Source organism: Mya arenaria, chromosome 16 (assembly GCF_026914265.1).
Source record: "Mya arenaria isolate MELC-2E11 chromosome 16, ASM2691426v1".
Classification (NCBI taxonomy): domain Eukaryota; kingdom Metazoa; phylum Mollusca; class Bivalvia; order Myida; family Myidae; genus Mya; species Mya arenaria.
Genome location: NC_069137.1, coordinates 42,964,536 through 43,036,624, shown reverse-complemented (window position 1 = coordinate 43,036,624; position 72,089 = coordinate 42,964,536). Strand labels below are relative to the sequence as shown.

Sequence of the window (72,089 nt, the reverse complement as noted above, 5' to 3'; positions counted from 1 at the left end):
AAGTTTAAACATAAATGGCGCAAATATTTCGATTTAACGAAGCAGTATTAGTTTAAGCGAAAGTGCTGTTTTTCCACAAGATATCAACTCATTCATGAAATGGCCAATACATTTGTTTAATCGTTTAAAGTACGTCAACGGCGTTTTCTTAGCTTAAAGACAGTTAAGAGGTTAATTTGTTATGCCTACCATGAAGTTACCATATTAAATAAACCCAAATTCTTATCCATTATCGTTGAATGATTCTTCGATTATTTCACTGTAGTGATGTTTTGATAACCGTGTTTACAAAATAAAAAAAAGACCACACAAACAGAAACAATACCGAACACTTCTTCCCTAAGAGATTTGTATTTCATTTCTGTTTGTTCCAGATACCAACCGAACCGAAAACATTGCAAAAATCAAACAACGTAAGTATAAATAATACATGAATCTTTATTCTACAAACTTAGTAATGTAGCTGAATTATTATTTTTTATTTGATGCAGGGAAATTGAGACTGTTCGCTGCACACACAAAAAATATTCATTTTTGTGTTGTTGTTTTTTAGAAATGAATGAGATGCGGGAAAACGAATTGAATGAGGATAAAAAAGGTAATTTATTCCTTGATCATCTTATTATTGATCAAATTATGTTTTTAATATCACCTGTTTAAGAACGATCAAGTATTTCAAAAATGTATTTTGTTGTTTTGTAATTCAGTTTTCAAGATAATATTTATTGAGTGAGTCTCATGTGTTAGCTTCCAGACACAATCTGATGGTGGCATTTATGACTCGTCAACTGGTTATTACGCTATGGCTGTATGCTGTCCTCAATAACTTTGATAGCTTAGCCTTTGCTAAAACATATCTCACTCATAACATAGACTCATAGAGTTGCTGTTTCCTGCCTTACAACTATATTTAGAAGACTCAGATCTACTGACCCTCATAGAGTTGTCATGGTCTTCATTAAATCTGATTTTTTTTTTATCAGAGCGGCGTGATACTGAAGCTAAAGAAGTAGGATGTCTTTGGCTCGAATTACACATATAAACCAAACGTCTTCTGTTGGTTACCTTTTACATTCCTCCTAATTCTACTATATATGTACTTGAATCCATTACTAACTCAATGTCACTGGCGGTTGATACTGGTTAAAAAGTTTGTATCTTTACAGGTGGTTTAAATCTTTATTTAAATAAATCATTATCGAGACAAAATATTGGGTATGTATGTCAATGGAATATGTCACAAGTCTTCCGTAACGCTTCTCATTTTACCGAAACCTTGGTATCTCTAGAATTATTCCTAGTTTCATTATCAGGTATTGTGTTAAATTGTGGTGTTGGGAAACAATTTTTGGATCAGTATTTTTTTTTCGCTGCCCTATTTTTTCATATTGAAATACATCAAAACGGTTGGGTAAACATTGAAACAAAACGTATGGCATCTTTGACTATGCGATTATGTCAGACTCCGATCGCTTTTGTATTCGTTTGACTTGAGTTCATGTTTTTCACACAAATATCGATATTTAAGCAAACTATTTACTTATTAATGTATCATGTTTTGTGAAATATGATCACCGTCAAAGTCTATATTGAATCGCAAGCAGGTCCCTCGTGGTTTAATGAAATTCGTAAATTACTTCGAAAGAGAAAAGAAACATACAAACGAACTAGACGCTCAAACTACGAACATCACTGGCAATCTTACAGGACAATACGCAATCATGTCAACCTTATCATAAAAACTGCTTAGCAAGCGTATTTGAAAGACCTGGTTCAAATATTCGGAAAAAACACATTTTCCTTATCAGATTTTTGGCAATCAATTAAAAGTGTTATTAATCCTACATCGGTGTCCAATAGCATTCCCTCCTTGTGCCAGGACGGCAGAGTCTACGAATCTAGCAATGCCAAGGCAAATCTTTTTTTTTCAAATCACAGAGCCTTCTTACTGATCAGGCCTCTTCCTATTGTCTCTGATATATTATTTTTCTGGAATTTGATATTTCCCATTAATATTGACTCAATAAAAATTCTGAAATCTGGCATGGAAACAGGACCGGACTCTGTCAAAAGCTTTGTTTTAAGGGGGATTGCAATTGAAATTTCACAGCCCGTTCGAGATCATGCAATTACTCTCTTCTAGTAAATAACGTAACCAGTGAAAACTATCTCATGTCTGCGCGATGTTTTAGAAATCAGATCCCAAAGCTGTCGGTATTTACCGTCCAATATCTATGATGAGTGTTATTAGTAAGGAACTTGAAAGAATGTTGCATAAAGACATGTTCAACTTCGTCCGTCTGTGCCAGTTATATTAAAAGCCTTAATTGTGGGCCGATCAAGTCCCAAATAACTCATGCTTCAACTAATCTTGAGCGGGTATTGTCTCGTTTGTGATCGCTGTTAAAGTAAAAGAGTTTAATGGTTCGAAAATCATGTGTTTCTGAACTATAAAAAGCACTATTATTGTGTCAGGGAGGTTTAAATGATCAAATTTCAACGTTACACTTCCTGGTGTATCTTTTTAGTATTTAAAGCCAAGTACGTAAATTCATCCACGATATCGTCGAGTTTTTGGACTTTATATAGTCTGTGCATGTGCATGCATCTACTTAATTTGAATGAGGTTTTCCACCAGATCATGAAGAATATCAAATATGTGCCATCTCCAAAATTGTTCAGTTATCTATGTCATTCAAACTAATATCGAGGGTTCAAAGGTAAAAGGTGCCAACATCAATATTGGTCAATTATGACATTTTGTGGTTTTTCAAACATACAAGGTATGTGGATAAATTTTCAAGTTCATTTCTTATATGGGCAAAATTGATAGAATTATATTGAGCTAACTACTTTCAGGGAACATATGTTCAGGTAAAAGGTTCCAAGTACAGTTGGTACTTTCATCCCAACAAAATGTAAACTTTTTACAGCGGAAAAAGGTGCTAACTTTACTTGTAACCTTTTACCAATACAATTAGGCTGTATTTATTCAACAACAGAGGTGCTAAAATCAGATATCTCCTTTTTCCAGGAACTGTTCTGGCTAATTGTTTATCTTACCGGTCAAGCTGGGGTTAACTACTAGAAAATGAATGATAATTATCATTAAAACTGTCTTCATGTATATGAATGTTTGGATGCTTGATTTGACTACTAAGGTGAAAAAATATGTTTGTGTTTTGGTATTAACTAAGTTAATATTCAAACGTCTATTCTATTTAACTTTTCTATATTACTAGAACGAATGTTGTAGTGGGCTGATATTTTATAATCCTACTTATTAATACCGCAAAAGCATTTAACATTTATTATATTTAAGGTATCGTTTAAATATAATACAAATGCAAAAAAGGCTACTAATAACATTAAAATAAAATAAAAAATGAAGTTGTACTACAGGGTTAAAATTGTTTTTTACTTGCATTGACCGTTGATTATTTCAAATGTTTTGTTATCATTTTTCTCTAATATTCTAAGGCAATAATAATTGATTTAAAGTTATACCAGTACTTTTAAATATGTGTATTGGCATACTCTTGATCTTTGATATTTGATAAGAATTGTTTAAATCACTTTTATCATTCTTCGTTGATTACTTATTATATACTGATTAATCTCAAAATAATAGATTGTGTGTTGGCTTAAAACTATGTTCTTAACAGTACAATTTTCAAAACAAATCAAATATCTTTAACTTGTGTAGATGGTAGAGAACGAGTGGTCTGACTGGTCAGTCACTACTGAAGAATAAGTTGACATGTATGTCATAACTCATCGTAACAGCAATGCTCTTAAATTAATATGTTTTATGCAATAATCGTTAAGTATTTTATGCTATAAACATATCGTAATATGAACGGCGTGAAAGAAAAACGTCATTTTTTTTTTACTTTATTACATTAAGAAATTGATCGATTATGAGGTGTTCTATGTAAATTTGATTGAAGGTGTTACAAAATCAATGTACAAGACGAAACGCCGACAGGGTTTTAAGCTTCAAATTAACACAGATATGGACTAGGTTACAGGTCATAGTTTCGATGGCCTTAATGATAAGCCATTAGTATAATGGATCCATAAAATTGTGAGGGCAATGTATTTTTATTTTATTGAGGAACATAATAGTTCTGAAACAAGAGAGCTGTTACGTTGGTTAATGGAATGTAGGTGTGCAAATGTATGTAAGTTTTGTGTCGCATAAATTATTTCTGCAGAATTTCTTGTTGATCAAAGTACAAAAACCAGGGTACAAGGGATGAGAACGACGAGGAAAACAAATTAAGAGATTTTGAGCAGTCGATATAAAACGGACAAAAAAAGAGATGTGAACATTGCGAAATGCTGGAGAAAAAGCACATTCTATTCAATGGAAATTATTTATTGGGGAAACAGCATATCTGTTTATTGTGTACATCATTATTACTGTATGGTATACACTATTTCATTGTCTAACAAAATATAAGAGACATAGGTAATGTTTTTATTACCAATGCATAATTATCCAGTTTTGCTTACTTTCTGATATTAAGTCATCAATTTTTCAATGTTTAAGTTTATCTGTGTACAATGTAGAACTTCAAGTTTAACAGACACTACAAAGAGAAAAGTAAAAAGACTTTTATCCTGTCACTTGCATACATATCGATCCAATAACAAGGTGCCGTGTAAATTTTAGTTTATAAGGATAGTAGACCACGTGATGTTTATCTACAGTCAGGTGGTCATGTGACCGCGAAAACGAACTTCTTTTTTATATCCTGCAATGTCAGAGGAACAGCTCAAATACTTGAATCTTGTGTGAAGGAGAAAGTTTATCTGGCTCGGCTACGGATTTTATCGGGTTCGCCTTCGGCTCACCCGATAAATTCCTCCGCCTTGCCAGATAAACTTCCTCCATCAACGGCACTAACCTAGTATTCTCTATAACTGTTAAAGTTTACCTCATTTCTGATTGTGTTACAAAATGCATTCATCGTCTAAATAAAGGGACCGCATGAATAAAGTTGTTGTTATTTTATCTTAGGATACATGTATAATAATATTTTTATGAGCATTACATTAATTTACCTGGTTTTCCTGAATTGTTTAAAGGGTTTAACTGCATTTGGCCCCTTTCGCTTCTAGAAATACTCAAACTAGATGAAAAATTATAGCGGCAAAAGGTGCTACCTGCACTTGGCACTTTTTACATCTTGCAGAAATGAATTTCTACAGTGCCAACTACATTTAGCACCTTTTACCCCTACACATTTATATCTAATGGCATTTGTCTCTTTACAAAAATGCAAATTTAATGTGTTTTACTGTATAACTTGTCTTCTAAAGTTTACAACATGACAAGTAATGGTCATTCTAGTTAGACTAAGCAAAATAAGACCATAGACTTAACGGAAAACTGAGGGATTTCAATATTTTCGTTTTGTTTCTGTTTTTCTCCAAATGTTGAAATTGGAAGTTGGCACCTTTTACCTTTGAACCCTCGATATAATATGATTCCCAACTGGTGTCACAAAACCATATCCGAACTATAAAAAGCACTATAATTGTGTCAGGGAGGGTTTAAAGATCAAATTTCAACGTTACACTTCCTGGTGTGTTTTTTAGTATTCAAAGCCAAGTAGGTAAATTCATCCACGATATCGTCGAGTTTTTTTAAGTTTGTATAGTCTGTGCATTTGCATGCATCTACTTAATGTGAATGAGGTTTTCCAACCGACAATGAAGAATATCAAATATGTGCCATCTCCAAAATTGTTCAGTTATCTATGTCATTTAAACTAATATATGATTCCCAAACGGTGTGGCAAAACCATTTTGTTTCTGTTTTGGTTCACTCAAGATCATCCGTTCGTAATGACTGTAAATTAATTAATCCGGCAATATTTGCTAGTGATATTTTTCTTGTTTATAAGTGAAACAAATCGTCTATGGTATCCTTTTGTCCACTAGATGTTTCATAAATTGCTCCTCATTATTGCTAGCTGGTTTATCAAACTCGTGTATCTTAAATAATTAGCTTTGGCTTTTGCATCTTAAGTAGATTATTTAGCGACTCGCTGAGAAAAATGTTGGTTTAAAATTATACTTAATTTTGTTTGTAACTCATTGTGTCAATTAATTATGTTCTCATTCGCTCTAGAAGTCCCATAACGTATTTTATTCCAGTAGCTATTTATTGTTTTTAGAAACTCCTTTTCAGAAGCTTTGTCTGATTTTTCGGCATTCTTTTATGCTTTAAATAACCCATCTATGAGATTGTTTACATATCCTGTGCTTCTTAAAGTCTTGATTCGTTAGACTGAATATTTGTTTTGAGTTGTGTAATATCATCATGTTCATAAAACAGTAAAGTCATATACCAAATGCCATTTTTTACGCCGGTTAAAGCAATTATTCCTAATTTGCGTTATGGAAGAACATACAACTAACCTATTTGCATTACATTTACGATTTTCTCCATTTGAAACTTAACTGAGACAGGAGGCTTCAACAACAAGTTTGATCATGATTGAATGATAACTATTTATTGATGGTCTGTTTAGGCGATTCATTAATCATGTTTTAAACTTGCAGTACATACTTACTGGTTTTGTTTAGTTATTAAGCTATTGTGCTCTAGCATCGGAGAGGCTTGAACCACGGTCAGCCGCATGTGCAAATCCTGTTGCGAATGACAAACGTATTCCAAAATTGATAACCAATTAAAAGAACACTTCAAAGTCATACAATGGTCAATTATCAATTGCAGAAATAGAACGAGCAATCGAGCTTTTGCAGACGGGAATGTCTCCTTTGATGGTAAGTTTAAGCACATTGCAATTGATACGTGTCATAAAATATAAGACGATATTGTTTGCTTTAGCACATATATATATATATATGTAAATAAATATCGTTTTACAAATCATAATTCATTATCCTTTGCAGGTAGCGCGAAAGATGGGGGTACAGGTGGGAAGCATCAAGAATCTTCTAGCAAAGTACAAACAAACCCGAAGTGTGAACTATTTTCCAATGCGGCCAGGTGCATGGATGACGACACGAGCTCAAAATCAGTACCGTTTACAATCACAGTGTCGCAGAAGGAAACGTAAGTAGTATCCTTACGCAGTTTGATTAGTACGCATGATTGCTGAAGTATTTTTGTCCGTGTGTAATGTTAATATTGAAGAGGCAATATGGAGTAAATTGGCGGTATAACCTACGATTTAACTTCGCTTTGACATTTTGATCCTTAACATTGTCACAAACGGCCATCACAACGATATTTTAAATGTGTTTGATGCGTTATATTTTTTCTTGCAAGGTTTTGCTCGAGTTCTCAAAGACCAAGCCTTCACGGTAATCGACGCCAAAGGTAATATCTGTAATGTACTTCATTAAATCCAATATTAGGTTTAACCGTTACTCATTAAACTGTTTTTGCAAATACTTGATCATTTAAATTACCTTATATGTCATGAACACTAATTTGTGGCATTATGATGAAGGAATAAAGAAACCCGCTATATATATATATATATATATATATATATATATATATATATATATATATATATATATATATATATATATATATATATATATATATATATATATATATATATATATATATATATATATATATTAGGCTAATACAAGTTTTCAAAATGAGCAGCGATGAAACCAAAATTGGATTAAAATAATTGGATCTTTATTTCGTTATACATTTGGGTTGTTGGCAACATGATTATGTACAGCGAATGTCTTTTTATTTATCCATAGTATTATTTATATATTACCTTCACAAACTAAAACTAATAATTTGTGTTTTGAAACTTATTCTATGAGATTCTGGTGGCATACTGCTAACATTTGTCTCTGACTTGTGATGCATTATTTCGCCTGGTATCGTACATATGACATTAACTTAGAAAATGCATATTAGTTTTGCCGTAGTGATCTTTACACTATTAAATCAGTTTGCAAGACTTCAATCAGATGTAACCGACCCGAATGTACAAAATCAACTCCGTCCAGTTACTGTACTATTTATTTAGGTATATCATACATCATACCACAATGTCAATATGTATATATGTTTATATATATGAGTCCGACTGAATGTGTACGAAAACCCTGAAGTATAACAAATGAACAAAAACGTATTAAGTACAAATTAACGTTTTAAAAATATCAAGAATCACATATACCTTTGACATATAAATTATTAAATGTACTGATATCAATGAGATAACTCATTTTTCTGCAATTGAAAGTCTGGCAGTTCAGTCTTAAACTAACACAAATACTTTGGTAAAAATAACTAAATGATTAAAATACACAGGCATTCATTTAAATTTATATACATAATATTCCTCTGTACTCACATAAATTGTTGCTATCTATGGTACTTGTCTAATCCGTATCGACCCTCTGGGCTCGCTCCTCTCTCACACAAGTATCCAGTGCTGGACTATACTATGAAATAAAGTGCATCTTACAACATGTGAACATGCAAATAGAATATTTCACTGATAGCCATGATATAATTTAGAAAGAAGAATGTTACCGAGAAAACCTCATGACAAAAGAAAAACAAATGCAGATTCATCGACAATGCCAATTTAACCCAATGGAAGAATTCAACTTCTATTTCTTATAATGATTAAACATCTATATTTACATTTGCTACCATCATGAATATCACATTCTAACTAGTATAGTATAATGAAAACTTAAGTTTTCACTTTACCCAGTCAACTCTCTCGTCGACCTTCTCCAAGAACAAAATGACTCAGCAAGATACAGAGACTCTACCGCACATACTACTGATTCGTTGATGATACAACTTATCACTAATAAGAGGGTCACATATTCACCCTGCCATAAAATGACGTCCCGACATTTGAGATTTCAAATACCTGAAAGTTACTCTAATGTTAACTACTCTATTTATTTACAAGCATATTATGACTCTGACATATTATTGCAAACCTGACCCACGTGATTAAACAACCAAGAACATTTAATTTTGATGAACAAAACAATTCATCAAACAATATTACGGTTTAAAGCTGAAATATACAAAATAGTACGTATAATCAATGCCAGGTCATTAATTTGTTGTTATTTTTTCATGCCAACCACCACCAGTAAAGTGCTATAACTCATTTAGACTTGACAATAACTTTCTCAATACTTTTCTCTCTTTCTTCTACAATTAACATTATATCTACAATGTTCACATATTCAAATTTCAATAAACTCACGACTGAACTGCACTGCCAGATTATACAATGTCAATCACACAAGAGATGCTCCCTGGTGTTGAATGCGTTCTTGAAGATTTTGAAGACGTTTGAAGTTTTCGGCTGGTGCTGTACACGCCACACTAAAGGCTGCACTAACCGGTTGCCATAGATGATTAGGACCTGAATCCTCTGATGTTGGGCGCCATGTTATGGAGAGGATTGAAAACTGAGTTAAAAGCAATTTGTGGGTAAAGTTTGATCAAATACAAGATTTTGATAGATTGAGGGTTGAATTGAGAAAGATGGAAATAGAACATGCATTTACTAGTTTAGGTAAGGTAACAAAAACTCAAAAGAGAGGACAACAAGAAGATGAGTTACAAAAAGAAGTGGAAGAAATAAAAGGGGCAGTTGGGGGAATATCGGCCAATATAACGAACATGCAAGAGAAAATAACTAAGGTAGCGGCGCAGCAAATTGCAGCCAACAGTTATGTTCCAAAATATCATTTAGATAGAATAGACATTGGACCGATTCCAGCCCAGGTAAGTAATATAATCAGAACAAACATGGGTTCAGAGGGAGTAGGGGTTATAGAAGTAGATGTAGTAGGGAAAATATAAGACATAGGCGAGGTCGTGGCTATGGTCTAAGGAACCAAGAGACTAGGTATAGTAATTTTGAAAATGGTCAACAACAAGGGAGGGAAGGCCAAGAATACAATAGAACAGGGTATATATCAGGTAATGGAGGTAACAGTAGAAAATTCATGAAAGGGATATTTTGTTACAACCAGGAAGGTCATTTTCAAAGGCAATGTAGAGTCAGGGGTGGGGGGTCATTTATACCCTTTCGGGTCCTCATAAATAGCGTGCGATGGACCAGTTAGGAAATAAAAACCGTCTAAAAGAAAAAAAGTATTGGGGCTAGTGATGCATCACCAATTTGAGTTAATGGGGTTTCAACACTTGGGCTTAATGACACAGGTAATTGTGTATTTACAATGAGTCATAATTTTACAACAAATATTTGCCATCATATACTGAGATACAGCCATTGGATTTTTTTCTTAAGGTAGAATGTGCAGATGGGATAGAATTACCCTATTTTGGTTTTGTACAATGTTAATATGAAAGGAGTTCAAGATTTTAAAGATAAAAGTTAATTATTTATGAAAGTCAATGATAGTGATTACACTGAAAGTGTACAAATCTTAATTTGCACAAACAAACGAGACAGTGCAAAGAAAAATATGGTGAGTGATATTTACAACTTTTAAAATTACACGATGCTTGGTATTATGCGTTAAGAGATATTTCAATCAAAAATAGAGCATTGAAGAAAAATGATAACAGGACTGGACTTGTTAAGTCAGCTGAAACTTGAACTTTCATTATGAAGTCAAACAGTAGTATAACTGTGAAAGGATACATTGATAGTCAAATTGAATATTTTCCATCATGACTTATTACTGAAAGTTTAGATTTTTTTAATATGCCAAAAGAAATCGATCTTGCACCTGTATGTACTAGTTATCAACTTGGAACAGGAAATTTTATTGATATTCATTTGTCAAATGTGACTTATAGAACAGTTACAGTTCAGCAAAAAGCAGCTATTTGTGAAATTCAGCCGGTTACCATTGATTATCATGTTGAAGGTTCAGTGAAAGCAGAAGGTAATATTTTTGATCAAATTAAATTTGATAATAAGGAATTAACAAAAGGTCAAATATATGAATTGAAATCATTGGTAGAGAAATATAATGATTTCTTTTTAAAATATGACAATGATATTTGACTGGTGTGAAACATGAATTTCATCTGAGCGATGATAGACCATTTAAGCAAAGGTATAGGAGGATTGCGCCAGCCATGATAACAGAAGTTAGGCAGCATCTAGAGCAGTTGCTAGCGGCTTGGATCATTCGTCGCAGTTATTCACCTTACGGATCAAATGTCGTACTTTGTAGAAATAAATCAGGAGCATAAAGAATATGTGTTGGTAATAGGTTATTGAATTCAATGACTGTCCGAGATCAATATGCTTTACCTAGGGTTGAAGATATATAAGATGCAACAAAGATTCAAAATATATTTCAGTTTTAGATATGAAAAGTGGATATCACCAGATTGAAATTAGTGAAAATCGTAAGGCTAGGACAGATTTTACAGTAGGCTCTGTAGGATTTGATTTGATAAGATTATCATTTGAACTTAGAAACAGCCCCTCTACTTACCAGAGAACTATGGAACAATGCTTAGGAGACCTTAATATGAAGATTTGTGTTATTTTTCTTGATGATCTCATATTTTTTCGTAAACTTTTGAACAACAATTGGATAGGCTTAACGTTATGTTTAACAGATTAAGGGAATAAAATTTGAAATTATGTAGGATATATTGTCTCAGAAGATAGGATCGCGTCTGACCCAGACAATATAAAAAAGTTCAATAATGGCCGACGCCAACAAACACAGAAGATGTCAGAAAAAAATGTAGGTTGTGCAGTTTTTTTTAGAAAATATATAAAAAAAATATTTAGTCAAATTGTTAGACCATTGTATGAAGTAATGCCAGAACAGAACAATAAAAGCATTAAGAAGACTAAATCGAGTAAATTTTTTGAATGGGGCTCAAATCACGAGAAATCTTTCAATGAATTGAAATTGAAGCTCACTACAGCAACAATATAAGGATATTGATTATGAAATGTCATTTGAAGTTTATACAGATGCTAGATTTTCAGGATTAGGAGCTATTCTTTTTCAAATGCAAAATAAAAAAAAACAAAGACTCTACCGCACAGTATTATGATAACAAACTGTTGATTGGTTGATGATAAAACTTAATCACTAACGAGAGGGTCACACAGACTTCGTACACATTCTGTTCGATTCATATGACGTTTACTCAAAATCATTCGCACTTCGAAATTGTTTTGTAATAATATTTTGTTTAGTAATAAAATATTTAATAATATAGAATAACTCGATACTTCCAAATAGTTTCTGTCACTTGAAAGTTGTTTAAACGTTTTTTCGCTAAGTTATTAAAAGACAGGAACAGGCAATGGAAGTTAACTTACTGTTGCCAAAAGCATCACACTTACTGATTCCATGTTTAACCATTTAAATGATCATGATGATACTATAGATAAAGAATGTATTCCTTACTGATATTTTAAACTTTCGATTAGTGTCCGATAGTAAATCGAAATGCTTGGTCCGATTCGATTCGATTATCGATAGCAAATAGAGACATATTTTCACTACCGATTGAGGCTTCAAATGTGTACTTCATTATATTTTACTCATTCAACTGTTCTTGCATATACACGATGATTTCAATTACCTTAAATATCATGAACACTCATTTGTGACATTATGTTGCAGGAGAAAAGAAACCAGTCACTAGGATATTTCAGGGTGAGACAAGTTTTCAAAAGGAACTGCATTGAATTAAAATTGTGTTTTTACATAATTCGATCTTTATTTCGTTTGAGCTTTGGGTTGCTGTGCATCTTGATTATGTACAGCGAATGTCGTTATTTTAGTAATATATGGTTTTATTTAAATATTACCTTCACAAACTAAAATCATAATTAGTGTTTTTAAACTTATTCTATGAGATTCAGGTGGCAAGTTCTTTTTGCATAGTGCGTGCAATTGTTCCCTACTTGTGATGCATTTTTTCCGCTTCTTTTCGTTCATTTGACATTAACTTAAGAACTGCGTACTCTTTGGAGGGTTACACTATTAAATCAGTTTGCTAAATTTCAATCAGATTTCGTACCCATTCTTGTCAATTCATATTACTTTTATTCAAATCATTCCCACTTCGAAATTGTTTTATATTGATATTTTTCTGAACTAAAATGTTTGTAAGTCAAGCTTAATCAATTAAATTGTTTTTTTTTTTCATTCTGTGAAACTATTATATTGATATGTTTTATTTATTCATATCTATTCAAGCTATAAAATATTTGGTGACATAGAATTATTCGATGCTTCAGAATAGGTTCTGTTTCTTGAAAATTGTTTAAACGTCAATTACCATTGCACAATTTGCAACACTTGTTAATGTGATGTGATCGTCTAAATAATATAAACATACAACTGTTCTTAATAAGGTTTTGCTAAACTTGTCGAAGACAAAGCCTACGCCGCAACCAACTCCAAAGGCAATACCTCTACATCGCCTTTTGAGAACTCAAAATATACTTCATTAAATCCAATATTATTTTGCATCTTTACTCATTCAAATTTTCTTGCATATACACGATGGTTTCATTTACCTTATATATCATGAACACTTATTTGTGACATTATGTTGCAGGAGGAAAGAAACCAGTCACAGACATATTTCAGGGTAAGACAAGTTTTCAAAATGAACAGCATTGAATCAAAATTGTGTAATATAATTCGATCTTTATATTGTTTGAGCTTTGGGTTGCTATGCATATTGATTATTTTTCAACGAATGTCTCTATTTGAGTAATATATGGTTTTATTTATATATTACCTTCACAAACTAAAACTTAGAATTTGTGTTTTTAGAATTATATATGAGATTCAGTTGGCATGTTCATTTTGCCTCGTGCGTTCAATGGTTCCTTACTTGTAATGCATTTTTTCGCTTGTTTTTGTACATATGACATTAACTTAGGAAATGCGTATTCGTTGAGCCGTTATGAGGGTTACACTATTTAATTAGTTTGCTACATTTTAATCAGATTTCGAACACATTCTGTTCAATTCATGTGACGTTTATTCAAATCATTCGCGCTTCGAAATTGTTTTATATTGATATCTTTTCTGAACTAAAACGTATGTAAGTCAAGATTCATGAATTACATTGTTATTTTTTTCATTCTGTAAAACTATTGACTGATATGTTTCTTTCACATCTATTCAAGATATAAAATATTTGGAAATATTTTTCTTGCATATGCACGATGGTTTCATTTACCTTATATATCATGAACACTCATTTGTGACATTATGTTGCAGGAGAAAAGAAACCAGTCACAGAGATATTTCAGGGTAAGACAAGTTTTCAAAATGAACAGCATTGAATCAAAATTGTGTTTACATAAGTTGATCTTTACGTCGTTTGAGCTTTGGTTGCTGTGCATCTTGATTATGTCGCTATCTTAATAATAATTGGTTTTATTTATATATTTCTTTCACAAACTAAAGCTCATAATTAGTGTTTTTAAACTTATCTATGAAATTCAGGTTGCTAGTTCTTTTTGCATACTGCGTACAATGGTTCCTTACTTGTGATGCATTTTTCCGCTTGTTTTCGTACATATGACACTACCTTAGAAAATGCGTATTCGTTGAGACGGAATGAGGGTTACACTATTAAATCAGTTTGATGCATTTCAATCAGATTTCGTACCCATTCTTGTCAATTCATATGACTTTTATTCAAATCATTCGCATTTCGACTTAGACAAAGCGTACCCCGGATCCGACTCCAAAGGAAATACCTCTATATCGCCTTTTGAGGCATCAAAAATGTACTTCATTAAATCCAATATGATTTTGTATCTTTACTCATTCAACTTTTCCTGCATATACACGATGGTTTCATTTACCTTATATATCATGAACACTTATTTGTGACATTATGTTGCAGGAGAAAAGAAACCAGCCACAGAGATATTTCAGGGTAAGACAAGTTTTCAAAATGAACAGCATTGAATCAAAATTGTGTTTACATAATTTGATCTTTATTTCGTTTGAGCTTTGGGCTGGGTGCATCTTGGTTATGTACCGCGAATGTCGTTTTTTTGTTATATAAGGATTTATTTATATATTACCTTCACAAACTAAAACTCATAATTAGTGTTTTTAATCTTATCTATGATATTGAAGTGCCATGTTCTTTCTGCATACTGCGTACAATGGTTTCTTAATTATGATGCATTTTTCCACTTGTTTTCGTGAAATTGTTTTATGTTGATATTTTTTTTCTGAACTAAAATGTATGAATGAATGAAATTGTTCATGAATGAAATTGTTTTTTTATTCTGTAAAACTATTATATTGATATGTTTTATTCATATCTATTCAAGCTATAGAATATTTGGTAATATAGAATTATTCGATGCTTCAGAATAGGTTCTGTTTCTTGAAAATTGTTTAAACGTCAATTATCATTGCACAATTTGAAACAATTGTTAATGTGATCGTCTAAAATATATATACATACAACTGCTTTTAATAAGGTTTTGCTGAACTTGTCGAAGACAAAGCGTACCCCGCAACCAACTCCAAAGGTCATACCTCTATATCGCCTTTTGAGGCATTTAAAATGAACTTCATGAAATCCAATATTATTTTGTATCTTTACTCATTCAACATTTCATGCGTATACACGATGGTTTCAATTTACCTTTTAAAGCATGAACACTCATTTGTGGCATTATGTTGCAGGAGAAAAGAAACCAGCTTTCAGACTTCGTACACATTCTGTTCACTTCATATGACGTTTACTCAAATCATTCGAACTTCGAAGTTTTGTTATATTGATATTTTTAAACTAAAATGTATGTGAGTTAAGCTACATGAATAACAAGAATTCGTTATTCTGTTCAACGATTTACTGATGAATTTGTTCACGTCTACTTAAGCCAATACTCATTATCATGGATAATAGAATAAGTCGATGCTTCAAAATAGTTTCTGTTACTTTAAATTGTTAAAACGTCAATCGATACTGCACAACCTGCATTAAACAAGTTATTACCGACATGAGATACTAGCTACTGGCTCTAATATATAAAATTAACTTAAATAACGTTGTCTCTTAGTGCGTGTGCATTGTTTATAGATTCCAGTAGAGTTTGGTATATTTGTGATAGTAGTTTTTCAATAAATGGCAATTGTTTGGAATGTTAATTACCATAACTATCCCCAGTATTTACCGACTGGTTAATATCATCATTTATAATTTTTAAAATGATCATCAATTACAACACGCCGCCCTCGGTAATCCTGCCTCAAGAAAAATGTTTGAATAATGCAGCTTAATATATGGGTGTAAGAAATTAAGAACGCTTTCATGGCATATATTAGCCAAGCTCTAACGGCAAGACATTCCATCAGAAGCGCTGTCAAGGTCTTTCAGTTTTTTGGTTCATGTAGGTGTATGAGTATGTTCAATGTTTCCAGAGATCTTGTCAATTGTCGCTTTGAACTTGAATGTGTAGACTTAAATCGTGTTTGTTTGCATTTCTTAATGCATAGTTTGAATATAGTTATTGAAATAGTACCAAGGAAAGGACAGCTTTGTTCTTATTTTTGTTTTTAGTTCTTATGTTCTTAATTTAGTCGATCTAAGTACGTTCAGTGCTAGAATATTTTCTGTGATTAATATTGTTATAGAATAGTTACCTTTACTGTCAAATAGAGTACATTCAAATTTGCAAATTGTTTTAACGCAATATCTATTGAAATCAAAAAGTCGGTTAACTGGTAAATTTTCCAAAATATGAAGGAACAATTTGAATTGTTAAATAATAAGGCCGATTCACGTCTTGCATTTTAATAATCATTGTTTAAACTAATCATTGAAATTGAAGACTTTGAATATCGTGGCTGATGGGAATAATAACGATACCTTAAACATTGTTTATTGTAGTCATACCCTGACCTAAAGTTCTTTACACGCAAAAGTGCCCTTGTTTCATCTAGCTTTTCCTAAGCCTGATAAAACAATCTTTACGTATATGTTTACAGCGTTAGTTAGTTATTCATTTCCGTCGCGGTTATGTTTAACAGGTTGCTTAAAGGAAACCTGACGAGGTGAAGTGAATAAAGTTCGCTGCTTTTATTAATGTTTTTACCATTTTTTAATGTTAATTTAAGGAAAGCTATTAATTACTTCTGCTAAACGACTTCACACCTACTTTTTGTGCCATTGATGAAAAAAGCGAACGAGCGATAAGCTCAATCTTTATTGAGACAAAGTTCTCATAAAACATATAACCAAAAAGATCGAAAACAAATAGATAAGAACAAATAATAACCTGTTGTCTACACAAGCAATATTTCAATTACATTTAGGTTTAAAAGGCGTTTCTGATGTGTTTTATTCTGTATTCAACATTGGCCGAAATATTTGGCCAACAAAAACTGCTATCATGTTTCAAAGTGAATGCATTAAAATACAAAAGTACATTTCAGCACAATAAACACGTCTTGACCGAGACCTTATGTTTATATAAAATGACACTTTCATCCATGATAATAAGATTAAATATACTCGTACTGTTTATTTGTTCGCGGTAGGTTCTGCTGAAACCACCAACAATTCTATGTTTCATTATTCGCTTTACACCAGATTGTTTTATTCGAATCGTTTCAAACGTTTTACAAAGGTCTCCAATACTATTACGATTATATTATGGCATGAAAAAAACCTTTAAATGAAAGATTGTTCCAAATACACACTTTTCTTTAACTGACGCTAGAAATGAAACTATTTTTATTATCATGGATGAAGTAAGAATGATGTTAAATACGCATACATTATATCATATGACTGCTTATTAATAAATGTCTTTTTATCAAATAGTTCCTTACGTAGGAAGAGATGCAAAAACGTTTAAGGTGTACAACTACGTACAAAGACGAATTAACGAAACAATCGAGCTGTGCAAAGATGGGAAAAGCAGTCCAGCATTTTGTTCAGAAACCATTATCATCACATTTCCTGATAACCTATCAACAACAAGCAACACGTTCCACGAAGCATTTAGCGATGTACGATATGAACCAATTGAAACCATTCTCGACAAAGATCCATCTGTCATTGTGTCTATTGGAGCAAATGAAGAACGTTTTGCAACTCTTAGGCAAAAAGCTGAGGACAAACTGATGCCCCCAGTTATTTGCAAAGTAACAAGCGCAAATCCATCCGATAGAGAAGGTGTGTATAACAAGAAATTATTCAGTCATTATGGCTGTACTTTTTTCGGATTGCACTTTTTTCTCATTATGTGTGTCGTCTCCCGCCGTTAGTTCTGTCTTTTTGTAATGCGTTAATTAATGCGTGTGTATCCTTTAAAGGTATACAACATACCTTTACGAAAAGGCGATAACTCCATTTTGCCTTTCACGATGATAACGGCATCATACCGCATCGCTGCTCCAACACAATTCGTGTTTTTGTCAGTCAATATCACCATTATTAGAATCGGGCGAATGTTTGTCGAGCTAAGACACGTTATTTTTGGTAAGGGTTTTAAAACGCCATATGAACTTGACTTAATAACGATGTTCACGAAATAAACGTTCGAATAGTTTAACTGTTTCGCAACGCTATTGGGCGATAACTTTCTCGTTTTCTTTCGAATGTGCTACGTAAACCATTCAACTATTTTAGGACCTTTTTGATAAAAATGTTTTGGTACTTTCGAATTTCGGTTTTAGAATATAATGTTTTTTTATGATACAAACAAATACATTTAATTTATAACTGGTGAGTTTCTTAACACTAACATTGCTTTAATTAAATAACAAAACTCGATTTCGAATCAGATACTCACCGTAATTTTTATTATTAATTATGTTTATCAAATAATAACTCCATATCCTTTTTGCAATCTTTTGTACATTGTATCATTTTTACTACTATATGCTTTACCTTATTTTTCTATTTCAATTGCAATATCATTCTGGTTGCTACTTTCTGTATACCCCCGTATAAAAATTGCTTTATCAGTATGGTCACTAAAGGTAAAATCATATAGCTTAGGGATATTTGCATCACTTTTTGTGCAACAGGTGAAACGATTCAACGAACATCTTGGGGATTTGAATGTTATGCAAAGGATTTATCGAAGGACAACGTGATGGCATATGTCGATGATGTTTTGGAGTACTACGCCTTTGCAATGTTGGACAGAGCTACCGAACACCTCCCCGAATCAGGTACTAGTGTTTTGAATACCTTGCAATACTGTCTTATATAACCTTATGCATATGAATACCCTAAATGTATTGCTTTTGGGAATGCATTTTGAAGTAACAATGTGAATAATATAAATTGAAGTTGTATTTGTGGTACACAAGTGCAACAGTGTCAACCAACCAAAAGCAAATTTCAAAATTTAAATTCAACGCCTTAATTTTCATTATGAGAAATTGACAGTGATTTTGGCGGGTAAAACAAAACGAAATATAGACATTATGTAAATATTGCTGCATTATATTCCCATGTTTTGGCAAAGACATGACCTGTACGACGTTAACAGCGCAGCTTATTAAAGCAGATATATGAAATTTGTGACGTTTAGTTATTCGTTGGTTTGAAAAAAGGTTAACCTTAAGTTGAGTGTAGGTTCAAAAACTGGAAGGCAACATAAAAATGTTCGGCAATATTTGTATAACAAAACTGAACACTCTTAAAACTCATTGTGTTTATAACGGCAATATACTAATAACAGCATCACAGAATAGCCATTTTTATTTCAATACACAATATGCACATTACAGCTGAATGAACCATGGCTTATATCAACCAATTTTAAACCATTACAAGTACCAAAAGACAACAAATGCAATTTAATGTTAACATTTTTGTGTTATCATATCTCTATCTAAACCAGCAAAACATGTCTAAATTGTGCACACAATGAAACTGACGATAGAATGTCTAATTACCGTTCAATCATTGGTGTATATATTCAGTTAGAAAGAATAAACAGGAAAAACAAGCACAGTATCCAATTAAATGTTGTGTTCCTTAGTTACAATAATGCACAATAATGCACCTGGTTACGCGCACTGCAAAACACATTCATCAAAACAATAGTGTAATATGCGGAAGATCTAGTCTTCACAATCATACTATTTGTATGTTTTCACACTACCATCAATAGCTATCTTTGTGCTTTTTACCGTGTTGTTTTTATATTAATGTATATCTTATATAATCAGGCCAGACTTATTCGGTACATATCTTATATACTTATATACGACTGACAAAAACAAAAGTTTTCCATATGACCATGTTTTTATGCGTTCATGCATTGATCTATACCCTGAAAATTGTCTTAAGAAACTCTTATTGGTAACATTTCTTTTACATACTTTATTTTCTAAAATCGATGGCATCGATCAGGCATCGTCAGATATACCTTTTGGCATGTAATGTTAAAAGAATCAATGCGCCGGGGCTAAACAATGGGTCGTATAGTTTTATGCGGTTTGAAATAGTGCAAATTAGTGGACCATTTCATTTAAATAGCTTTATATGATAGCAACGTTTTTTGTGACTTGAAAGCCAACCGAAAATTTGTAAATCATCTTGGCGAGAAACTGAGGGGAAAATGTTATTATAGATAATAATGCAGAAAATAGATATGTGTAGACTAAATGACACTGCCAACCTATTACAAAACATGAGCTGGTGAATATTGTCACTGCTACATCATACTTGTGCATTATATTATTGTTTTAGAAGTTATAACATTTTTTATTTCTTCTTGCAACCCAAATTTGTTCTAACATTACAACTTTTGATGTTTTATTAATAATCGTTGCAAGCAAGATTTTCTTGAAAACAGCCACTTCATATAAATTTTAATTATTTGTTAAAGGTGAGACAACTTCAAGTGTATTGGCTCAAGTAAAAAGCTTTTATGATCCAGAAATGCCAAAACCCGAATTGTTGAAGAGGGAAACACCAGAACAGAAAGCTACAAAAATGGTAAATAGTTTCAATTTTGGCGTGTTTTACCAAACTGGACTTGTTTTTTTGCATGGGTCTTTAGGTTGCAAAAAGACACGACTCAAAATCTTGCTTAATATCGTGCCAGCAAGTTGGATGAATATCATATCGTAATAACTTGTTGTAAGATCGTTTAAGTGAGTTTACAGTTAAAACTCATCCCAGTGATAGTTCCTGCTATTTTGTGGAATTTATTCGCTTTTTTTTGCTCATAAAATTATATAACATTTTCTCTATAATTTTAGTTTCTGCAATCAAATTACAAAACACGTATAAAAAACTATCATAAAGTTTGTTTATTTATATGTAGGAGCAAACTTCGAAGAGGATCTTGGCATTGCCGAAAGTTTTTGCATGTGATATTTCAAGGAAACCATTTAGAGTAATGATACTTGAAAAAGACGAAAAAGCATTGGAAGAAATTACAAACAAATTGAAAATGATGGAACTCGCAGATGAAGAATATTTTGTCCAGATTGTAAAGGTAGAGCCACTATCAAATAACCCTTACACTGTTCTTGGACCAGGAAGAAGTGGAACACTCGGAGGTTTCGCAAAGTTTAAATATAACAACACGGATACGACTCACGACGTTGCAATCACTGCTAGACATGTTGTTTACCCGTCGCAGCTATGCGTCGATGGGCAAATAATTGGGAGGATAATGGAAGAGGAAAGCCCATATGACATAACAATAGCAGAAGTTGATGCGAAATCAAAATATGACACACGATTCCGAAAGGAAAATGGGGAAATGTGTTTTGCGACCTTGTACGATTCAAACCTCGATGAACTTATATTGAAAGCAGTCCATTTTTGGGGTGCTACCACTGGTCTTGCCAAAGCAAATATATCAGAGATACGCATTGGAGAGTCGTTTGCAGGTGGAAGTATCATAATTAAAATGCGTAACCAAGGAAACAACACATTTGCAAGGCCTGGAGATAGTGGAGCGATGATACTTATGGAACTTTATCCGCGGGGCTCTGAAAGTATGTATGCTATAGGAACCTTGGTCGGGAAAGTTATTCCTCGGAAAGAGGACAATGCAGGAAAATCAGCAAATGCAAGCCAGGGAAATCTTCCTGTCACGAAACCAAACAAAACAGTTGTTCAAGTGACAGCAACACCGACAGATCAGGGAGGTCCAATGCTACCTGATGATCATATGCAATCAGAAGAGGCAATGCCCTCAGAACAAATACCCCCAGAAAATCCATTGCTCCAAGAAGATCCCACACAGTCGAACGACTTTACACACTCGACGGGTACAATTTCTTCCGAAAACCTGCAGCCCTCGGAAGACAATGCACAGTCGACAGATCCTGTACAAGCAGAAAGTCCAATCTCATTCGAAGGAAACATACAATCTAAAGATCCAAGTACCACGGAAGGCGCACAACCCATGGAAGGCTCTTTACCGATATATGACGATTTACTTTCTCCTAACCCTACAGCCTCATCCGACACCAGCATAGAGTATGCAATTGTTCCCCTGAAAAAAGCATTCGAATATCTTTCGAAAAAACATGGTGGCAGTCTTACACTTTTTGACAAAGTTTGAATAAAATGATTAGTGAACTTACATTGTGTTTCGATGCAATTCTACTAAATGTTGTGTTAAAAACATATTTGAAATTACTTGCAGTTACTGTATGTCTGAATTTTAATATATTGTTAACCATTTAGCCATATGTATGATCAAATAACCATATACTTCTATAACCTCAAGTGAACCCTGTAGACCCCATCGTACAACTAAAACATTATTAACTTTTATAAGAACTGTTAAAGAAAGAAACATATTCATAATAGACAACACACAGAAATGTGAGAGAATGCTAGATTATCAAATGCTTAATTTATTGGGAAATGTATAAAGGTTCTGTTTTAAGAAATGACAAATTAAATTTATCAAATAAAGATATTTTTAAATAATACGATCCCATAAATAACCAAGACTCTATTTGTATCCAACCTGATGATGATGTATTGTATTTTCTTATAAATAATTACTTGAGAAGTTGAATATTTTATTTGTGGAATTAAATGACTCATTATCCTATAATGATATCAGTAAAGCTTGTAAGTATTTAAATATTGGCCTGCGTATTTGTTTAATGAGCTTTTCAAGTATGGTATGGATAGTGAAAGGTCTTTAAATGAAAGGTTTTTAAATGTTAGTGTACTCTGTTTAATAAACTTTTTCACATTGGATATTTACTGGGTTAGGCCTGAAGGCTTAAATTGTCCTTGATATAAAAGAGGTGACAAAGACAATAAAATAAATAAATAGGTATTACATTGCTGAGTAACTTTGATAATTTGTACATACCAGTAAATAATAATAGATGAAATCAATTGTTTAGCTGAAAAATATTATATATATATATCAAGCAGGTTTAAAGCAAAACTTATGTTACGCCTTTTTTATAAACATATCGGAACTCATTATTGAATCAAAACATGCTTAATTTGAACCGTCTTACTCTAAAGACCTAGTTTAATGAATGTTTCGCATGATAATTTCCAGCTGTACACCATTTGTCTATTGCACTGGTGTAACAGCAGGGTACACATTTAGAGAAGATAATATCAATGACTTACTTATAGATAACGTATTTATAAATATACACTTTGCATAGCTTATGTATTTATAAATTTGACCGACTGGAAAACAATAATAAACACATAAGGGTTATACTTTTTTTAATAGTTATAAAACTGATATATTTCAATCCACTTTAAAAACAAGAGCATAGATGTTATGTACTATACACGGAATTATGGGGAGGGTGTTCGTCACTTATAGATGGCTAAAACTAGACCTTTACCGTAATATATGTTTATGTTGTTTAATGTTTATCGAAACAATTTTTTAAAGGTTAAACGTATATGTTAATCAGAAGATTTAGTTGATTTGTTAGTTCACTTTTACTGTCTTATTGTTGATAATTTATTTCATAATACTCTCAGTGTTTCTTTGTTCTGTCAATATATGTTACTGACACGATCAATCATTATTTAAATTCTTACTTATATCATGTTTGCTTATTATTCTATATTTGAACGATGTTATCTCACATAACTGAAAGTAGTGGTTATTTTGTTGGATGATAAATGTATTCCTTAGACTTCGTTACCAACTATATCTAACTAACTAAACTGATTGAATATTGGTGTGATTATTTTTGTAGATTCACAACTCCTTGTTATGGTTAAAAATTGATTCCAAAAATAGTTGTTATATTTCTCAATATGCTTACATTTTTTACTAAAATTAATTATTTCTATTTGTGTGGGTGATGTTTTTTTTTTTAATAAAACTTCTGGAAAAAATATGTTTTCTTATTTTTACAACAGTACAAGCTTTTGCAAATACGCACGTCAATGTCGAATATGATTTAGATAGACCTTTCTTGCACACCGTACAGGCGTTTCCAGTGAATATATTCGTGATTTCACCCATATGTCATATGAGTCGCACGCAACATTGATCGACTTTTTAATCATTTAACTATTTGGGTTTATAAAATAACATTGTGACAGTTTTATGAAGCAAATAAGGTATATATTTATTTGAGAATCCTATCTGAAAATAGAACAACTATTCTTTAAAAATACGATTTTTCTTAGAAAATATATATGACGTTAACATTGATATTACATAGCACGCGCCTTGACGTCAGTTAAGAACGTCACACGCGATGTTCTGTGATTGGTATGAGCAAAGTACATTTCGACGTTAGTTTTCTTAAAATAGTACTGTGAAAACATAAATAATATTACAACTGTAAGCGCCGTATATATTCTCTTCTCTTTGGTAAGTCAAGAGTCATTGCGCGTTTTATGATATGCATTATATGTGCGTCAAAAATGAGGTCATTTGGATATGGACGCTTGGCTCTGAAACAACGCATACATTACAGGTTCAAGCACAATAATTTCTTGCATAAGACAAGTCAAGATGTTTGCCTCGTTTTAACATGATATATAAAGCACCTGGTAAAAATGTTTATCGTGGAAAAATACATTTTATTGTCATTTTAGTCCATTACTGTGTAAAATGCAGAAACAAAACAATGTACGACAAACGTCCAGTATCGTCACGTTACGACGTTGAACAATAAAATTGTAACGAAAATTTGACACTTACACTTCAAATTTTCAATAGATTATCATTGAAGGGTTTTTGATGGGATTCAGTACGGCGGTTTTAAACATCATCAAAAACACGCCAACTTGCGTATATATCATGCTTATTGTCAATACGATTACACAAGAAATATAGAAACGAGAAATGTATAAATAAGAAGATCGGTTTTTATTATATACCCATCATAAATCCACACGCAATACATATCGCAAAATACGGTAGTCCGTATTCCACTCCAGTGCAATACGGCCGTATTTAACTCGTGTGACGTCGCGTCATAACAAGTATCGTTGTGCGATGTTCAAATGACGTCATAAAACAAAATGTGCGTCGTTAGAATGACATTTATTATGAAAACATGTGCCTTTTAAGTGATTTGTGATCGAACCAGTAATGCTTGCGCCTTGTGAAATCCGAATCTGCAAAAATCCACTCGAGTCGAATACAACATCCCGAATCAAAACGCAGTTTTAATAACCCTTTTATATTCACCACCAAAATAGTTATATGCAATCCACAATTGTATATATTCCTGTACTTATAAAGGCAACTCTAATATCCGCCACTGTGTAATTTTCAAACAAAGTCGGTGTAAAATGATCAATCAATTTCGTTAAGCAATGCGTTAAAATGAGATAATATTTTATAGGGTCATCGCAATATAAAAGTCTTTGTTTCATTTTTGAAATCCTGAAAAACTAAACAATAAAGCGAAGTAGAGACAGGAACTGAGTTTCTAGGGCTAAGGCGTCTTGCTTAGTTAGCCACACATCGGTCGGAAAAATCAAAACATACAACTGTTCTCTAGTTGAATTAGTCCTGAATAAAATAATGTAAAACGTAAGTATAAGGATTGAAACTCATACATTTGATATGTATTCGGCAGTGAATGTCCAGGTCAAACTTGCGATTCAGTCATGAAGCGCTGACCGGCGTTATGGAAATATTGCAAATCATACTTGGTTTGGCATTCACGAAAATCGCATAATTAACTAATAAATATATATATGTCTCTTACTGGAAAACTAAAGATGCACTCCTTTTTCCAAATGAGAATTACCACAATTAAAAATATTGTTTTAATATTCCAAAAAAGATAAATAAATGTCAAAGAAAACGGTTCTAATGAACGAAACCGACTTTAATTTAAAAGAAATGATCATAAAACACGTTATTTTTACCTTGTGGGACTATAGTACACTACAGTAAATCTTTTAGCATTCACCAATCATTTAATATTTTTGCACTTTCTGCTTTTAAATTAACGGTTACAGTCTTGTTATCAGTAATTAATAGTTTCCATAAATGCATTATTTAGTAAGTTATTAAAGGTTTATCAGTCAAAATTGATGTTTGTTATAAATGAGTATGTATTGATTTTGAATAAGAGTGTCACTAAATGTGTCTTCTTTAAAATATTTAACATGATCTAACTTCTATTGTACAATTTGTTTCTTTTCCTAGTATCATCTGAAACTAAATCATCAGCTTTTCAGTGGTAACATATAATTGATTTATGTTTTGCAATGTTCAGCTTTGGTGAATAACTTTAAGTATGTTTTTATAACCTTGTGCATAAAAGACAAAACGCCTTCACAAACAAAAGTTCATGATCAACAACAGATTAATTCCAATTGATTTAAAATAAGGTTGCGAGGCATAATCATGCAAAAAGAAATGTTATTATAAATGCATTATAATTTACTCATGTTTCTTAAATGATAGCTACAAGAATTTCCTAGTTTATAAAACGCCAAATTATGGCTAATATTTCTTTATCTGTTCATTTTCAACGCGTTAAATACTTAAGTATAGTACGCCATAAAATGTGTGTTTTCGGTCAGTTATGTGGTGGGGGGGGGGGGGGTTGTTGTAAGCGTGCATTATGCAGTTATTTAACTAGCCGTTAGCGAACGTCTTTTTGTTTAACATACACAGAAATTGTGTGTGAATAATCCATCTAATCCATTATATATTTAAAAAAAACTACCCAATCAACAGATCACTGCAAAAAATAGCGTCGACGCAAAATTTCAACTGATCGAGCGAATTGTTAAACTTAAAAAAAACACCGGTAGTCACGTCACACAATTACCTGTTAAGGGGATTATTTTAAACTAATTGCGTTGCGTTTTTATGACATTTTACAGCTTTTTCTATCAAAAACGTAACTGATGGTGTGTATTTTAAGCAATTTTAGTCTTATCAAAATTATATTTATATAATGTATTGATACTAGACGCACTTATTGCTGTTAACCATTTACGGACCTTTGTAGATGGTAACGAACTAAAATACTCGCATTGACCCAGGTATATAATTATTATTATAATATTGTCTTATAATAAAAGAGCTCCATCTATCAAGGGCTACGTATAATCTAAAGGTATAAGCCTTGTAATACACCTTTGGCACATCAGGTAGCATCGATACATATCGCCAATCGCCTTAATGTTTCATGGACAAGGACGTACCAATTTGGCCTGTAACGAACACTTCTTCTTTTTAAATTGCTTGTTACATATATGTTTATGGTTAATGTTTGATGTTTTTTTTATGAAATTAGATATAGTACTGGTATTTTTAAGGACCCGATTTGTATGTATAAATAGTGACCAGGAAGCATTTCGTTGTGGTCCGACGCCATACGTAAGTTTTAATACAACCGGCTTCTATGGCATGAGAATGATTTCAAATTGTGAAACACTACCACTTAATGTGCGATCGGTATAAACTAGTATATACTAGTTTATATTAGCTCGATTGTGACGAAAGCTGAGCTTATTTAATCGCTCTCCAGTCCGCTCCATGGACAGAAACCAGTACTATGTCCATTTTGAGGGGCCATAGCAATTGAAATTAATCATACGTCAAAGCACTATATTTTCTCCATGTGTTCAACAAGTTTATAGCCTATTTTAACTGGACAAATACTTTGGGGGATTTTGCATTGTGGTGTATAACACTTTCGCAAAGAATCTCTTTATGTAGACGGCTAGTGGGCCTTAATATCACGAAAATACTATAGTCAAATCTCAATCTCAGTCTTAACTCATTTTACCACACAGCATCAACATCATGTATGTTTTTAAACCTTTTAAAAGCGCATTATATCATAGAATATGTTGATTAAGGCCTTTGGACAAGAATCCAAGAGAAACATATTTTATAGCCAAAAACACATTCGAGTACAATTCATTGTTTTTTAACAATTAATCAAGTGTGGAAAAAGTTTTATATGACATATTAAAAACTCTTTTTACAAACACATTCTATGAGAAAATATGTTTTCAGTGAGTGTAGAAACATGCAATGTTGTATATCATACCATGTTTTTATGTGGCAATTTGAGTTTAAACTTAAACTGAGTATGTTTGTGAAATTGGCGCATTGTTCAAGGGGCAGTCCATGGTTGAGCTTTAAAACGCTTGAAAAGTGCACCCACTCTTTAAATTTATGCAACTGCCTTGCTATGGTTATGATATCACTATCCACCAGTTTTAGAATAATTTACATTTGATGAATGTACAATGAACGACATTGATTGGAAGTGTTAAAATATTTCAATGCCATTACAATATTTATTTCTGTTTACATTATTATCTTTAAGAAGTATTGAGATCTATTTGAATACTACAAAAAAACAAATTACGCTGTTTGAACGAAAAGAGCAACACGCACTTAATTTTCTCTGGCGTATGTTGGCACCATGAGCGAGATCACATATTATATAATGTGTAAGATTAAGGCAACACGCACTAATTCTTCTCTGGCGTATGTTGGCAATTAATGCCAGCTTACATATAACAAAATGTGCAAGATAAAGGCAACACGCACATATTAATATCTGGCGTATGTTGATTTCTAGCACACCGGATAGGCATTTCCGGTGACGTCAGCCGTGCTGGAAAACTCCATCTGGCATCCCCCCATGCCAGATGAGTCAAGCGCTGTGACGTAATACTTCCAATTTCTTTTATTAAACACTTAATGTAACCATAGTTATGAGATTTCAATTGATGAGTTCCATTAACATTAACTTTACAAAAATATTCCTTAAAAAATAAAATAACCCTTAAAAGACGTGATCTCGAAGGAACTTATTGACGTATGCAGTGAATACAAATTACTGCGCGTCATGACGTCAGTAAACATCATCGCACGCACTTTTTGGTGAAATGTACAAAAACGCGCTTTCTTCTGTATTTTTTTCACAAAAAATGTAATTAAAGGTATGCTAGAAAAAATATATATCAAGTGTGTCCGTTCCAGATAGAAAAATCAGACCCTCGGGCACGCTGCGTAGCCGGTAACTCGGCAAGCCTCGTTACCTGGCAACGCAGGTGCCCTCGGGTCGGATTTTTCTATCTGGAACGGGAACACATGACATATATTATTAATATAGAGCGACAAAAGATATTACATAATGTGTAAGATAAAGGCAACACGCACTAATTATTATCAGGCCTATGTTGGCAATTGGCGCGATATCACATATTACATATTTTGTAAGATAAATGCAGCACGCACTAATTATTCTCTGGCGTATGTTGGCACTCAGGGCAAGATCACATATTATATTATGTGTAAGATAAAGGCAACACGCACTAATTATTCTCAGGCCTATGTCGGCACTTAGAACGAGATCACATATTACATATTGTGTAAGATAAATGGAGCACGCACTAATTATTTTCTTGCGTATGTTGGCATTACATATTGTGTAAGATAAAGGCAACACGCCTTTTTTGTTCTCTGACGACTGTTGGTATTTAGAGCGACATAACATATTACAAAACGTGCAAGATGAAGGCAACAAGCACTGGCGTATGTGACATAACATATTGCATAAGGTGTAAGATAAATGCAATTTTTTATTCTCTGGCTTATGTTGGCATTTAGAGCTACATACTATTTACAAAATATAAAAGATAAAAGCAACATGCACTTTACCATCTCCGGCGTATTTTGGCACTAAGAGCGAGACAACTTATTGCATTATGTGTTATAGGATTGTCAGAGGTTTTTAGAGTATAATAACAAAAATTTCAAAATTATAGGCACAAACATTACTATAAATACATATTTATTTAATCTCATCAAACTATGATCTGTCGAAGTTCCTCGGAAAAATGGTTCTTAAATTCGAATGATTCGTGTTTATCGCTTTAGGTACATGTATTCGGTTTACTTAGAGGCTAGTATACAAGAATAAAATGGAATAGGAAAAAACACCTTTCAATATGCTATAAGTTAAAAGCAATAGCACTCGATACAGAATATTCATTGATTTTTTTAAGGTATACTAAAATAAAGGATTATTATTGTGTGTTATAATTTTCAAAACAGCTACAGTCGAACCCCGTTGGCTCGACTTTGCTTGGTTCGAATTCCTCGTTCGCTCGAACTTGATGTATGACCGCTTTCTTTAGACTTCTTTAAAAAGAAGGTAAACAATCCCGCTTGGGTCGAATTTTCCGAGGCTCAATGATTTTTTGCCGGTCCCGGGATTCGACTGTAATGCCAAGTGTTTTCTATCCGTCTCACAATAACTGAATGAGAGGAGGTAGGACTTTTATATAAGCTTCTCGGAATTTTCTGCTTGATGGGTTATGACAAGCTTAAAGATGCACTCTTAAATAAGATTGACCACAATTAATAATATTGTTTAAATATTCCAAAAAGGTTGAATAAATGTCCTTGAAACAAAGGTTCTTATAAAGGAAACCGAGTTTAATTTGACAGAAATGAGCATAAAATACGGTATTTCTACCTTATGAGACGATAGTAGATCACATTAAATATTTAACATTCACCAATCATTTAATATTTTGTGCACATTTTGCTATTAAATACACAGTTACAATCTTGTTATCAGTAACTAATAGTTTCCATTAATGCATTATTTAGTATGTAGTTAAAGGTTTATCAGTCAAAAGTGATGTTTGTTATACATGTGTATGTAATGATTTTGAACAAGAGTGTCACTTTAAGCGATAACATTAAAGATTCTATGCTTTTTAATCTCCACATGGTTTTCTTTTTTCGCCAAGTCAGAAGGTTTCGAAAAGGGAACAAGACGCCAATTAAATCAAAGCATAGAATATTATTTGTTCTCTAGTTATACAACAGTAAAAACAAATAAACAGTATTTCATATTTATATTTACTTTGAGGATGCATTGATAAACATGCAAAGGCATTCGGAACTGCTCGGCCATTTATCATTGAAAACAACCTCGTATATATATGTACGGTTTACAATGTCTGAAATCTGAACACTTGAACTACCTAAGAAGAAGATCGCGAAGTACTTTTAATTTAACTCTTTGGAATCTTAATTATGCTTGCAATAATACAATTCAGTGACATTCAACTTAAACTTAGATATAAATATACACGTTAAAATACTTCATTTAATTAATAATATAATTCAAAATTGAACGAACCACTTCTATTGATATCCGATGTTGTTTTTGTTAAAAAATAATTGACAAGGAAATCCGAATGCATGGCAATAATCAAGTAAATGTAGATTGGTCAACATATTCATATGTTGTAATCTTTATAAATAAAACAAAAAAGCTTTCGAAATATTCTTAAATTAATTATTTTCAGTAATTATTGAAAAATATAAGATAAGATAAATTTTATTTCCAGTCATGGGTCATGTTATATGACATGTTAATCACAGTTTACATAATGCAGAAAATAAATTGAAACAATAAGGTAACATATTAAGTAAATGTTAGTAAGGCTTCATTTTGATTTTTTTAAACACAAATAACATAAGCTCATTTGGAAAATTAATAAACATGTTTCCCATTTCCTTTTTATGCTTTACTAACTTGTGTTTTCAACTGTTGTGTTTAGTGACAATAATGAAATACCATAAACTAAACTACTACTTAAATATCCAGATTTGATGTTTCAGTCTGATTATAACTTACTAATGGAAATCAGATATACGAACAGGGAAATAAAGATCATGGAAAAATAATTAATTTCATTGCAACCATTGTTATCAATTTAAAAGAATAATGTCGAGGTAATATTTTATGGAGTGCATTCGATATGCAAGACATCGTCCTGGTCGCATGTTACATCAACGCCGCGGCAGTCACTCAACGTTTCCATACTACAATCGACAGGAATGATATCTCCAGTTGACATGCCAAATGTTTGAGAAGCCAATTTAATGCCCGATCTGTAAATGGGGGACATATTATAAGAATTTTTAATACTCTACGTTATTATTGCAGTAAACGTATGCAGTGATAATTGTGTATGCATAATTCAAAACTATGGGGCTGTATTTAGTCGGAGATGATAGACATAATACTTTGCATTTATGCAAGCGGGTACTTAACGTGAAACGCTCTTTCAGCTCATTATCTGTCCGCCCGGTTAGCTCAATCGGCAGAGCGTTGGACTCTGAATCGGACAACCCGGGTTCGATTCCTGGGCGGACCAGGTCACTTCCGTTGTGATTGGTTATGAAATCCTTTCTACGACCATTCGCACTGTACCACTGCCCCTGAAGAAGTTGTCAGTTCCTTGCAGAGGTGAAGGCACCTAGTACTAGTTCTGCCCTGGATAGGTGAGCGGTGGTTGAACTGTCACTCTGGGACCCTTCAATGTGCTCAAGCCGGGACCCGGAGTATAAACTACTTACACCACCAGCTCATTATCATTTCATCGGGAACTAGACATATTTCCATTATGTGTTAAGCGACACATTCTAGATTCACTTATATTATAATTAAAAAAACATATCTTATGTTTGTTTATAAAATGTTAATCATTTAAAATAATAACGAGTCTGCCTTACACAGACGCATGTATTAAGTGTTTCTCCCTTCTAAAGGACATTACGGCAACCTGTTTATGAACATTCGTGTATAAATAGAGCAAGCAATTCCAATACCTATTTATAAATAGTTATAGATAAATATTGACATATTGACTTCAGAGTTCTAGAATTTCCAATATATATTTTAACGATAGATCAACATGTATTCCAACATGTATTCCATCCAATAATTGTTCTTTGTCCAAGTATGAAAGGTTAGTTTATAGAGTATTTATTTTTTACGTGTATTGCATGAAAATAATAAATTTGAGTCACCACTTGTCTTTTACCATGTATACGGTTTATATATATATATACACACACTTGACTTATTCCCTAGTATTGTACGTATATGTATTTTAGACGCAAAAAACTCTGTGACATCATCCGACACTTTTACAAAAGAGTACAAATAGCAGGGATACATTGAATTTAGTACTGTCGAGTTTTTTTTTAAATGAATTTACTTTTTTTGCAATAAAAACAATCCCGTATGATGACTATTATTCAAAGCCTAAACTAAATCAATAATCAACGACAGCTTCTATTAAAAGAGGAAGGGATTGGGGAAAGCTTACTTACGTGTAACCGAATTCTATGCATGCCAACGTTTGGACCAGGTCGGTTAAAGGCTCACATATGGCATTACAGGGATTGTTCGGACCATTCGGACATTGTTCCAATCGACCCTATAATACAATATAATTATTAGTAGTGCGTTTTCAAAACAATCGAGAACGATATAACTACAGTGCTAATAACCTTTAATTATATATATTCATAATACATGTCATTAAAATGACACACTATTTTGCTTTGACGTCAATTCAAAGTGACACTCTTATTTAAAATCAATACAAACACATGTATAACAAACATCAATTTGACTAATTAACCTTTAACTACTTACTAAATAATGCATTTATAGAAAATATTTATTACTGATAACAAGATTTTAACCGTGTTTTAATAGCTGAAAACGCAAAAATATTAAATGATTGCTGAATGCTTAAAGATTTACTGTGATCTACTATAGTCGCATAAGGTAGAAATACATTGTTTAAACTCATTTCTTTCAAATCAAACTCGGTATCCTACATAAGAACCATTGTTTTCGACATGTATTCATCCTTTTTGGAGTAATAAAACAATACTATTAAATGTGGTAAATCTTTTTTGGGAGTAATAGTGCATCTTTAATATCGCGCAATAGAAAATTTATGACTGGACGTGAGCATAGTGGAATAAGGCCGTATTGCACTGAAATGGAACAGGACTTCCGTCTTTTGCGAAATGTCCTGCATGTGTATATATGATTGATGGGAGACTAATTAAAATAAATACAGTACATTTGAAATTTATTCGGTGAATTTTAAACATATGCCCATATAACATTTAATCATATTTTAAACAAAACAACCTTTGATCTATGTCGGTACATCAGTTGAAGTAGTTGGTTAATTTTTGAATTATAGCATAAATTAAATATAGAATTTTAGAGTTGTATTTATAGTTAGAAGTTTAATTTGATTGCCAGTGAAGTGTATTATTGCAAACATAATTAAGATTCCCAAGAGTTTGGTCATCAAGTTTAACTGCTAAATAAAATTACTACCCGATCTACTTGTATCGGACTTAAACGTATCGCTTTTCGAGTATGTAAACCGTCCAAATACATCCGAGGTTGGTTTCGATAAAAAATGGCCGAGGAGCTCTGAATGGTTTAATCTGTGAGAGTGCAGCTTTAAAGGTTTCTAGAACTACGATTTAATTCAGAAGATCGTTTATCTAGGGTCTCGTGAAGTCCGTACCTACAAAACTCGACACGAAGCGAATACAACCTCACGTATCCGACCGCCGTACTATAAGTAATAGATACAGTACGTGTTTTTCTTCACAGGTGTCTTCTTACAGACGTAAGAAGCCGTTTCGCTAGGACGAACACCAATTTTGTCAGAGGCGAAGTGTATTGCGTATAATAGTGAGCATATAAATGCATAAATAAATAAATAAATAAATAAATACAGGTTTATAAATTAATAAATAGAACTATTTTTCCGAAAGATAAACATTAGAGTATTATCATGACCTTTCTAAATACAATGTATCAGCTAGTGGGATTACTCGAAAGTGCACGGTCCGCTTACAACCGTAAGAAGACACTTTTTCAATAGCTCTGCTGGGGATATAGTCGTTTAAATTCTATTATAATAATGAGAGTGTTTGTGTTTCTTTAATATACATTTTAAAAGCTTAGAAAACCGTCAAACTTTCAATTTAATTACCTTTAGCGGATGACACCCCATCGACCCATTGCCCCCACAAAGCCTGAAAACGTAATAATGAACATAATTATTGCTATGTCAAACTTAATTTAGCCATGTTTCAAAAATCATCATTAAGAGCTCTATGTCGTCGTTTCACTTATACCAATGTTCGTATATCACGTGATAAATTACGTCACAAATGTTACGTCGGAGGGCAGCGTTTTGCCTCAAATGAAGACTTTAATCAAAGATCACTTTACTTTTAATTCACCATATTAAATTAAACGTGGCACAGTCTATGCCGCTTACATAACCCCGCATTAGGTCTTTTACAACAGTTTAATTGAAAGTTTAGTTTTTTATTACACACAAACCATTTCACGAAACCGCCGCCTAATGGAGCTCTGTCAAAACATTATTTTGGAAACAGGTTTGTTGAAGTATTTGAGGAAATAACTCACTTAATCAAGCTCCGGTAATATAACGAAGGCGGGGCTCTTTAAGTGGCATAGACTGACCTTTGTTTCATTTAAGATGGTGAAGTAAAAGAAATGTTATCTTTGCTTTAGGTCATCTTTCGAAGGAAAATGTTGCCTTCCGAAATAGCATTTTTGACGTAATCTTTACGTGGTATACACACACTGAATACAATTACCATGAAAATTATTAAGAAACGCCAAAAAGCCAAACATAACATATTTAAATGCACTAGGCTAATACCTTACTGACATTGAACGAGAGAAAGACGCATCAAATGCATCAAAAACTCAATAATAAAGTGAAAGGTAGGATGACTTACCAAGTCGTTAAAATGATACACATTAACCATGTTTTGAATCTTGCAAAGACCACAACCATATCACATAATCATCAAAATAGCTTTACCAATAAATGAAGGGATAACCGACATGGAACGGTCAGTGGTATAAGAGTTTAGTGAAACAAGAAATAAAAAGGGTCTTTATAGGAATAGGTATTTGCTACTGTCCATCACTATAACCGTCCATCACTATTATGATTCATCACTACAACTGCCCATAACTACTACTTCCAATCACTACTACTGCTACTGTCCATCACTACAACTGTCCATCAATACTCCTGTCCATCACTACTCCTGTCCATCCCTACTACTGTCCATCACTATTACTGTCCTCCACTACTAATGTCCATCAATACAACTGTCCATCACTACTACTGTCCACCACTACAATTGTCCACCAATACTACTGTCCATCTCTACTACTGTCCATCACTACTACTGTCCACCACTACTACTGTCCACCATTACTACTGTCAATCACAACTACTGTCCATCACAACTACTGTCAACCACTACTACTGTCAATCACTGTCAATCACTCCTACTGTCCATCACTAATACTGTCCATCACTCCTACTGTCAACCACTACTACTGTACATCACTACTACTGTCCATCACTACTACTGTACATCAATACTACTATTCATCACTACTACTGTCAATCATTCTTACTGTCAATCACTCCTACTGTCCATCACTACTACTGTCCATCACTACTACTGTCCATCACTACTACTGCCAATCACTACTACTGTCCATCACTACTACTGTCCATCACTACTACTGTCCATCACTACTACTGTCAACCACTACTACTGTCCATCACAACTACTGTCAATCACTACTGCTATCCATCACTACTACTATTCATCACTGCTACTATCCATCACTAGTACTGTCCATAACTACTACTGTCAATAACAACTACTGTCCATCACAACTACTGTCAATCACTACTACTGTTCATCACTACTACTGTCCATCACTACTACAGTCAATCACTACTACTGTCAACCACTACTACTGTCAATCACTACTACTGTCAATCACTACTACTGTCCATCACTATTACTATTCATTACTACTACTGTCCATAACAAGTACTGTCCATCACTACTACTGTAACACAACTACTGTCCATCACAACAACTGTCAATCACTACTACTGTCCAACACTACTACTATCCATCACTACTACAGTCAATCACTACTACTGTCAACCACTACTACTGTCAATCACTAATACTGTCAACCACTACTACTGTCCATCACTCCTACTGTCAATCACTACTACTGTCAACCATTACTACTGTCAATCACTACTACAGTCAACCACTACTACTGTCAACCACTACTACTGTCCATCACTACTACTGTCAATCACAACTACTGTCCATCACTACTACTGTCCATCACTACTACTGTCAATCACACCTACTGTCCATCACTACTACTGTCAACCACTACTACTGTCCATCACTACTACTGTCAATCACTACTACTGTCAACCATTACTACTGTCAATCACTACTACAGTCAACCACTACTACTGTCAACCACTACTACTGTCCATCACTACTACTGTCCATCACTACTACTGTCCATCACTACTACTGTCAACCACTACTACTGTCCATCACTACTACTGTCAACCACTACTACTTTCCATCACTTCTACTATCCATCACAACTACTGTCAATCACTACTACTGTACATCACTACTACTGTCAGCCACTACTACTGTCCACCACTACTACTGTATATCACTACTATTATCAATCACTTCTACGTCCATCACAACTACTGTCAATCACTACTTCTGTCCATCACTACTTCTGTCCATCACTCCTACTGTCAACCACTAATACTGTCCATCACTACTACTGTCAACCACTACTACTGTCCATCACTCCTACTGTCAACCACTACTACTGTCCATCACTACTACTGTCCATCACTACTACTGTCAACCACTTCTACTGCCAATCACTACTACTGTCCATCACTACTACTGTCCATCACTACTACTGTCCATCACTACTACTGTCAATCACTACTACTGTCCATCACTACTACCGTCCATCACAACTACTGTCCATCACTACTACTGTCCATCACAACTACTGTCCATCACTACTACTGTCCATCACTACTACTGTCCATCACTCCTACTGTCAACCACTACTACTGTCCATCACTACTACAGTCCATCACTACTACTGTCAACCACTTCTACTGTCAATCACTCCTACTGTCAATCAACCCTACTGTCCATCACTACCACTGTCCATCACTACCAATGTCCATCACTCCTACTGTCCATCACTACTACTATCAACCAAAACTACTGTCAATCACAACTACTGTCCATCACAACTACTGTCAATTACTACTACTGTCCATCACTACTTCTGTCCATCACTACTACTGTCCTTCACTCCTACTGTCCATCACTACTACTGTCCATCACTACTACTGCCAATCACTACTACTGTCCATCACTACTACTGTCCATCACTACTACTGTCAACCACTACTACTGTCCATCACAACTACTGTCAATCACTACTGCTATCCATCACTACTACTATTCATCACTGCTACTGTCCATCACTAGTACTGTCCATCACTACTACTGTCAATCACTACTACTGTCAATCACTACTACTGTCCATCACTACTACTATTCATTACTACTACTGTCCATAACAAGTACTGTCCATCACTACTACTGTAACACAACTACTGTCCATCACAACAACTGTCAATCACTACTACTGTCCAACACTACTACTATCCATCACTACTACAGTCAATCACTACTACTGTCCATCACTACTACAGTCAATCACTACTACTGTCCATCACAACAACTGTCAATCACTACTACTGTCAACCACTACTACTGTCAATCACTAATACTGTCAACCACTACTACTATCCACCACTACTACTGTCCATCACTCCTACTGTCAATCACTACTACTGTCAACCATTACTACTGTCAATCACTACTACAGTCAACCACTACTACTGTCAACCACTACTACTGTCCATCACTACTACTGTCAATCACAACTACTGTCCATCACTACTACTGTCCATCACTACTACTGTCAATCACACCTACTGTCCATCACTACTACTGTCAACCACTACTACTGTCCATCACTACTACTGTCAATCACTACTACTGTCAACCATTACTACTGTCAATCACTACTACAGTCAACCACTACTACTGTCAACCACTACTACTGTCCATCACTACTACTGTCCATCACTACTACTGTCCATCACTACTACTGTCAACCACTACTACTGTCCATCACTACTACTGTCAACCACTACTACTTTCCATCACTTCTACTATCCATCACAACTACTGTCAATCACTACTACTGTACATCACTACTACTGTCAGCCACTACTACTGTCCACCAGTACTACTGTATATCACTACTATTATCAATCACTTCTACGTCCATCACAACTACTGTCAATCACTACTACTGTCCATCACTATTTCTGTCCATCACTCCTACTGTCAACCACTTATACTGTCCATCACTACTACTGTCAACCACGACTACTGTCCATCACTCCTACTGTCAACCACTACTACTGTCCATCACTACTACTGTCCATCACTACTACTGTCATCCACTTCTACTGCCAATCACTACTACTGTCCATCACTACTACTGTCCATCACTACTACTCATCAATACTACTGTCCATCACTACTACTGTCCATCACTACTACTGTCAATCACTACTACTGTCCATCACTACTACTGTCCATCACTACTACTGTCCATCACTACTACTGTCCATCACTACTACTGTCCATCACTACTACTGTCCATCACTACTACTGTCCATCACTACTACTGTCCATCACTACTACTGTCAACCACTACTACTGTCCATCACTACTACTGTCCATCACTACTACTGTCAACCACTACTACTGTCAATCACTCCTACTGTCAATCAACCCTACTGTCCATCACTACCACTGTCCATCACTACCACTGTCCATCACTCCTACTGTCCATCACTACTACTATCAACCAAAACTACTGTCAATCACAACTACTGTCCATCACAACTACTGTCAATTACTACTACTGTCCATCACTACTTCTGTCCATCACTACTACTGTCCTTCACTCCTACTGTCCATCACTACTACTGTACATTACTACTACTGTCCATCACTACTACTGTCAACCACAACTACTGTCAATCACAACTACTGTCCATCACTACTACTGTCCATCACTACTACTGTCAACCACTACTACTGTCCATCACAACTACTGTCAATCACTACTGCTATCCATCACTACTACTATTCATCACTGCTACTGTCCATCACTAGTACTGTCCATAACTACTACTGTCAATCACTACTACTGTCAATCACTACTACTGTCCATCACTACTACTATTCATTACTACTACTGTCCATAACAAGTACTGTCCATCACTACTACTGTAACACAACTACTGTCCATCACAACAACTGTCAATCACTACTACTGTCCAACACTACTACTATCCATCACTACTACAGTCAATCACTACTACTGTCCATCACTACTACAGTCAATCACTACTACTGTCCATCACAACAACTGTCAATCACTACTACTGTCAACCACTACTACTGTCAATCACTAATACTGTCAACCACTACTACTATCCACCACTACTACTGTCCATCACTCCTACTGTCAATCACTACTACTGTCAACCATTACTACTGTCAATCACTACTACAGTCAACCACTACTACTGTCAACCACTACTACTGTCCATCACTACTACTGTCAATCACTACTACTGTCCATCACTACTACTGTCCATCACTACTACTGTCAATCACTACTACTGTCCATCACTACTACTGTCAACCACTACTACTGTCCATCACTACTACTGTCAATCACTACTACTGTCAACCATTACTACTGTCAATCACTACTACAGTCAACCACTACTACTGTCAACCACTACTACTGTCCATCACTACTACTGTCCATCACTACTACTGTCCATCACTACTACTGTCAACCACTACTACTGTCCATCACTACTACTGTCAACCACTACTACTGTCCATCACTACTACTATCCATCACAACTACTGTCAATCACTACTACTGTACATCACTACTACTGTCAGCCACTACTACTGTCCACCAGTACTACTGTATATCACTACTATTATCAATCACTTCTACGTCCATCACAACTACTGTCAATCACTACTACTGTCCATCACTATTTCTGTCCATCACTCCTACTGTCAACCACTTATACTGTCCATCACTACTACTGTCAACCACTACTACTGTCCATCACTCCTACTGTCAACCACTACTACTGTCCATCACTACTACTGTCCATCACTACTACTGTCATCCACTTCTACTGCCAATCACTACTACTGTCCATCACTACTACTGTCCATCACTACTACTGTCCATCACTACTACTGTCCATCACTACTACTGTCAATCACTACTACTGTCCATCACTACTACCGTCCATCACAACTACTGTCCATCACTACTACTGTCCATCACAACTACTGTCCATCACTACTACTGTCCATCACTACTACTGTCCATCACTACTACTGTCCATCACTACTACTGTCAACCACTACTACTGTCCATCACTACTACTGTCCATCACTACTACTGTCAACCACTACTACTGTCAATCACTCCTACTGTCAATCAACCCTACTGTCCATCACTACCACTGTCCATCACTACCACTGTCCATCACTCCTACTGTCCATCACTACTACTATCAACCAAAACTACTGTCAATCACAACTACTGTCCATCACAACTACTGTCAATCACTACTACTGTCCATCACTACTTCTGTCCATCACTACTACTGTCCATCACTCCTACTGTCCATCACTACTACTGTACATCACTACTACTGTCCATCACTACTACTGTCAACCACAACTACTGTCAATCACAACTACTGTCCATCACTACTACTGTCCATTACTACTACAGTCCATCACAACTACTGTCAATCAAAACTACTGTCCATCACTACTACTGTCCATCACAACTACTGTCAATCACTACAACTGTCCATCACTTCTACTGTCCATCACTACTACTGTCAATCACAACTATTTTCCATCACAACTACCGTCAATCACTACTACCGTCCATCGCTACCACTGTCCATCACTACTACTGTTCATCACTACTACTGTCCATCACTTCTTCTGTCCATCACTTCTACTGTCCATCACTTCTATTGTTCATCACTTCTACTGTCCATCACTACTACTGTCCATCACTTCTACTGTCCATCTTAAATAATGTCAATCACTACTACTGTCCACCACTTCTACTGTCCATCATTACTACTGTCCATCACTTCTACTGTCCACCACTACTACTGTCCATCACTACTACTGTCCATCACTACTACTGTCCACTACTGTCAATCACTTCTACTGTCCATCACTTCTACTGCCCATCATTAATACTGTCCATCACAACTACTATCAATCACTACTACTATCCATCACTACTACTATCCATCACTACTACTATCCATCACTCCTACTGTTCGTCACTACTACTGTCCATTACTACTACTATTCATCACAACTACTATCCATCACTTTTACTGTCCATCACTACTACTGTCTATCACTTCTACTGTCCATCACTTCTACTGTCAATCACTTCTACTATCCACCACTACTACTGTCCATCACTACTACTGTCCATCACTACTACTGTCCATTACTACTACTGTCTACAACTACTTCTGTCCATTACTACTTCTGTCCATTACTACTACTGTCCACCACTACTTCTGTCCATTAGTAATACTGTCCATCACTACTTCTGTCCATTACTACTACTGCACATCACAACTACTGTACATTACTTATACTGTCCATCACTTCAACTGCCCATTTCTACTACTGTCCATAACTCTTACTATCCATCACTCCTACTGTCCATTACTACTACTGTCAATCACTACTACTGTCCACCACTACTACCGTCCATTACTACTACTGTCCATCACTCCAACTGTCAATTACTATTACTGTCCATTACTACTACTGTTCATCACTCCTACTGTCACTTACTACTACTGTCCATTTCTACTACTGTTCATCACTCCTAATGTCCATTAGTACTACTGTCCATTACCACTAATATCCATCTCTGCTACTGTCCACCACTTCTACTCTCCATCACTACTACTGTCCATTACTACTACTATCCACCACTACTACTCTCCATCACTACTACTGTCCATTACTACTACTGTCCATCACTACTACTATCCATCACTTCTACTGTCCATCACTTCTACTGTCCATCACTACTACTGTCCATCACTACTACTGTCAATCACAACTACTGTCCATCACTACTACTGTCCATTACTACTACTTTCCACCACTACTACTGTCCATCACTACTACTGTCCACCACTACTACTGTCCACCACTCCTACTGTCAATTACTACTACTGTCCATTACTACTACTGTCCATCACTACTACTGTCCATCACTACTACTGTCCATCACTACTTCTGTCCACTACTGTCCATCACTACTACTGTCCATCACTACTTCTGTCCACTACTGTCCATCACTACTACTGTCCATCACTTCTACTGTCCATCACTTCTACTGTCCATCACTTCTACTGCCCATCATTAATACTGTCCATTACTACTACTGTCTACAACTACTTCTGTCCATTACTACTTCTGTCCATTACTACTACTGTCCACCACTACTACTCTCCATCACTACTACTGTCCATTACTACTACTATCCATTAAAGCCAATATCCATAGTTTTTATCTATAACTATATTACCCATCACCACTTATATCCATCACTATTACTATCCCTAACTACTACTATCTATGACTACTACCCACCACCAGTTATATCCATCACTACTACTATCCATCACTACAACTATCCATTAAAGCCAATATCCATAGTTTTTATCTATAACTATATTACCCATCACCACTTATATCCATCACTATTACTATCCCTAACTACTACTATCTATGACTACTACCCACCACCACTTATATCCATCACTACTACTATCCATCACTACAACTATCCATTAAAGCCAATATCCATAGTTTTTATCTATAACTATATTACCCATCACCACTTATATATATCACTATTACTATCCCTAACTACTATTATCTATGACTACTACCCACCACCACCACTTATATCCATCCCTACTACTATCCATCACTACAACTATCCATTAAAGCCAATATCCATAGTTTTTATCTATAACTATATTACCCATCACCACTTATATCCATCACTATTACTATCCCTAACTACTACTATCTATGACTACTACCCACCACCACTTATATCCATGACTACTACTATCCATCACTACAACTATCCATTAAAGCCAATATCCATAGTTTTTATCTATAACTATATTACCCATCACCACTTATATCCATCACTGTTACTATCCCTAACCACTACTATCTATGACTACTACCCACCACCACTTATATCCATCACTATTGCTATCCCTAACTACTACTATCTATGACTACTACCCACAACCACTTATATCCATCACTATTGCCATCCCTAACTACTACTATCTATGACTACTACCCACCACCACTTATATCCATCACTATTACTATCCATCACTACAACTATCCATTAAAGCCAATATCCATAGTTTTTATCTATAACTATACTACCCACCACCACTTATATCCATCACTGTTACTATCCCTAACTATTACTATCTATGACTACTACCAATCATTTCTAATATCTCGATATATCATTACTACTGTCCATCAATACCGCTTATTTTGATATGTCATTACTACTATCTCTTACTACTTCATATAACTTTTATCTATATATACCACTATCTATCACTAATACCATCCAAAACTACCGTCTGTTATTAGACTGCCCTTTACATGTTATACATGTTATGCTATACTATTGATTGATTGTCTTGAATTCGCCAAGATATTACGATTGTCGTGATATATATGAGATGTACACATGTAAAGAAATAGTTCATTAGCTAAATATTCCGACGCTAGATATATATTATAAATTACGTGGTTAATAGGTGATCCGATATGGGATAAACGGGGCATAAGAAACCATATCGGGTGAGAGCAAAGCTCGAACCCGAATACTGTTTTCTCGCCCAGTATATCCCATATCGGGTCACCTACTAACCCCGTAACGTTTAAATCACGTCGACAACCTGTTTACATGCTTCATTTATCCATCGGAATCGGAAAAGAGACACCATTTTGGTACGATGTAAATTTGGGGACCCAATATGGAAAAAATATGGTGTCACCGCGTGACCAGTCCTTGACCAATTGCGTTGCGTCATTCATGTTGGAGGCGTGATATACCTGTATAAGCCCGAGGTGAGAAGTGTTGTACATCCTGTCACAGCGGAAGACTGGCCTCTGCAGATTCGACCGTAACAGAAGAACGGATCTAATGCAAATATTAAAAGATAATGTGACCCTCTAACCAACAACCGTTATAATCATAAACGATGTGGAACGATCAATGTTTTCATAGTCTTTTTCTTTCGCTGTAATGAGATACATTTTTGAAACGAAATGTTTGAATGGAAATACTACTGTAGGCTTGTTCAGATTCAAAAGCACCCAATTAAACCTTTTAAATGGCATTCCTTTTGTGTATCTTTAAAAATCGGCGTAGCTAGAAGAATGCCAAATTGTATCTTAAAGTGACACTCTTATTCAAAATAAATACATAAATAGTATAACAAACATCAATTTTGACTGATAAACCTTTAACTACTTACTAAATAATGCATTTGTGGAAAATATTTATTGCTGATAACAAGATTGTAACCGTGCATTTAAAAGCAGAATGCGCTAATAATAATAAATGATTGGTTAATGCTTAAACATTTACTGGGGTTTACTATAGTCTCGTGAGGTAAAAATACTGTGTTTTATGCTCATTTCTTTCAAATTAAACTCGGCATCCTTCATAATAACCATTGTTTTCGGCATTTATTCATCATTTTTGGAATAATAAAACATTATTAATAGTTGTGGTGTATCTTATTTTGGAGTAAGAGTGTATCTTTAAACATGATTCTAAGACGGCTTATCCACGTCCGTGTTGTACGACCATCTTCTAGTTTATTTTGGCTCTAAAATATCTTAATTATTTGGATGAAGGTTACCGTTTTGTCTTTGCCGATTTGTCTAGTTTTTTATCTTTATTTTGGAACTACTTTCTTCGTAGAGTAACAAGTTTTGATTGGTTAATATTTTTATTTTTGGCGTGAACTCAAATTTTCTTCATGGTCTTTTCTTTACTTATCTTCATTCTGTTTTTGGTTTAAAAGTTTAAAAGCGGATCGCATCGTTAATTTGAGAAGATTTATAACATTTCAAGAAATTACGTTATATTTTGGGGGAAATTGGACTAGATTCTTCGTTATATTCTTCTCATTCTTTTAGACGTGGATTTGCTACCTTACCTTTCAAAAATAATGTTAATGCTGATGAAATTCAAATTATTGGAGAATGGCGTTCTGATGTTTATAAGCGTTATATTTCCCTTGATATTTCAGATAATTAAATATTATTAGAAGCATTTCTCACAACTTTTACGTGTGATCATATGTTGTTGTGGCAATCTTTATTGTCTTTGTATGGCCGCTGGTTGGCCGTACCGACACAAACAAACGTTCTGTTTGGCCGTACCGACACATACAAACGTTCTTTTTGTCCGTACCGACACATACAAACGTTCTTTTTGTCCGTACCGACACATACAAACGTTCTCATTGACCGTACCGACACATACAAACGTTCTCATTGGCCGTATGGACACAAACAAACGTTCTAATCGGCCGTACCGGCACATGCAGACGTTCTAATTGGCCGTAACGACACATACAGACGTTCGGATTAACCGTATTAAAACAGTGAATTTATACTTCGGTAAACTCACTGTCGGAAACAATTATACTTCAATAAAGCGCTGGAGACAATGAAATAAATTCGGTTTTACATGCTCGAAATAAAATACTGCTTTCCGTACCTTCGTCTTTCACAGCATCGTTCATGTCCGTACATTCAACGTCCCTGTTACAGAGAGTAGCGCATTGCCCACTTGAGCACTTCACTTGTGTAGGCGCGCAGTCTGAAAGTTAAATGTTTAACACGAGTAAATGGAGTAGCAGGCAACATATGTATTAGAATACTTGCTACGCCTCATCTATGAGATGAATGTTGACCATCCTCTGCCAACCTTTTCATTAGAATAGTTGAGATGTTTCACGTTTCCATACGCGCAATCTATAAGTTGAATATTGACAGCCCTCTGCCAATCTTTTAAGAGAGAGAAATCAATAAGATGAATGTTGCCCCCCCCCCCTCTTGCAACTATTTATAATTACAATAGTAGTAATGCTTCATTTATCCATACAAGCAATCTAAAAGTTAAATGTTAACCGCCCTCTGGCAACCTTTAAATTGCAATAATGGTTACGTTTCACATGTCCAGACAACAATCCATGAGTTAAATGATGACCGCCCTCTGGCAACCTTTAAATTACAATAGTGGATACGTTTCACTTCCCCAGACAAGCAATTTATAAATTAAATGTTGATAGTCCTCTGGCAACCTTCAAATTACAATAGTGGTTACGTTTCACTTGTCCAGACAAGCAATCTATAAATAAAATGTTGACCGCCTTCTGGCAACCTTCAAATTACAATAGTGGTTTCGTTTCACTTGTCTAGACAAGCAACCTATAAGTTGAATGTTGTCCGCCCTCTGGCAACCTTGAAATTACAATAGTTGTAATGCTCAACTTGTCATTACAAGCAGTCCATAATGTTAATGTTGACCGCCCTCTGGCAACCTTTTGACTACAATAGCTGTAATGGTTGACTTCTCTTGACAAGTTATCTAAAAGTTGAATGTTGACAACCCATTACTAGTCTAGTTTGTAACTTAAATTTCAATAGTGTTCAAATTTTACTCATCCAGGCGTCATTCTTTAATTTAGATATTCAACTCTAGTAACAAGAAAATCTAGTTACCTAATAGGCGATATAAGTTCATGTGTCATTTTACGATAGAACAGCACACACCATGTTGCAACAAGCTTTGCGGTATTTGACATTATAGCTGCGCACAACAAGTTGAAACGAGCCATGCATGATTTGACGTCGTAACTGCTCACACCAAGTTGCAACAAGCTATGCTTCATTTGACATTATAGCTGCGCACATCATGTTGCAACATGCAATACGTCTTTTGACTTCATAGCTGCGCACACGATCTTTCAATACGCAATGCATCATTTGACTTCATAGCTGCGCACACGATCTTTCAATACGCAATGCATCATTTGACTTCATAGCTGCTCACACGATCTTTCAATACGCAATGCATCATTTGACTTCATAGTTGCTCATGCGATCGTTCAATACGCAATGCATCATTTGACTTCATAGCTGCGCACACGATCTTTCAATACGCAATGCATCATTTGACTTCATAGCTGCGCACACGATCTTTCAATACGCAATGCATCATTTGAAGTCATGGCTACGCACACCATGTTGCAACAAGTCATGCTTCATTTGACGTCAAAGCTGCGCACAACATATTGCAACAAGCAATGCGCCATTTGACGCCAAAGCTGCGCACAATATATAGCATCAAGCAATGCGTCATAGATTCAAGCACCAGGTTGCAACAAACCATGATCCAACAGTCAAAGCTGCTCCCACCGTGTTGAAAAAGGACATGCGTCATTTGACATTTAGCTGCTAACAACATGGTGCACGGAGCCATGTTTCATTTGACGTTATAGCTGCGCATAGCGTGTTGAAACGAGCCATGCATCATTTGACGTCATAGCTGCTCACACCAAGTTGCAACAAGTCATGCGTCATTTGACGTCATAGCTGCGCACGCCATGTTGCAATAAGTTCGCACACCATCATGTCATGTCATATTTGACGTCATAGCTGCGAAGTTGCAACAAGTCATGCGTCAATCAAGTTTTTATTTTTTTTGTCAACAAGACTCCGCGCACTTAGTCTCTATAACTTCGAGTACTATGCCACAATTAGCCAGGCGACACTCAAAAAGGACGTAAAATATACATTTTCTGATGGTATATACACAAAGGAAGTGGTAATTCCACGCCATGACTCCATATATTAAATAACAACAAGTTAGGTATTTGGTAACCATGCCGTGCATTACACAAAGGAAGTGGTAATTCCACGCCATGACTCCATATATTAAATAGCAACAAGTAAGGTATTTGGTAACCATGCCGTGCATTACACAAAGGAAGTGGTAATTCCACGCCATGACTCCATATATTAAATTGCAACAAGTTAGGTATTTGGTAACCATGCCGTGCATTACACAAAGGAAGTGGTAATTCCACGCCATGACTCTATATATTAAATAGCAACAAGTTAGGTAATTGGTAACCATGCCGTGCATTACACAAAGAAAGTGGTAATTCCACGCCATGACTCCATATATTAAATAGCAACAAGTTAGGTAATTGGTAACCATGTCGTGCATTACACAAAGGAAGTGGTAATTCCACGCCATGACTCCATATATTAAATAGCAACAAGTAAGGTATTTGGTAACCATGCCGTGCATTACACAAAGTAAGTGGTTATTCGACGTAATGACTCCATATATTAAATTGCAACAAGTGAGGTTATTTGTCACCATGCCTAGCATCATGCACAACGTGTGGCAATGTGTTAGCAGTATTCCGCACTCAATGTCACAAAAAATGCCAAGGTATAGGAAAATGTTAGGTAATTGGTCACAATGCCGTGAACTACACAAAATTATATTGCTTTCACCCAGTTAAGTCATTGTAATTTTTTACATAATTCTGTTCATTTTGTCACAACAAGGCGGGCGTCACCCAAACTGTGAAGACATTTGTCGACAGTCCTCTGCACACTGTGTTGTAACATATTGTGAGACACTTACGATATAAGGCCATTTTTCGCATTGACGCTGCACACTTTGCCACAAAATCCCGAGCGTCACCCAACAAATGAGGTTGACGTCATTACTCCGCATTCAATGTCGTAGCACTACGTGGGTCTCAAATATGAGAGGTTAATTGTCACCATGCCGTGCATATCAGAACAGAGGGTGTAATAACGACACCATGACTTCACACGTAATGTAGTGTTCATCCGCGTGTCACAGAAAATGAGGTAATTTGTAAACATGTCGTGCATTAACCAAAATGTGTAGTCCTTTGTTCGAAAACACCTCAGACTGTGATGCAACAAGCATTGCGTCATCCAAACATTTAAGGTAATTCTTCTCTTTATCCATGTTGCAACAAGCCCAGTGATAATTCGTCTTCATGATTCCGAACACTCTGTCGCAATACCTCATGCATTATCGAAGATGCGAAATAATTCGTCGCCATGACTCCACACACTATTGCCTCAACAAGCCGTGCATTATCATACATGTGAGTTAATTCGTCGTCATGACTCCACACACTATTGGCTCAACAAGGCGTATGTCACCCAACATGTGAGGTAATTCGTCGTAACGATTTCACACTATTGGCTCAACAAGGCGTATGTCACCCAACATGTGAGGTAATTCGTCGTAATGATTTCACACACTATTGGCACAACAAGGCGTATGTCACCCAACATGTGAGGTAATTCGTCGTAATGATTTCACACACTATTGGCTCAACAAGCCGTACATCAACCAAAACGTGTCAAGATAGCTAAAGTATATTCCCCTATATTTCAGAGCGACGGTCTTGTCAAGACAAGAAATTTAAAGTATATTCACCTGTATGACAATAAAAAGTATTGTCAAGATATATAAAGTATATTCCCCTGTATGACAGAGCGACGGTCTTGTCAAGATATATATTGTGTATTCCCAAGTGTGACAGAGAGACGGTCTGGTCAAGATACTTAAGGAATATTCACCTGTATGACAGAGCGATAATCGTGTCAAGATATCTAAAGTATAATCCCCTGTATGACAGAGAGACGCTCTTGTCAAGAACTATAAAGTATAACCCCTGTATGACAGAGAGACGGGTTTATCAAGAAGTATAAAGTACATTCCCCTGTATGACAAAGAGAGACAGAGGTCTGGTCATGATACTTAAAGTATATGCACCTGTATGACAGAGCGACGATCTTGTCATGAAATCTAAAGTATATTCCCTGTATGACAGAGAGACGGTCTGGTCATGATACTTAAAGTATATTCCCCTGTATGACAGAGCGACGGTCTGGTCAAGAAATCTAAAGTATATTCCCCTGTATGACAGAGAGACGGTCGTGTCAAGAATTTTAAAATATATTCCCCTGTATGACGGAGACACGGATTTGTCAAGAAGTCTACAGTATTTTTCACTGTATAACAGAGAGACGGATTTGTCAAGAAGTATACAGTACTTTCCCCCGTATGATAGAGAGCCGGTCTTGTCAAGATATATAAAGTATATTCACCTGTTTGACAGAGCGACGGTCTTGTCAACAAATTGAAAGTATTTTCCCCTGTGTGACAGAAAGACGATCTTGTCAAGATATATAAAGTATATTCCTTTATATGACAGAGCAACGGTCTTGTCAAGATATAGAAAGTACATTCCCCTGTATGACAGAGTGACGGTCTTGTCAGGAAATCTAAAGTATGTTCCCCTGTATGACAGAGAGACGGTATTGTCCAGAAATCTAAAGTATATTCCCACGTGTGACAGAGAGACGGTCTGGTCAAGATACTTAAGGAATATTCACCTGTATGACAGAGCGATAATCGTGTCAAGAAATCTAAAGTATATTCCCCTGTATGACAGAGAGACGGATTTATCAAAAAGTATAAAATATTCCCCTGTATGACAGAGAGACGGTCTGGTCAAGATACTTAAAGTAAATTCACCTGTATGACAAAGCGACGATCTTGTCATGAAATCTAAAGTATATTCCCCTGTATGACAGGGAGACGGTCTTGTCAAGAAATTTAAAGTATACTCCTCTGTATGACACAAAGACGGTCTTGCCAAGAAATATAACGAATATCCCTCTGTATGACAGAGAGACGGTCTTGTCATGAAATATGTAGTACATTCCCCTGTTTGATAGAGAGACGGTCTTGTCATAAAATATTAAGTACATTCCCCTGTATGATAGAAAAACGGTATTTTCAATAAATCTTAATTATATTCCCTTGTATGACAGAATGACGGTCTGGCCAAGCAATCTAAATCGTATTCCCCTATATGACAAAGAGACGGTCTTGTCAAGAAATATAATTAAAATCACCTGTATTACAAAGAGACGGTCTCGTCAATAGATATGAAGTGAATTCACTTGTAAGAAGGAGAGACTGGAGTGTCAACAAATATTAAGTAGTATCACTTGCTTGACAGATACACGGTTGTGCCAAGAGTGACATTCGTGACATGACCTATAAAATTAATTCGCCTGTATTACAAAGACAAAATCGTGTCACGAAATCTAAAGTCAATTCACCTTTTTGACAGCCGGCTTCGTCTGATCCATCCGGGCATTCTCGCGCCCCATCACACTTCATAGCACATGTACCATTAGAACATCTCACACGGCCGCTGGGACAAGCTAGAATGTACAGGTCAAATCGTAAATATGCTGTGTAAAACATTAATGACGCAATGAAACCATAAGAGAAGTCACAGTTGTTAAAAACTGTTTCATGACACAAGATTAAAGCCTTGTATTCACAAACATGAGGCATACACTGTACAAATATACACAGACAGACAAAAATGCGTAATGTTTTGTTTTACTTGTTCGGATTACCACCTTGGAATGTTCAACGAGACAATTGAGATCTTAAAAGACAAATGCAAGGATTCTCAAAGTTGACTTAGATCAAATCTATCCTTATTTCTTGAACATTATGCAGCGTTTCGAATTTTCGTGATTTAATTGAACCCTCTGGCGTGACTCATAATACATCGACCTTGTGTTTACCTAAACTTATCTGCACTTAAACGTGTTTCGATAATATGTATCAATATGTAAAGGTATTACTACTTAATCGCTTTCAAATGTAGGAAATCATTCGCTAGGTTTTTGGGTTTTTTTTAAAATGACGGGTTTTTAAAATTTGTCTCCCTTTATGACATTCTCGTTGATACAATTTCAAAGAATGAAAATAGTATAAATCTTATTACCATAATGATTGTGAATTCGTTAACTTGTAATTGGAAAAACGGAATTCTTGTTCTTGATATATTCGTGAAACCCGCTCGTAAATGTATAGTTTAACAAAAAAAGCTTCATAATAATCATCTCATAAACTCGTGTCTTCGCTTGGACTATGTTAAATAGGTAAACCATAGTTTTATCTAACAATGCTAGGTAAACAGTGGACTCTTTTTGCAAACTACTCCCCTTTGCCAACTAAATAATTGGGTCAATATTTTGTAAAATTGTAGTAAGTCTAGTAAGGGGCCACTTGGCAATTGGGGACGCTTCTTCGGCAAGAAGATAAATTCGAGTTTTCTTACGGCAGTTTTCCTCATCCGCGCCGGAGTCACATTCAGCATTGCCATTGCACCGAGGTACACATGTACCATTATCACAGCGAAACTCGTTCACACTGCAAGCTGTAATTAAAGAATCACTTATAGAGATATCACATAGACCGTTTTAACAGCGTTACTCGGTAACACCGCAAGCTCATATAAATGTATCACTTATATAGATATCATATGTACTGTTATCACGGTGAAACTCGTTCACATCGCAATAAATAGATCACTTATATAGACATTGCATGTACCGTTTTCACAGCGTATCTCGTTCATAGCACAGGCTGTAATAACTGAATCATTTATATGGATACCACATGGACTGTTATTACAGAACGGACCTCGTTCACATCACAATAAAATTGCCTTTGCCTATTTGACTTTAAACCTACAACAAAAAATTTCCCATACCCACCATTGCAGCCAGTATGTTCATTACAGATGGCAGCGTACTTTAAGCTTATAGTTTGAGTAGATTATACCAAAGGACATTGGTCTAAAGGGCTTTAAACCTAAAACTTTAATCTTCTCACTACTGCCATCGCAATCTGTCTGAATATATTGTTAGTATCTTTCAAGGCCTAAAGTGTAAGATAGGTTCATCCCAACCCAACCTTGTGGTGTTTTGCGGAAACGAAGTTTATCGAGTTTCCGAAGAACACACTGCGCGAGCGCCTATGTTAGATGCATTTTCTCCCACCTCAGTTAAACAAAACAAAATTAAAATGCATTTTTGCTGGAACGTTTTTGTGCGTAGTGAAAATAAATTGCGGATAGATATGTGAAAAGTCATGAATGTCATGGATACGCGCGCAGTGATTCATAGTATGTTAATGGTGAAATTGTTTTTTTAAATAGATCTTAGGAGAGTGCATCATTATTTTTAATGCTGTGTAAACAACATTTTTGGTGCTATTTAAGGCGAGAAATAATTAATTTAGACTTTAAATATTGCCTCAAGACAAGGGTTCCGTGATGCTACAGACATCGGTCTTCAACAAGGGGGGTAATTGTGTGATGTAAATACAAAAAAGAGTTCAATACGGGTACTTTGCCTGGCAATATAAGAATTTCGAGCATGGCCAAATCATGCATCAGCATGGCCTGTTAGGTTTTCTTAAATGAAATGAAGTACTTTTTTAACAATTCTTAAATGAAATGATAACCTATTGGTGTAACTATAAGTGATGAATTGCGTGATTGATGTTATTATCTGGTGAGCTTATTTGGGCTGGTCAAAGTACGCGGAGTCCTCCCAACTGCGTTCGTACCCCGATAATGATATTAATCACGCATTTCTTTCCTAAAATGGAGACTTTTGCCAGCCCAACTGCGATCATATCCTGATAATGACATCAATCACGCATTTCATTCCTTAAATGATATGTAATGCCATCTACATACCACACCGATCCTCGTCGTCTCCACCATCACATTCGGACGTTCCGTTACAGAATGTAGCACATTGTCCGCTTTCACACTTGTATTCGCCACTGCGGCAAACAGGCTCTGCAATGATTTTGAATATCAAAGGTTTAATTATTCATAATTTGGCCATGTTATCTAAGCACTTACCGTACGGTAGCTTTTTCGAGTTAACATTTCTGAATAGTTATAGTATTTATTTCGAAACTACGAGCTTTATTGGTCAGTTTATGGACTATTTATTTTATTTTGCAATTTCCAAAAAAAGATCGACATGTAATGTGTCCTCCGTTCTTTTTCGGTATAATTGGAAATCATGTACCAGGCAACACGAAATTTAACAGTCCATGTTTAAGACGAACTACAGGAAGAAAATGGAAATCAAAATTCACACAATTCGAATTTAAACAGTCAAGTTCAAAATCATTTTAAATAAGAGAATGCAGATTCAGTCCAGGGAATACGACATTTAGCAATCAATGTCAAAGGTGAACTAAACGACGAAAGTTTAGATCTAGGGAATACGATATTTAGCAATTAATGCTCAAGGTGAAGTTATATATATGCAAAATGGCAACATACAAGTGTGTGTTTTAATGTTTATGACAATGTGTACCGTAAAGCATAAAAAAATATGTCAAAGAAACATAATATGAACTCGGAATGCCACAAGTGTGACTTAGTTACTACCGATTACATGAAGACTTATCTACTCGCGAAATAAGTTAATGAAATATAAGATGTAGCCCTACGAACCACAGTTGGTTTCGTCGTCGCCATTCGGGCAATGTCTTTCACCATCGCAGAGAAATTCTTTCTGAATACAGCTGAGGTTTCCACCGTTCGCCTTCTCACACACGTAGGTCCCAGTACTGCAAGCCTCTATGGGAGAGAAATCACTTCACAGTATAAACAATTCACTATATGTGCAATGGACATGCATTATCAAGTGTGTATGTTTACTCTATATACTCCTAAACTTTATAGAATTGCGCGGTGGTAAGCGTACTCGCTTCTCTCCAAAGCGACCCGAGTTCGATTCCAGGCCTGGGCACATGTGAGTTTGGTAAGTGGTCACCAAGCCGGACAAGTGGGTTTTCTCCGGGTACTCCGATTTTCCCTCTCACTCAACATTGTGAGAACGAGAGTGACTTAGTATAATATATCATAACTTTCTTCACAACTGTTGTAAAGTAAATAATGCTCAAACAAAGTTTACACCAATTGGTAAGTATGTATCTTGATAATATAAGTATAACGATGGTCGATATTAGTAAGTATAAAATAGCAAGAAAAAGGGCTTCTTATACGAAACTGAGAGGTAAACATAAATGTTTTTTATAAGTCTAACAATTAATTCCCTAGACCGATACTTTGTTTTGTGAGATGATTTCTCCCAGATGACCTATGATATTTTTAACTAACACTTTTTGCACTAAGACAATCACCGATTAACCGACAACGACGACAACCCTTCCAATGCTCCTATAATACAGGCAACTTAACTTGAATCAACAACATGAGCGAATAACTTACTTGTGGTCTTTAATAAATTGAAGTAGTTTTTCCTTGCGGACACACATCTTCTTTGTGCATTTGTTTGATGTTTTCCGTCAATTGTGGTCACTGTGTAAACCAACAGCACCAGCAACACGTGTATAAGTCGCACTAAAAACACATCAACTAAAACGTTATTTATAAATCTGTATTTTTAAGTATAAATGCATTTATTTGCACACTTATAAATGCAACACACTTATCGTCGTATAACTCAGATACAGCTTTTTTCTTCAAAAGTGTCCTCTTACAGAAAAAAACGAACACCAAATTTGTGAAGAAAACTCATATTGTATATATTACTAAACTATGTGTAAAGTCATAAGCAAGAACACAAACGACAATGAACTTAAGACCGAATCGGATAAAACACACCAGAAAAAACACAATCATAACAGAGCACCCATCAAATTAGCCTAACCATTAATACTGGTCACGGCCCCAAAATGTCTTTGGAAGACGGAGTAAGAAATAACACGTCGTGTCAGATATGAAAATTATATACAATACAACAGAAGTGACGTCGACGTTAGGACCTAACGCCGCGACGTCACGCTACGTAAGGTTGCGCGTTATACAATACAATTACAATTTATGACAAAGAAATACCAGTGAAGTGTAGCCCCACCACAATATTGAGTTTAATGAAACGAAAACATCCTTCTACTATCAAGTGGGTTAAATAGAGAAATGTTAAAGAATATGGTTTCAATAACAAAAAGTAGTTTTATTACAACGGTATACTTTCTTGTAACGGGCAAAAAAATAGATATTTGCCAAAAACTGTTCGGAGAAGTATATCTAATAATGATGGCACAAAAGTTTAAACGACAAAGTAATATTAATAGTGATTATCTTACGACGTAGAATTGCAATACTAGCAACATAAAAAAAATCATGAAATTAGTTATGACGATGCAAACTCTTACATTTAGCCAGGTTAGCTCAACAGTATTTCACGGAAAATATATTAACTTTAATTTGAGTTCAAACTCCTTGGTTGTGGTAATGTTTATAATTATGATTATGATTAAGTTGACGATGATGGCGATGATGATGATGATGATGATGATGACGATGACGATGATGATGATGTTGTTGATGCTGCTGCAGCTGCTGCTCATGATGATGATGATGATGATTAGGAACTATTTGGCGTTCACTCATTTTTGATTATTACTCGTTGTATACTGTTGTGGTATATGTTTATTTTGAATTACCAAAACGAAATTTGCACTTTTATGAAAGAGGGAAAGTTTGGCAGAAGGATCAAAAAGCCATAGACAAATATTGGTATTATATCAGTATCATAAAGTATAAACACTTGTATATTTGGGAAACATCTTAAGCATATGCATAACACAATAATGAAAATAGGCATAAAACACGAACAATTTCTTAGGTTAAAGTGATTGAATTGTCAATGTTAAGATTTCGATCTCAGCGAGGAGTAACCTTCAAATTAAATATCAGTACTTGAAACGGAATCGATATTGATTATTGCATAACTGATGAAAATTAGAAATGAGGAAATGTTTTATCCTACTTTTACATAAGTAAAATAGAAATTGAAAATATTATTTGACAACGAAAAAAAAAAATAAACTTACATGTTTTCTCCATTTCCTAAATATTTATATTTTATTACATGTGGTGAAAGTATAAATATACAATTATTATTCAAGTAGCTATCAGTTGAAACCCACTGGCCACGGAAGCGATCATACATTTACAGTAATGTACGTAAAATTGTTCAAGTAGTGTATTTTATTTAATCTCATGTATATCAAGTTTTGTAAATTAGTGAAAGTGTAAATAAAATTAAATTCATAGTTCTGTGTAATATTCATTGCAGTCGACGTTTCGTGAAGTAAATCTCAGAGTTAGGCCATTTAGTTATTAATTCTAGACAAGAAAATAGCTATCACTTATCATCTAAGACTTCATAAGTATATTTCAGATCAGATAATTTCAGACTTCCTACAACTATGAGTACAATTGAGTCCAGGGGTAAATTATCTGACATTCAAGAGATCAGTACATTTGGATCAATGAGTAAAATAGCAAACACCCCAGAGTGGCGCCAATGTACATCCAGGTTAAATATTAAACATCATAGAGTAGGGCCCATTTGAACCCAAGGGTAAAAAATTCAAACATCTAAGAGGAGGCCAATCTAGATCCAGGGATAAATTATCTAGCATTCCAGAGTATGGCCAATTTGGACACAAGTGTAAAAATATCAAATATCACAGGTTGGGGCCCATCTGGACACAAGTGTAAAAATATCAAATATCACAGGTTGGGGCCCATTTGGACACAAGTGTAAAATATCAATCATCACAGAGTTGAACCCATTTAGATCCAGGGGTATACTATCAAGCAATCACACAGTGGGTCTGATTTGAAACAAAGGGTAAAAATATCAAACATCATAGAGGGCCCATTTGAATTCAAGGGTAAACAATTCAAACATCTTAGAAGGGGCCAATTTAGATCCAGGGGTAAACTATCTGGCATTCCAGGGTAAGGCCAATTTAGACCCAAGTGTAAAATACAAAACATCACAGGGTAGGGCCGATTGGGACCCAAGTGTAAAAAATCAATCATCACAGGGTGGGGCACATTTGGACCCAAGTGTAAAAATATCAATCATCACAGGGTGGGGCACATTTGGACCCAAGTGTAAATATATCAATCATCACAGGGTGGGGCCGATTTGGACCCAAGTGTAAAAATATCAATCATCACAGGGTGGGGCACATTTGGACCCAAGGGGTAAAATATCAAACATCAGAGAGTTGAACCCATTAAAATCCAGGGGTATCATATTATGAATTGCTCAGCTGTTCTCATTCGAACCAAAGGGTAAAATTATCAAACAGCATTAAATGGGGCCGTGCTTGACCCAGGGGAAAATAATCAAACTTAAACCTGAGGTAAAGATACTATACATTCCAGATTAGGGCCCATTTAGATCCAGGGGTAAATATCAAACTTTACAGAGTGGGACCCATTTGGAACCAAGGGTATAAGGATAAAGTGGTACGATATGAAACATCACAGAGTGGGACCCATTTGACCAAAGTGACAATATCAAACGGCATTGAGCGGGGCCAATTTAGACCCAGGGGAAAACATCCAACTCGCGAGAACGGAGCTGACATAATTCGACGGGTATATTATTAACAACCGTGGATAAAAGCGAATATAGATATAGGGGAAAATTAAAACCATCCCAGAATAGCACCCATTTGAACCAAGTGGTAAAAAATATCAATCATCACAGACCTATGTAATAGACACAGTGGTAAACTATCCTACATCTCAGTATGGGATCCATTTAAATCAATAAGAACCCTTTGGATCATTGGGTATAGGTATCAAACATCCCAGATTGCAGTCCATTTATTACTGACGTGAAGAAATAAACAAAGTTGGGCCCATTTACACAAAAGGGGTAATAATATCAAACATCACAGAGTGAGGCCCATTTGGGCACATGGTAAACATATGAAACATTTCAGACTAGGGCTTTTTGACACAGGTAATAAGATTTTGAACATTCCAGAGCGAAGACCATTTAGACCTATCGATAAAAGTATTAATTATCCAAGACATGAGCCCATCCATATTTAGGGGTTATGGTATGGAACACCCCAGAGTGTGGCATATGTTAACCCAAAGGTACGGGTATCCAACAAAACTTGGTCTTATTTAGACTCAGACGTAAGAATAACAATCATCCCAGAGAAAGGTCCATTTAGTCTCAAGGGTAAATATATCAAGCCTAACAGGTAGGGATCTTTTTAGACCAACAGATACAATTTTAAACTCTCACAGAAAATGGCCAATTAATGGAGCCCATTTTGACACAGAGGAAAACATGCAAACATTCCAGAGTGGGGCTCATTTAGACTCAAATGCTTAGATATCAAGCATCCAAGAGATGTACATGTTTAGACATAGACATAATGATATCAAATCTCACAGAGTGGGACCATTTATTTGTCCTGTGAGGGGATAAACTAGACTAAATGGTTCAAATGCAAACCCCACAGATTGGGGCGCAATTACACACAGAGATTCATTCATCAAACATCAAAGAGTAAGACCAACCAACACCACATCATTTATTGTGTTTTTACTGAAATGGAAGCGTTCGGCAAATTCAACGTCTGCAATTTGTACAGAACAACGTTTTCACAAGATGGTGCTAGGTTAACGGTCAAGACACCTTTTCTGACATCAACAGGATACCACTTAAGCACCGTTTCCGCAAAGGCAGAGTAAGTAACTTGAGCAACAAACAGGGCAACACCTTACCTTATATTCGGGGCATTGGTCCGTTAATGCTCTAAATCATGGTTCATACAATGTTGAAGAACTAACGTCAATGCACGAAGATACGATTGGGAGAATGTTCAAGATAAAATAAGCATTAAACTTTGGGCAGTACTTCCGACAACTTTCACGTTTACGCTCGGGACAAGGCTTCATACAAGACCCAAACATTGCTTTGACCAACAAACAAGACAACGCTCATGTTATTGCTCGAGGCAACGCGCGTTAAAATAAGGGACATTCTAAGCGTTCACTTCCAACATGGCTTAAGACGATCATGAGACTCTATATAAGTGAATATGCGTTATGTTCAAGTCGAATGCCAGAGCGACGCTTCCAAAAAAGCAATAAACAATATTCGAACGACGAACAGGGCAACAACCACGTAAATGCTCCAGTTAATCTACAGGAAAAATTTGAAACGATCTTAAGTAAAGCTTCGGACAACAGAGCAGGAACCATGTTTATGTACATCGAAAACGCTCACGATAACGGTTGTAATGCCTTAAACAAAGTTATGGGCACTCTGAACAACGCTTAGGGGGCCTTACATATATCATTATCGCAACGTTGGCCTTCTAACTCATGACAACACCTTTATAAATATATATTTCTTAACTATCGTAACAAACCCTCTCTCTCTCTCTCTCCCCCCCCCCCCCTCTCTCTCTCTCTCATTCTATCTCTCTTGTCCGCTCTCTCTCTCTCTCTCTCTCTCTCTCTCTCTCTCTCTCTCTCTCTCTCTCTCTCACTCGATGTTTACCTCCCCATTCTCTCTGAAGTAGTTGTATAACAGTGCCAACATATTTGATTGAATACCAAAACGATAACTGCACTAAATTAAATAAGAAACAGACTGAGTGCAGTAACAATAAATTCGGATATACAAACAAAAACAGAATTGACCATTGCTGGTATTGTATCGTTATCATACAAAAACATATGTTCATAAAATACAGTGAAATCACAGAACATAATTTGAGCATTATCAATATTCATATGAAAAAATACAGAAACAAGCCGAAAGTTAAAACAATAACCCCGTTTAATGTCACAGGGCAAACGCCAAAGACATAGAACACAAAAACAAACAGTCACAAACCAGAAACATGGAACAGCAGCAAAGAAACTCCACAAACAACACAGTACATATATACTATATAAAACACTAGGTGTGTTTAGTAAATTTACTGGGGGAGGGGGGGGGGGGTAACCAGTTTGTGTGCACAACCTCACTCTTATTCCAACAATCCCGAATAAGTTAAAAACGTAAATGGTAAATCTTAACAAAAAGAATGCATTAACTTGAGAAAACGTAATAATAAAAATAATAACAAAATAATAGTTAAACCCCAAGTACTTCTATGATCAATACTTAGAAACTGTATGAACATATATGTGTTTACATCAACGACACAAAAGGTTTTGTATTTATTACATATGTGAATGAAAATGAAAGTGGTCTCGTGGTGTAGTAGTCAGACTCTACCTCAAAACTTTAAAGGTCTATCCCTACAAGGGTGCTTTCCCTTAGCCTCTATAATTGAAATTAGTACTACTTAATTACCAGGAACCAGACTCGAGTGTGATACTTGATTTCATCACCCCCCGCCAGTATAAACACAATTTTTGCTTATTTTACTATCAAATAATGTTCCTTTAAGAAATGTAAAACTTACGGCTTTTCTCCATATCCGAAACAATTATATTTTGTTTAACTTCTAATTATAATCATTCACCTCTGATTAAACAATCATTATGAGTTAAAACCCACAGGCAAGGGAAGTTATCTTTAATTTATTTTTATGTATGTAAATTAGTTCAAATTTCATATTTTATGTAAACACATGTATTACAAAATTACATATTTTGAAAACGAAATATAATGAAATTATATAGTCTGCATAATAATCGTTGCATTCAAAGTTTTTACGAAGGATATCTTAGGGTAAGAGCTTCAAACATAGTAGATTTATGTATTTTCTTTATAAGGCTGATTTAGACCAAGGGAATATATATTGAACTTATCAATGTAAGACTTTGCTTCCAACGTGGCGTAAGACGATCAGGAAACCTTATATCGGCCAATGCGCATGCTATGTTCAAGTTGAATGCCATAGCGACACTTTCAACAAAGCCATATACTTCGAACAACGAACACTCTCTCTCTCTCTTTCTCTGTCTCTCGCTGTTTCTCTCTCTCTCTCTCTTTCTCTCTCAATTTGCAACGCATCTTCTAATTAATATCAAAAGAAACACATTCTATATTTTTAATAACTGTATCAGGTCTGATTCACTTTTCTGCTTCAATTTCTGAGCATTGAGATACTCTTAATATACATGGCTCTTTCTAAATTAGCATTTGTCAGGTAAGGTTGTCAGGTAGAGTAAAAATATCAAACTAGAGTTTGATCCATTTATGCCAAGAGGTAAGGAAATTTAACATACCAGAATAAGGCCTTAGTAGAACAGGACATTCATATATCAAACATCGAAGAGAGGGCTTATTTAGACACAGGTTTAAAGATAACAAACATCTCACATGGGGGCCAATTGCATCCAGTGATAATATCAAACATCGAAGATTGGAATCAATTAAGACCCAGGAATAAACCCATAGAACATGCTAAAGCGGACCCTATTTAGACCCTTGGGTAAATGTTGAATATCATACAGAGTATTTTGACACAGAGATTAAGACATCATATAGTGTGGCCTATTTAGACCAATTGATAAAGAGATCCGACATTCCCAATTGTGCCATATAACCAAGGTTTGAATACAGCAATCAATCCATGTTGACCCAGGGGGTTAACATCAAACATCCCACAGTTACACCCATTAAGACCCCGAGGGAAAATTATCGAACGTCACTGAGTTGGGCCGTTTTAGACCAAAGGTTGAGATATCTAACATTTAATTGTGTGTACCATTTAGATCCAGGAGAAAATATATCAAACAGAAGAACGAACTCGTATGACACGAAACCAGCAAAAATATAATTAAAACAGGGCTTATTTCAAATATTTAAGTTCATTTAAATTTTTCGATTTAACCGTTAGGCTTTTTAATGTTACATGCCTTTTACAAGGCATCAATATGGTTCTTGGCCACAAATTATAATCAAAGATAAATGAGAGTTGTTTTCATTAAGAACTATGTTTTTTTTTTTAAATCTTATATATATATAGCTATAATTTATATATAGACGCATTTCCATTAACTTATAACTCTATTGGCCTCGTCTTATAATTATATTGATTTAATTTATTTATAAAACAAAACATTGAAATGCCAAGTATTAACTTATTATCAGTCAGCAACATTAATAAAGGGGAAATGGAATGGAACAGAATATACAATACAACAATGACAAGTACAGGGACAAGTCTTGTATAGTAGTCAACATTTTAAAAATAAACTATGTTTTTAACCCGTGTAAAATCAGCAGTTTGAATTTTCCAAGTACATCAAATACCATTACTTTTCCAAAACTCTCTATGGAGCGATCGAAATCCATCTTCGTTTCTGCTTAAGTTCAAGTACAATGTGGGGCAATCTTAGCGTTCACTTCCAACATGGCTTAAGACGATCATGAGACTCTATATAAGTAAATGCGCGTGCAATGTTGAAGTCGAATGCCAGAGCAACGCTTCCAACAGAGCAATATACAATCTTCGAACGAAGAATAGGGCAATAACCACGTAAATGCTGAAGTTAAAACTCCAGGCAAAATTTGAAACAATGTTAAAATGGATAAACAGGAATCATGTTTGTGTACGTGAAAAACGCTCACGATAACGTATATTATGCCTTCAACAAAGATATGGGCACTCTGAACAACGCTTAGGAGGCCTTACATTTATTATTATCGCAACGTTGGCCTTCAAACTCAAGAAAACACCTTTATAACGCTCAATATATTATATTAATTAACAGCGTATAGATCACGGCATGATTAAACTATCGTAACAAACTCTCTCTCTCTTTCTCCCCCTCGCTCACTCTCTCTCTCTCTCTCTCTCTCTCTCTCTCTCTCTCTCCCTCTCACTCCCTCTCTCTCTCTCTCTCTCTCTCTCTCTCTCTCTCTCTCTCTCTCTCTCTCTCTCTCTCCCTCGCTCTGTGTTTACCTCCCCATTCTCTCTGAACTAGTTGTATAATCACCCATTTGAACAGTGCCAACATATTTGATTGAATACCAAAACGATAACTGCACTAAATTAAATAAGAAACAGACTGAGTGCAGTAACAACACATTCGGATATACGAACAAAAACAGACTTGACCAGTGCTGGTATTGTATCTTTATCATAGAAAAACACATGCTCATAAAATACAGTGAAACATGGAACAACAGCAAAAAACTCCACAAACAACAAGGTACGTATATACTATATATGTGTGTTTATCAAGGATCGTTATATGCCGCCTTGGAACGGTCAGTAAAATGTAGACTTACTGGGGGGTTAAACCAGTTTGTGTGCAAAACTGCACTCTTATCCCAACAGTCCCGAATAAGGTAAAAACGTGAATGGTAAATCTTACCAAAATATGCATTAACTTGAGGAAACATAATAAAAAGAATAATAACAAAATAATAGTTAAACCCCAAGTACTTCTATGATCAATACTTAGAAACTGTATGAACATATATGTGTTTACATCAACGACACAAAAGGTTTTGTATTTATTACATATGTGAATGAAAATGAAAGTGGTCTAGTGGTGTAGTAGTCAGACTCTACCTCAAAACGTTAAAGGTCTATCCCTACAGGGGTGCTTTCTCTTAGCCTCTATAATTGGACATTAGTACTACTTAATTACCAGGAACCAGACTCGAGTGTGATACTTGATGTCATCACCCCCGCCAGTATAAACTCATTTTTTGCTTATTTTACTATCAAATGAATTAAGAAATGTAAAACTTACGGCTTTTCTCCATATCCGAAACAATTATATTTTGTTTAACGTCTAATTATAATCATTCACCTCTGATTTAGCTATTTTTATGAGTTAAAACCCACAGGCGAGGGAAGCTATGTTTAATTTATTGTTATGTATGTAATTAGTTCAAATTTCATATTTTATGTAAACACATGTATTACAAAATTACATATTTTGAAAACGAAATATAATGAAATTATATAGTCTGCATAATAATCGTTGCATTCAAAGTTTTTATGAAGGATATCTTAGGGTAAGAGCTTCAAACATAGTAGATTTATTTATTTTATTTATAAGGCTGATTTAGACCAAGGGAATATATATATTGAACTCATCAATGTAAGAGTTTGCTTCCAACGTGGCGTAAGACGATCAGGAAACCTTATATGGGCCAATGCGCATGCTATGTTCAAGTTGAATGCCAAATCGACGCTTTCAACAAAGCCATATACTTCTAAAAACGAACACTCTCTGTCTGTCTGTCTGTCTGTCTGTCTCTCTCTTTCTCTCTCTCTCTCTCTCTCTCTCTCTCTCTCTCTCTCTCTCTCTCTCTCTCTCTCTCTCAGGTCTGTGTCACTTTGCTGCTTCAATTTCTGATCAATGAGATGATACTCTTATATACATGGCTATTTCATTAGCATTTGTCAGGTAAGGCTTTTACATTATATTTCAAAACACTGAATAGGGTATTGCTTATGATGAGCTGTTTAGCTCTGTCAATCATAAATATAACTTCATCGCTAACAACTTGATTTGGCCGAATATAATGAAAGCCAAGAGATTTAACCATCAGGCGTGTAGCTGACTGTACGCGAATACGCAGTTGCGTAATGAAATTTTGAATTTTGGTCGTACTTTTTTACATACCAAAACCCCCGAATTTGAAATCAAAACCGAAAGGGGGGTAGGAGGTGAAGGGGCTATTATGATGTCAATCAATTATCTGCGTTATCCGAAATTGGCCCTAGCTACGCGCCTGATTAGATACAGTGCATCAGATTTCGCCCATTGCATTCATTTTGGTATTGATTCTTGGTAACTACACACGTGAACTGAACACCTTTAACATATTTATGATCCTCATATTTCTTAATTTCAATCAATACCTGCTCTACATTTACAGCTCTTTTATTATGACAAATATGTTATACCGACCTCTCCATAGATTGATTTGTTTAAGTTTAAATTTTAAGACATAAGAGTGTTTTACGAGAAAATTAAATGAATCTTTTTAAAACAAGGAAATCATCTAAGTCTCAAAATGTCTGATCCATAATTTAATATTGGGATAAAACATAAATTATATCAATCATATTTAATGTATGTTATATTGACAATGAAGGAAATTTAATTAAATATGATTTTAATTTAAATGTAGCCTTTGATGTTTGTCTTGCTAGTGTATCAAAAACATCAGATAGCATTATTTAAACATACTTGAAATAATTTCATGTTCAAAGAGTAACATATTTTTTTATTATATCAGATTATTCAGGTTCTTCAATATGAGTCAAATAGAGGCTCAATTTGATCCAAGGGTAAAAATATCAATTCACAGAGTGGGGCCGATTTGGACCCAGGGCTCTAAATCAATCATCAAAGACTGGGGCCCATTCAGACCCAGGAATAAAATATCAACTATCCCAAAATTGGGCCCATTTAGACTCAGGGGTAAGGGTATCAAACATACTGGAGTTGGGCCAATCTAGACCCGTGGGTAAGGATTTTAAACATCCCATAGTGGGGCCAATTGAGACCAAGGCATATATAAAAAATACATCCCAGGGTTTGGCTAATTTACACCCAGGTGTAAATAAATCAAATTTCACAGAGTGGGGCCCATTGAGACACTCGTCTATAAAAAGTACATCCCACAGGTTGGTTAATTTACACCCAGGGGTAAATAAATCAAATATCACAGAGTGGGGCCATCATTCAAACCCAGAGGTAAAGATATCAAATTTCCTAAATTGTTGAAGATTTAGACCAAGGGGTAAACTATCAAACCTCAGGGAGTGTGATCCATATAAACCTAAAGATTAATATAAAAGATATAATATAAACATACCATAAACGTTTCAAAAACCATTGAATGGAAACCATTCATACCTAGAGTTAAAATATCAAACTTACTAGAGTTTGGTCCATTTATATCAAGAGGTAAGGAAATTTGACATACCAGAATAAGCCCATAGTAGAACAGGACGTTCATATATCAAACATCGAAGAGAGGGCTTATTTAGACACAGGTTTAAAGATAACAAACATCTCACATGGGGGCCAATTACATCCAGTGATAATATCAAACATCGAAGATTGGGATCAATTAAGACCCAGGAATAAACCCATAGAACATGCTAAAGCGGACCCTATTTAGACCCTTGGGTAAATGTTGAATATCATACTTCATATCGTATTTTGACACAGAGATTAAGACATCATATAGTGTGGCCTATTTAGAACAATTGATAACGAGATCCAACATTCCCAATTGTGCCATATAACCAAGGTTTGAATACAGTAATCAATCCATGTTGACCCAGGGAGTTAACATCAAACATCCCACAGTTGCGCCCATTAAGACCCCGCGGGAAAAATATAGAACGTCACTGAGTTGGGCCGTTTTAGACCAAGGGTTGAGATATCTAACATTTCATTGTGTGTACCATTTTGAACCAGGGGAAATATATCAAGCAGAAGAACAAACTAGTATGAGGCGAGACCAGCCAAAATATAATTGAAACAGGGCATATTTCAAATATTTAAGTTCATTTAAATTTCTCGATTTAACCGTAAGGCTTTTTTATGTTATATGCCTTTTTAAAATATTTTACCCGCAACAACATGGTTCTTGACCACAAAATATAACCAAAGTTAAATGAGAGTTGTTTTCATTAAGAACCATGTTTTTTAATCTTATATAGCTATAATTAATATATAGACGCATTTCCTTTGAAAATTACATAAACTTATAACCCTACAGGCTCAGCCTTTATGCCTCGTCTAATAATTGTATTGATTCAATCTATTAAGTATTAACTTATAATCAGTCAACGAAATAAATATAGGTAAATGAAATGGAACAGAATGTACAAAAATACAATGGAAACTTCAGGGACAAGTCCAGTAGTCAAATTTTTTAAAATAACCTATGTTTATAACCCGTGTAAAATCAGCAGTTTGAATTTTCCAAGTACATCAAATACCATTACTTTTCCATAACTCTCTATGGAGCGCTCGAAATCCATCTTCGTTTCTGCTCAAGTTCCTGTACAATGCCACTCTACAATTGAATATATGGTAATACACCTGGAAAACATAATCTCCATCATATTAAATACTGACTAGCAACGCAAAGGTTTAATTTTCAAAATGCGTCTTAGCAATAGATCAATTTCATGACGATAAAGTTGGCAATTAGTATAAAGACTTGTTTAGAATATCAGTGTGCAAAAGGATTTGTAAACAAAATAAACATTCCTTTCAGTTTCCATTTCACAGAAGGCGTCCACTTGAGTATGTGTCTGCCAGTTAAGGCTAGACGACCAACGACTGCAATTTAGCGGACGGACAAAAATCATTTTTCTTCTAAAACAATAAGTTTGCATAATTATTCGCGCAAAATTACATTTTTTGAAATGTGAATTGATATTTTTTGTTCAAAATGTAAGTAAACATATATCGGGATGTTTAAGTACCACGCTTGTCCGATTATTTGCTATGGTTGGTTTTCTCAGATATAAATATAGGTTTTCGTCGTTTAAGAGGTATCGGGATAATAAAACAATGCATAACCGTTGGCCGAAAGACAAGATTGCAAGATTAACCATAAAACTTTTTCATTAAACGCAAACACAAACACAAACACAATTGATTGTAAATCAATAGTGCCATATTTATCCAATAAAATATTAAACATGTTGATAAAACAATTCACATGAATATAATTCAATAAAATCTTCATGTTTTAAAAATAAAGTCTTGAAACAATTTATAAAACAAATATTGGTTTTGCGTGCCGTAAAATGTTAAATGTATACTCCGACCAGCAGTCGAGAGCCGTGCTGACAATATTATATTAGTAGTCTGAAGTAGGTGAGTATTATGACCTTGCTAAAAATGGTAAGATGGTTGATAAAGGTTATCTGACTAAATACTTAAATAAGCATTTATTTTACAATATTTCCAGTGCCAAGCTTCAATCCTAATTAAGTTATCGTGAATATTTGAATACGTTGTGTTTTATGAATACATTATTTATAAATAACTTAGGGAACAGAAAACAATGTTACATTCTAAGATCTGGCACGGATGAGTAATAATCCAAAGACATCTTTTGAATTTACATTGATACTAAAATCTTAGAGTAAGTATCTGCTCGTTCACCCGTTCTTTGCAAATGGTTTACATGAAGTAATTTTCATCAACATTTGGATATTCTTTAATTTTATTTATTGCAAGCTTAACTATTTACCATATTCTTCCCTACTGATCTGATTTCATTGACTCAATTTAATCTGATTTTTGTTTTTAATTTTATTTTAAATTAAATCTGATTAAATTAACTTGTTTGAAATAAACTTAATTTTGTTTTAATTCCCTTAAATTTTAATTCTATTATCTTTTTTATCTTATTAATTTAATATAATAGGAATTATTTCAAGTTCTAATGTAAAATTGACCTAGTGTTGATAAATTATATTTTGTGAATTTTTAACTTCGCATTACATCCCTCTTACTCTTGTAGTAACGAAAATCCACTTTTTTATTAGTTTATTTTTAAATAAATTACATTTAATAAAGCTACTAAATAACAATCAATGCAAACCTTGTTGTCATATATAAACAATCAAACACATGTCAAACATAAACACTCGGAATAAGTGTTGGAAAAGTAAGTATCCTCTATATTGGATCATTAGGGCTACAATCTGTGTGATGAATTAATAATTCCCTGAAGTCAATATTTCGATATTTATTTTGCAAAGATATTATTCTAGCAAATACGTTTTTGATCGTTACAAATTTCCTTGTAATTGTTTAAACGATAGACGTTGAAGTGTGTACGATTTACAAAACAGCCAAAAATTTAACACATATTATAACAAATCTCGTGCATAACTGAAAAGCAGCAGCTAGTTGTTTTTAAACTGTGGTATACTATTCTTCGTTTGTTTATATCAAATTTAATTTATTGCCTAAGAAATAAATATATTTATGATACTTTCAGGGGATATAACTCGTTACGTAGTAAATTATGAGTACCGAGTTTACAATTTTGATAGTATTATTTAACCGTCTCATCTTGCCCACAACGCAATAATTTGACAGATAACTTATGCTTACCTGATTTATGCAGTATTTTCATACGCTTTTTTATGGGGGTTTCTAATGGCGTTTTATTTACCTCCAACTTTGTTTCGGTCATGTATATTGTTCGTTTGTAACGATATACGTCATTTAATGTGAATAAATGACATTTTTCAATTTCCATCCTGGTTTGTCAATTACTCGAAACAAATGAACTTAACTCATACTTTTAAGAGAGTACTCAAAAATGTGTTTACTTGACTTGCTGACGATTTAACATAGTATTGTTATGGTTGTGTTTGAATGTGTATTGGCAAAGGAAATGTGTTGCAGAAATGCCTAACATGACTGAGGTATTTTCATAGAACTATATATTTTGTCAGTATTAAAATAACATTATAGTGGTTGTTGATCATGTGATCGTTTAATTAGGTTTGTAAAATTTCATCTCGATAAAATACAATTAAACCAAGTAAAACATCCGAAGGAATACCTGCGATCATTTTTATTAATAAATTCAAATGGTGTTAGAAGTCTTATGCTTCCGATGAATTATTTAAGATGGAAAATCAATGTGTAATACAGACCAACATTTGACATTGATTATAGCTTTTATTCTGGTATACGCATGACACAGAGATTACTTGTGATAAATGTGCTAATTAAATTCCATTCAGTCTGAAGAAATGTTCAAAATACTGAAAACTTAGCAACAATTTCCTAATCAATCAATATAAATGTT

The 72,089-nt window shown here is 34.8% G+C and overlaps 2 protein-coding genes across 2 annotated transcripts in view; both read right to left on the bottom strand.

Annotated features, from left to right (window-relative positions):
- Positions 1-31,311: 31,311 nt before the first annotated feature.
- LOC128221674 (very low-density lipoprotein receptor-like) lies at positions 31,312-63,326 on the bottom strand. Its single transcript, XM_052930273.1, has 11 exons — positions 63,239-63,326; positions 56,729-56,860; positions 55,949-56,074; positions 55,172-55,276; positions 53,744-53,842; positions 52,725-52,829; positions 47,245-47,346; positions 45,564-45,651; positions 35,276-35,318; positions 33,573-33,679; positions 31,312-32,345 (listed from the first exon to the last, which is right to left on the bottom strand). The coding sequence occupies exons 1-11, from the start codon at positions 63,324-63,326 to the stop codon at positions 32,195-32,197; spliced, it is 1,146 nt and encodes a 381-aa protein (XP_052786233.1). The 3' UTR covers positions 31,312-32,194.
- Positions 63,327-71,946: 8,620 nt separating this feature from the next.
- The window catches only part of LOC128221672 (uncharacterized), a 10,695-nt gene continuing 10,552 nt past the window's right edge, over positions 71,947-72,089 (bottom strand). The window contains exon 14 of the mRNA XM_052930272.1: positions 71,947-72,089. This exon is cut by the window's right edge and continues 2,655 nt beyond it. The gene's annotated coding sequence lies outside the window, so the exon portion shown is untranslated.

Bases quoted from the DNA above. Each gene is read 5' to 3' on its own strand.
- LOC128221674 (XM_052930273.1), bottom strand. From the start codon at position 63,326: ATGCGTTGCAAATTGAGAGAGAAAGAGAGAGAGAGAGAGAAACAGCGA. The intron at 52,830-53,743 runs GTAAGAAAACTC...TGTACATTCTAG, and splicing joins CGCGGATGAGGAAAACTGCC to CTTGTCCCAGCGGCCGTGTG. The intron at 45,652-47,244 runs GTACGGAAAGCA...TATTTGCATTAG, and splicing joins CGATGCTGTGAAAGACGAAG to ATCCGTTCTTCTGTTACGGT.